This window comes from Pseudophryne corroboree, unplaced genomic scaffold (assembly GCF_028390025.1).
Source record: "Pseudophryne corroboree isolate aPseCor3 unplaced genomic scaffold, aPseCor3.hap2 scaffold_336, whole genome shotgun sequence".
In the NCBI taxonomy this organism is placed as follows: Eukaryota; Metazoa; Chordata; class Amphibia; order Anura; family Myobatrachidae; genus Pseudophryne; species Pseudophryne corroboree.
Genome location: NW_026970003.1, coordinates 214349 through 286437, shown reverse-complemented (window position 1 = coordinate 286437; position 72089 = coordinate 214349).

Sequence of the window (72089 nt, the reverse complement as noted above, 5' to 3'; positions counted from 1 at the left end):
AAGCGTTTCCCGACTTGTTCGGACAATTACGAGCAAAATGTCCCTTACCCCCACAGTACAGACAAAGACCAGAATTTTGCCTTCTGGCTCTTTCTTCAGGAGACAGCCGGGAGAGACCCATCTGCATGGTCTCCTCTACATCTTCAAGGTGCTCCTTTTTCAGCCCTCCGCTCTCTGAGACGACGATCAATCTTAATAGAAAGCTCCATGAGTTTATCGAGAGTCTCAGGAGCGGGGTACTGAAGGAGACTGTCTTTTATAGACTCTGATAAGCCGAGGCGAAACTGACTGCGCAGGGCTGGGTCATTCCAGCCACAGTCGTTCGACCAACGGCGAAACTCTGTACAATAAACCTCTGCAGGATTTCTACCCTGTCTGAGAGCGCGCAACTGACTTTCAGCGGACGCCTCTCTATCAGGGTCATCATACAAGAGCCCTAAAGACTCAAAAAAAGCGTCAACTGACAACAATGCCGGATCCTCTGCTCTTAAACCAAATGCCCAGGTCTGAGGATCCCCCTGGAGCAAAGAAATAATAAACCCGACCCGCTGAGATTCAGTACCCGAGGAAGTCGGTCTTAAACGAAAATAAAGTTTACAGGATTCTTTAAAATTAAAAAACTCTTTTCTATCACCAGAAAAACGGTCAGGCAAATGCATCTTTGGTTCAGGGACTACCCTTGGGGAAGCTCGCAAAAGATCTTTCTGCGACTTCACCCGAAGAGAAAGATCCTGAACCATCTGAGTAAGTTCTTGAATCTGGCTGACTAAGAGCTGACCAGGATTTGGCCCTAAACCTGTTGGATTCATGAGGCCGATAAACTCTCACAAAACTGAATGAGAAAAAATTAAACCCCGTTTAATTTTAAGTTTTGGTATGGCCGGTAATAATGTTATGATTCCAGCACTCTGGTCAGAGAAGATCTTATGGCAAGGACTGGAGCACTGGAACGGAATGCTGGGGAAGGGAGCAGGACAGGAAAATAGCCCCTGGCGCCCTAACTCTGTTGTCTCACCCGTGTTGTCAGAAATCCCCTGCGAGACTATGGTTTCTTGAGTCCTTGGCAGCCGCGTTTGAAGGGCGGATTATGTCTGCCCAACTTCGATGCCCCCCGGTCTTAATGAGAGACAAAGGGAAACCTGAGACATTTATGTGGAGATGAAAACATCCAAGGAAGACTTGACCATCTTCCTTGGATGTTTTCCCCCTGTGTGACTGCTCTCCAGCCTCAGAGGGTTGCATCCGTGGTCCCTAGGATCCAGTCCTGGATCCCGAACCATCGCCCCTCTAGGTGGTGAGAACTGTGCAGCCACCAATGGAGTGAGATTCTGGTCTTGGAAGACAGGATTATCCTCCGGTGCATGTGTAGGTGGGATCCGGACCACTTGTCCAACAGGTCCCACTGGAACACTCTGGCATGGAACCTGCCAAACTGAATGGCCTCGTAGGCCGCAACCATCTTCCCCAGCAACTGAATGCATTGATGGATTAACACTCTTGCTGGTTTCAGAATTTGTTTGACCAGACTCTGGATCTCCAGAGCCTTTCCACTAGAAGAAAACCTCTTCTGTGTCCAGTATCACTCCCAAAAACAACAACCGCGTCATTGGGACCAACTGCGATTTTGGCAAGTTTAGGAGCCAACCATGTTGTTGAAGAACTGTCAGGGAGAGTAGATGTTTTGCACCAACTGGTCCCTGGATCTCGCCTTTATCAGGAGATCATCCAAGTACGGGATAATTGTGACTCCTTGCTTGCGAAGGAGAACCATCATTTCCGCCATCACCCTGGTGAAAATCCTCGGAGCCGTGGACAGACCAAACGGCAACGTCTGAAATTGGTAATGACAATCCTGAATTGCAAACCTCAGGTAGCTTGATGCAGTGGCTAAATGGGAACATATAAGTAGGCATCCTTTATGTCTACCAAAACCATGAAATCTCCTTTATCCCCCGGACTGGAGATCACTACCCTGAGAGATTCCATCTTGAAATTGAATTTCTTTAGGTAGAAATTAAGGGATTTCAGATTTAAGATTGGTCTGACTGAGCCGTCCGGCTTCGGGACCACGAAGAGGCTTGAATAAAAACCTTCTCCCTGCTGACTAAGGCTGATTTGAACAATCGGTGAGGGGGAACGTCTTGAAACCCCAGTTTGTACCTTTGGGACACTATTTGTAAAGCCCACGAGTCCAGGTCCGAATGAATCCAGAACTGACTGAAGAGTTTTAGACGTGCCCCCCACTGGTGCGGGCTCCTGCAAGAGAGCCCCAGCGTCATGCAGTGGATTTGGCAAAAGCAGAGGACGATCTCTGCTCCTGCGATCTTGAAGAGGCTATAGACCTCTTCCCTCTTTTCCTTCCTCTACCTGCAAAGAAAGGGGAATCTTAACTTCTTGCATATCTATTGGGCCGAAATGACTGCGTCAGATAATGATGCGTCTTCATCCGTTGAGAGGGAACATAGGGCAAGAAGGATGACTTACCTGCGGGAGCTGCCGAGATCAAATTAACTAGGCCGTCGCCAAACAAGGCTTCACCTTCATAGGGAAGAGACTCCCTTTCTTCTTGGAGTCAGCATCAGCATTCCCTTGGTGAATCCACAATGCCCTCCTATCCGAGACTGCCATGAAATTGGCCCGTGAGCACTTGTGCCCGGTGTAGGATTTTTAAATATGTGTAGTTTACTGTATGCAAAGGTTTAAAACCTTTTAGGAACTGAGATCTAAGGTGTATTACATGTAGTTTAAAAAAAACAAAAAAGGTTTATTTTATGGCAGTAGTTTCCAAACTGGGGTTCTTGCACTGGTAGCATAGTTTGGTGGTCCAGGACCAATTAAAATTATTTATACTTTATTAAATTGGCAAAACCATTCCCTCACAACATAACTGAACCTGAGGATGACATGCTATAAACACAATTTACTTAATTTTATATTTTTTTCTGAATTTCTCAATAAAAAAAACTTTGGCCTAGGGGTGCCGTGAAACAAATTGTGATACTCTAGGGCAGGGGTGTCAAACCCATGGGCCGCATGCCGCCCCCAATGCATCCTTTTGTGGCCCACAGGCCGGGGTCCGACAGGGGTCCTTTTGTGGCCCGATCACCTTGCTTAGAGCGAGGGCAGGAGAGTGCAGCCAGAGTCTTTGCTTTCTATGTGCGGCACCATCTTCCCGAAGAGATCACCGGGAAGATAGTGCCCCTTCCACTGGCTACAGCACAGGTATACTGGGGTGGGGTAGCAAACTGGGGGCCCCAATGGGCCCCTCCAGCAGTCCCTCTACCAAAACACGTCTTTTGGTGGTTTTGCGGTGTTGTTATAACTACATGGTGACGATACTGTAGCACAGAGATTTTCAACCATTTACAACTCACGTCACACAGAACAAGATTTAAATATTGACAAGGCACACTGAAATATAATGGTGATGCATGGTGCAGTATCGTGTCCTAGGATGTCATGTCGCAGCTTCTCCATAGGTAACGCCTGAACAGGCCCGGTGACAGGGGGGACAAAGGGGACACTTGTTCAGGGCTCCAAGTATTAAGAACAGAAATAATGGGGCCACAGTGCCAATATTGCTTTTTAAAGTGTATCCACCAACTGCTCAATTTAAGCAGGAAAACAATTAACAGGCCAACTAAACCCTCCCCCCTCCTTTTACCCCATCACTTTGTCCAGTCCCTGTGGTCCATACTGTATTGCCATTATTATGCATGTTGCTGTGCTGGCCCTTTTCTGAATGTCCCTGCCACCGCCACCGAAGAGCGGGATAGCCCAGTATGAAAACCACCTGCCGGCCTCACTGACGGTCCGAGTCAAAGGCTCCATTTTTTTTTAAAGATCCCTCTGCCAAGTTAAGGGGGGGTTGAGGGGGCCCCAGAGATATCAGTGTACTGGGCCCCGAGATTTCTGTTGCTGGCCCTGACCCTCAGGGGCGTATCTACCCCTTGGCCAGGATGGCACTTGCCAGGGGCACCATCCAGCTGTGCCAACCGTGGCTAAGGGATAGAGTTCTGCAGTCTCAAAAGGGCGCTATGGCAATCAGCGTGGGACTGACCAATTAGACGGTGAGGGAAGGATACTGAAATTGTCCCAACCCTGTTACAGTTTGAAACGCCCCTCAACTGCTGTCCACTGCTTCACTCCTAGCTCTGCCCCTTTGAAATTATTAATCCCTACCCCCCGGTAGGCGGAGTTCTCCAGGCCCATACTCAGGAGTCACCACTGCTGTACATTATGTGCCGGTTGTAGAGGCAGAGCGGGGAACATCAGAGAACGCCACAAATTACACAGTGGGCAAGGAGATGGCTGGAGACAGCTGCACAGCCATGCCTTGCAAGTTCGAGAGAGCTGTTGAATTTCAGCACTTCAAGTCAGAGCCTGCCCCCTGCTGCCCAAGCAGTCCGTGACAGTTAGTGTCGAGGAGGGGGGGATTTGTGCATGTGTGCTATCAGTGTGTGTGTGGGGGGGTGGAGGATGTGTGTGACTGTGAGGGAGCTGTCAGTGTCAGTGGGGAGAGGAGCAGGAGGGAGTTGTCAGTGTGTGGAAGTGATGAGAGTTGTCAGTACTGGGGAAATGTGTGTGTGTGTGTACTAGATTTAGGAGTGTGTGTTTGTGAGAGGTTTCAGTTGGGGAATTAGAGTTCATACAGTAATTAAATGTTTTCATATTGAGAACTACATCTCCCAGCATATACAGTGTGCTGGGGATGCTAACAAGCTTTATTTAAAAGTTTAAAAAACATTGCTTTTATGACTGCAATGGTTAAAAAGGGAGAGCTATAAATCAATTTATCAGTGAATGATCGCAGTTTGAGCTGTTACATTTTACTGAACCACCTATCCCTCCACACTCACTACCTGTCCTCAGGATACATTTACCATCCCGGCAGACGGTATACCGGCGGTCATTTGACCGATGTTGGAATCCTGACACCACTTGGGAGACTGGTGCCGGCACACAGACAGCCAACATCCCGAAGGCGAGTATTGGAGGGAGGGTTAGGACCGGGGGAGGGGGTGTTAGGGAAGGCACTAGGAGGTGGGGGGGGGGGTAGTCCTAGCTGCCACCCCCTGAGGGTTAGCCCTATCCGCCACCCCCCCCAGAGGGTTAGGATTAGGATTAGGTATCATGTGACTGCTGGAATCCCAAGCGCCGGATGCCATACCCAACCCCCTTTACTTTTTCAGGCATTTCTATCTCTCCTCTCTCTGTGGTGTTCCGATTGCCCACTTTCCCTTGTGCTTTTCTCTCTCTCTCTCTCTCTCTCCTTTGTTTAGAGCATCAGTTTCTGTAGTCCACTTTATCCTTATTTTCTCTAACGTCCTAAGTGGATGCTGGGGACTCCGTAAGGACCATGGGGAATAGCGGCTCCGCAGGAGACTGGGCACATCTAAAGAAAGCTTTAGGACTAGCTGGTGTGCACTGGCTCCTCCCCCTATGACTCTCCTCCAAGCCTCAGTTAGATTTCTGTGCCCGACGAGAAGGGTGCACACTAGGGGCTCTCCTGAGCTTCTTAGTGAAAGTTTTAGTTTAGGTTTGTTATTTTCAGTGAGACCTGCTGGCAACAGGCTCACTGCATCGAGGGACTAAGGGGAGAAGAAGCGAACTCTCCTGCGTGCAGAGTGGATTGGGCTTCTTGGCTACTGGACATTAGCTCCAGAGGGACGATCACAGGTCCAGCCTGGATGGGTCCCGGAGCCGCGCCGCCGGCCCCCTTACAGAGCCAGAAGAGCGAAGAGGTCCGGAAAAATCGTCGGCAGAAGACGTTCCTGTCTTCAATAAGGTAGCGCACAGCACTGCAGCTGTGCGCCATTGCTCTCAGCACACTTCATACTCCGGTCACTGAGGGTGCAGGGCGCTGGGGGGGGCGCCCTGAGACGCAATAAAACACGACAGAAATACCTTACATGGCAAAAAATACATCACATATAGCTCCTGGGCTATATGGATGCATCTTAATCGATGTTGGGTCTATTTAAGATCGATCTTAATCGATGTTGGGCTTCCAGGTTGAAAAAAACACACACATTTGTTTTCACATTAAACAGACAATCACAATAAGCAATCCAACTGCAAAAATTGCTAAGAGCATACGCATGCGCCTGCATTTTCTGTGACTGTCAATCGGTGCGGGGGGGTCAGCAACACTCCATTTCAAAGTCGGAGATGGAGCGGTGCGGGGGCAGGGCTTCAACGGAGAAACAGGAGGCGTGGTCAGAGCGGCTGCATGACATCACATGCAGCCGTTGCGATCACAAAAATGGTGGCGGCTTCCTGCGCACACGTACAGTCTGCACCAACAGGAGGCTAATCCATTTTTTATGATCACGCTGAACTGCACTGAGACTGCAATTTCAGCGTGGTCAAGAAGGGAGGCGGCATGCTGGGTGGCCATGCCCTGTGATGGGTGGCCCCAGCATGCGAACCAAAGGATTGCAAATTCTGTTACTTAGCAGAATTTGCAATCCTTACTGAATTAGGCCATTGATTACAAAATTGTAAACAATATTTGAAGTTTTTCTTCAGGGACTAACACAAAAGATGCTTGGGGCTACTAACACATGGGTAAGCCACGTAAAGCTTCCCATGGGTCAGTGGCATCACAACGGGGTTGCGGCACACACCCGAGTGTCACCCGCCAAGTGGGGTGACACCAAAGTGCCGGCTCTTCTTCAGTGACAGAATATGGGTGTTTCACTGTGACATTACGTGCAACACCCAGTTTCTGTCACTGTGCAGGAGCCAGCACCACTCACACACTAGTCCCCGGGTACAGCCCCCAACCCCCGGGATACCCGCAGCAACAAAATGGTGATTCAGGCCACGCCCCTACCTATGAGACCATGCCTCCTTTTTACCATTACGCTGCTTATCTGCGCGCACTGCATTACAATCTCCCTCGCCGCCTCTCTGGGTGTCACCAGTGATAGTGACACCTCTGCCATGCTTGTAGCAGCTGGTCCTAAGATCTACGCCTCCAGCCCTGAGTGTTTTCCCTTGTGACTTGTTGATCATCATAGCGAAGCAGATGCTTACAGAAAACTGCAGGGGCTTAGATTGAAAAGAAAAACATTGACGAACCCATCATTTCAGCGACAGGGTCTGCCACACGACTGACTGAAATGACTGGTTGGTTTGGGCCCCCACCAAAAAAGAATCAATCAATCTCTCCTTGCACAAACTGGCTCTACAGAGGCAAGATGTCCACCTCATCATCCTCCGATTCCTCACCCCTTTCACTGTGTACATCCCCCTCCTCACAGATTATTAATTCGTCCCCACTGGAATCCACCATCTCAGATCCCTGTGTACTTTCTGGAGGCAATTGCTGGTGAATGTCTCCACGGAGGAATTGATTATAATTAATTTTGATGATCATCATCTTCTCCACATTTTCTGGAAGTAACCTTGTACGCCGATTGCTGACAAGGTGAGCGGCCGCACTAAACACTCTTTCGGAGTACACACTGGAGGGAGGGCAACTTAGGTAGAATAAAGCCAGTTTGTGCCTCCAAATTGCCTCTTTTTCTCCACCATTCTTTCAAAGGTGACAGAATCATATGCAGTGACAGTAGACGACATGTCAGTAATCGTTGCCAGGTCCTTCAGTCCGGACCAGATGTCAGCACTCACTCCAGACTGCCCTGCATCACCGCCAGCGGGTGGGCTCTGAATTCTTAGCCTTTTCCTCGCACCCCCAGTTGCGGGAGAATGTGAAGGAGGAGCTGTTGACGGGTCACGTTCCGCTTGACTGGACAATTTTCTCACCAGCAGGTCTTTGAACCTCTGCAGACTTGTGTCTGCCGGAAAGAGAGATACAATGTAGGTTTTAAATCTAGGATCGAGCACGGCGGCCAAAATGTAGTGCTCTGATTTCAACAGATTGAATCCTGGTTAAGCAAATTAAGGGCTCCATCCACAAGTCCCACATGCCTAGTTGAATCGCTCTGTTTTAGCTCCTCCTTCAATGTCTCCAGCTTCTTCTGCAAAAGCCTGATGAGGGGAATGACCTGACTCAGGCTGGCAGTGTCTGAACTGACTTCACGTGTGGAAATTTCAAAGGGTTGCAGAACCTTGCACAACGTTGAAATCATTCTCCACTGCGCTTGAGTCAGGTGCATTCCCCCTCCTTTGCCTATATCGTGGGCAGATGTATAGGCTTGAATGGCCTTTTGCTGCTCCTTCATCCTCTGAAGCATATAGAGGGTTGAATTCCACCTCGTTACCACCTCTTGCTTCAGATGATGGCAGGGCAGGTTCAGGAATGTTTTTTGGTGCTCCAGTCTTCGGCATGCGGTGGCTGAAGGCAGAAAGTGGCCCGCAATTCTTCGGGCCACCGACAGCATCTCTTGCACGCCCCTGTCGTTTTTTAAATAATTCTGCACCACCAAGTTCAATGTATGTGCAAAACATGGGACGTGCTGGAATTTGCCCAGATGTAATGCACGCACAATATTGGTGGCGTTGTCCGATGTCACAAATCCCCAGTAGAGTTCAATTGGGGTAAGCCATTCTGCGATGATGTTCCTCAGTTTCCGTAAGAGGTTGTCAGCTGTGTGCCTCTTATGGAAAGCGGTGATACAAAGCGTAGCCTGCCTAGGAACGAGTTGGCAATTGCGAGATCCTGCTACTGGTGCCGCCGCTGCTGTTCTTGCTGCGGGAGGCAATACATCTACCCAGTGGGCTGTCACAGTCATATAGTCCTGAGTCTGCCCTGCTCCACTTAACCACAGACAAGTGGACATTGGGTACAACTGCATTTTTTAGGACACTGGTGACTCTTTTTCTGAGGTCTGTGTACATTTTCGGTATCGCCTGCCTAGAGAAATGGAACCTAGAGGGTATTTGGTACCGGGGACACAGTACCTCAATCAAGTCTCTAGTTGCCTCTAAATTAACGATGGATACCGGAACCACGTTTCTCACCACCCAGACCTGAGTTATCCGCTTTGCAGCAGGATGACTGCTGTGATATTTCATCTTCCTCGCAAAGGACTGTTGGACAGTCAATTGCTTACTGGAAGAAGTACAAGTGGTCTTCCGACTTCCCCTCTGGGATGACGATCGACTCCCAGCAGCAACAACAGCAGCGCCAGCAGCAGTAGGCGTTACACTCAAGGATGCATCGGAGGAATCCCAGGCAGGAGAGGACTCGTCAGACTTGCCAGTGACATGGCCTGAAGGACTATTGGCTCTCCTGTCTAAGGAGGAAATTGACACTGAGGGAGTTGGTGGTGTGGTTTGCAGGAGCTTGGTTACAAGAGGAAGGGATTTAGTGGTTAGTGGACTGCTTCCGCTGTCATCCAAAGTTTTTGAACTTGTCACTGACTTATGATGAATGCGCTGCAGGTGACATATAAGGGAGGATGTTCCGAGGTGGTTAACGTCCTTATCCCTACTTATTACAGCTTGACAAAGGCAACACACGGCTTGACACCTGTTGTCCGCATTTGTGTACAGGATGCATACCTTCATGTCCCCATTTATCCACCTCATCAGGCGTAACTCAGATTTGCGGTACAGGACTGTCATTGCCAATTTCAGACGTTGCTGTTTGGTCTCTCCATGGCCCTGAGAATTTTCACCAAGGTAATGGCGGAAATGATGGTGCTCCTGTGCAAGCAAGGTGTCACAATTATCCCATACTTGGGCGATCTCATAAAAGCGAGATCAAGAGAGCAGTTGCTGAACAGCGTATCACTTTCACTGAAAGTGTTACAGCAACACGGCTGGATTCTCAATATCCCGAAGTCGCAGTTGATTCCTACTACTCGTCTGTCTTTCTTGGGCATGATTCTGGACACAGACCAGAAGAGGGTTTATCTCCTGATAGAAAAGGCCCAGGAACTCATGACTCTAGTCAGGAACCTATTGAAACCAAAACAGGTGTCAGTGCATCACTGCACTCGAGTCCTGGGAAAGATGGTGGCATCATACGAGGCCATTCCATTCGGCAGGTTCCATGCGAGGACTTTCCAATGGGACCTACTGGACAAGTGGTCCGGGTCACATTTACAGATGCATTGGTTGATCACCCTGTCCCCCAGGGTCAGGGTATCACTCTTGTGGTGGCTGCAGAGTGCTCACCTTCTCGAGGGACGCAGATTCAGCATTCAGGGCTGGATCCTGGTGACCACAGACGCAAGCCTCCAAGGTTGGGGAGCAGTCGCACAGGGAAGAAATTTCCAAGGTCTTTGGTCAAGTCAAGAGACTTGTCTTCACATCAACATCCTGGAACTAAGGGCCATATACAATGCCCTACGTCAAGCGGAGACCTTACTTTGCGACCAACCGGTTCTGATCCAGTCAGACAACGTCACCGCAGTGGCTCATGTAAACCGCCAAGGCGGCACAAGAAGCAGAGTGGCGATGGCACAAGCCACCAGAATTCTTCGCTGGGTGGAGAATCACGCAAGCGCACTGTCAGCAGTGTTCATTCCGGGAGTGGACAACTGGGAAGCAGACATCCTCAGCAGACACGACCTACATCCGGGAGAGTGGGGACTTCATCAGGAAGTCTTTGCACAGATTACAAGTCGGTGGGAACTGCCACAGATAGACATGATGCCGTCCCGGCTCAACAAAAAGCTACAGAGGTATTGCGCAAGGTCAAGAGACCCTCAGGCAGTAGCTGTAGACGCCCTAGTGACAACCGTGGGTGTTCCGGTCGGTCTATGTATTTCCTCCTCTTCCTCTCATACCCAAGGTGTTGAGGATAATAAGACAAAGAGGAGTGAGAACAATCCTCATTGTTCCAGATTGGCCACGGAGGACCTGGTATCCGGATCTGCAGGAAATGCTCACAGAAGATCTGTGGCCTCTCCCTCTAAGACAGGACCTGTTGCATCAGGGGCCCTGTCTGTTCCAAGACTTACCGCGGCTGCGTTTGACGGCATGGCGGTTGAATGCAGGATCCTAGCATTCCGGTTGAGGTCATCCCTACGCTGATAAAGGCTAGGAAGGATGTAACGTTAAAACATTACACCGTATATGGCGAAATTATGTTTCTTGGTGTGAGGCCAGGAATGCTCCTACGGAAGAATTCCATCCGGGCCGTTTCCTTCACTTCCTACAAACTGGAGTGAATTTGGGCCTAAAATTAGGCTCTATTAAGGTCCAGATTTCGGCCTTATCCATTTTCTTTCAAAAAGAATTGGCTTCTCTTCCAGAAGTTCAGACTTTTGTAAAAGGAGTGCTGCATATTCAGCCTCCTTTTGTGCCTCCGGTGGCACCTTGGGACCTTAACGTGGTGTTAAGTTTTCTAAAATTACACTGGTTTGAACCACTTAAAACAGTGAAGTTAAAATATCTCACATGGAAGGTGGTCATGTTATTAGCCTTGGCTTCGGCTAGGCGAGTGTCGGAATTAGCGGCTTTGTCACATAAAAGCCCATATTTGGTATTCCATGTGGATAGAGCGGAATTCCAGACCCGTCCTCAATTCCTACCAAAAGTGGTCTCATCTTTTCATATGAACCAACCTATTGTGGTGCCTGTGGCTACGCGTGACTTGGAGGATTCCGAGTTACTTGATGTGGTTAGGGCTTTGAAAATTTACGTGGCCAGGACGGCTAGAGTCAGGAAAACTGAAGCGCTGTTTGTCCTGTATGCAACCAACAAGATTGGTGCCCCTGCTTCAAAGCAGGCTATTGCTCGCCGGATTTGTAACACGATTCAGCAAGCGCATTCTATGGCTGGATTGCAGTTACTGAAATCGGTCAAGGCCCATTCCACGAGGAAAGTGGGCTCTTCTTGGGCGGCTGCCCGAGGGGTCTCGGCACTACAGCTGTGTCAAGCTGCTACTTGGTCGGGTTCACACACCTTTGCAAAATACTATAAGTTTGATACCCTGGCTGAGGAGGAACTCATGTTTGCTCAATCGGTGCTGCAGAGTCATCCGCACTCTCCCGCCCGTTTTGGAGCATTGGTATAATCCCCATGGTCCTTACGGAGTCCCCAGCATCCTCTAGGACGTTAGAGAAAATAAGATTTTAAACCTACTGGTAAATCTTTTTCTCGTAGTCCGTAGAGGATGCTGGGCGCCCGTCCCAAGTGCGGACTACTTCTGCAATACTTGTATATAGTTATTGCTTCAATAAGGGTTATGTTATAGTTGCATCGGTCCTGCACTGATGCTATGTTGTTTTTTCATACTGATAACTGGGTAGTTTATCACAAGTTATACGGTGTGATTGGTGTGGCTGGTATGAATCTTGCCCTGGATTAACAAAATCCTTTCCTCATACTGTCCGTCTCCTCTGGGCACAGTTTCTCTAACTGTGGCATAGAGGGAGGAGCCAGTGCACACCCAGAACTAAAGTCTTTCTTAAAGTGCCCATGTCTCCTGTGGAGCCCGTCTATCCCCATGGTCCTTACGGAGTCCCCAGCATCCTCTACGGACTACGAGAAAAAGATTTACCGGTAGGTTTAAAATCTTATTTTCTACTTTATTCTTATCTATCCTAGTTTATTACGACCAACTCTCATCCAAGGAGTTTGATATTCTACTACCTGCATGCAATTTAAATTGCTTAAATTGTTTATATGGTTGATTTGTCCTTCACAATCTATAATCTGCAACTTGGATGTACTTGTGTCATTGAAAATCTTATAATAAAAATGTATATACAGATACTCAACCTGTATATTGAAAAAAAAAAAGTTATAAGACATATGCATTCAATATTTGAAGAAACAAAATAAAATAAAGCTATCTATTGGGTTTCACTAACAAGCACATTGGAAGACTTGACTACTGTTAAAAGACATGCATTACATGGTATAGAGCCACAAACCACAATGTAGTAAAATAAAAACAAACTTACATGTGTATCAAACCTATGTGAGGCTTACATTGATAGTGCAAGATCAACACTCTATCAACTGTGCAAACTAGACTGCACATAAATGCCATAAAATTTATCTGAGATTTTAGTAAATAAGGCCCGTTGCTGTCCGGGTCACGCAGCCGTCACGGCCCGCCCCCATACGGTCCGGTCATGTCTGCGTTGTCCTGACTGTGCCCCCAAAATGGCGGCACAACGCCGCTGGCCCGACTCCTCCTGCCCAGTGACCGCCTCTGCCTGTCAATCAGGCAGAGGCGCTCACTGGGCAGAGATGCTGATCGCATCTCTGGCATGTGCCGGTGCACTGCGGCACCAGCACACACGCACTTCAGACCTGATCTCCTGTTGTGTGAATATGCACAGCAGGGATCAGGTCTGAATTAGGCCCTATATACAGCTGTCAGTAAGGCAGGGATGTGCTGCTGCCAGTGAGGCAGGGATGTGCTGCTGGTAGTGAAGCAGTGATGTGCTGCTGTCAGCGAAGCAGTGCTGTGCTGCTGTCAGCGAGACAGGGATGTGCTGCTGTCAGCGAGGCAGGGATGTGCTGCTGTCAGCGAAGCAGGGATGTGCTGCTGTCAGCGAAGCAGGGATGTGCTGCTGTCAGCGAGGCAGGGATGTGCTGCTGTCAGCGAGGCAGGGATGTGCTGCTATAAGTGAGGTAGGGATGTGCTGCTGTCATTGAAGCAGGAATGTGCTGCTGCAGTGAGGCAGAGATATGCAGCCCACTATCTCCCTATCACCCCTGCCTGAGTCACACACTTTCCCTGTCACCCCTGCCTCAGTTACCCACTATCTCCCAGTCACCGCTGCCTCAGTCAACCACTATATCTGCGATCCCTGCCTCAGTCACCCACTATACCAGTCACCCCTGCTTTAGTCACCCACTGTCACCCTATCACCCCTGCTTCAGTCACCCACTATCCCTGTCAACCCTGCCTCAGTCACCCACTATCTCCCAGTCACCCCTGCCTCAGTCAGCCACTATCCCTGTCACCCCTGCCTCAGTCTCTTACTGTCCCTGTCACCCCTGCCACAGTCATCCACTATCTCCCTATCACCCCTGCCTTAGTCATTTATTATACCTGTCACCCACTTTCTTCCCATACTTACCCAACCCCTTCCTATCACCCCTCCCTCAGTAACCCACTATCTCCCTGTCACCCACTATCTCCCAGTCACCCCGGCCTCAGTCACCCACTATCTCCCACTCATACATGCTTCAGTCACCCACTATCTCCCAGTCATTCCTGCCTCAGTCACCTACTGACACCAGTGCAGACATTTCTGCTGCGGCCTCTCCACTCTCCAGCGTGAACGTCCTGACAACTGAGGAAATCCGCTTCCTAGTTGAGGACTCCGGGAATGAACACTGCCGATATTGCTGTCAGATGACTTTCTACCCAACGGAGGATTTTTGATACTTCCAGCTTTGCCATGCAGTTTCGAGTGCCGCCTTGATGATTTGTGTACACTACCGTGGTGGCGTTGTCAGATTGTACTTGAACAGGCCTGTTCTGTACTAGAGGCAGGGCCAGTGTCAATTAATTGAACACTGCCTGCAATTCCAGAATGTATATCAGGAGGAGAGATTCCTCCCTGGTCCACCGACCCTGGAGAAAGTGTTGCTCCAACACCATGGCCCAGCCCAAAAGACTGGCATCCATTGTCAGGAGGACACAGTTGGAGATCCAGAAGGGATGGCCCCTGCTCAACTGTTGGTCCTGTAGCCACCAGCTCAGTGTCAGACGAACCTCCGGAGTCAAGGAGATCATTTGAGACATCATCCGATGAGGCAGGCCGTCCCACTTGGAGAGGATTAACCTCTGCAGAGGGCGGTAATGAAATTGAGCGTACTCTACCATATCGAAAGCCGACACCATGAGGTCTAGTACTTGCATCGCCGTGTGTATCAACACTCTTGGGCGAGAGAGGACGATACTGTCCTGAATTTTCAGGACTTTCTCTGGAGACAGAAACAATTGTTGGCTGTGTGTGTCCAGCAGTGCCCCTAGGTGCACAATGTTCCGAGCAGGGACCAGCGAGGACTTTTTTCAGTTGATGAGCCACCCGTGGACTTTTAGGAATTGGACCGCCAGTTCCAGATAACTGTGGAGAACCTCTTGGGAGTTCACCAGGATCAGCAAGTCGTCCAGATTTGGCAGGATCCTGATTCTCTGATGGTGAAGGGTCGTCATCACGGCCATGACCTTGGTGAATATCCGAGGTGCCGTGGCCAAACCAGAAGGCAGGACTTGAAATCCAAAAACAAACCAGGCACAACACTGCTTAGCTTCCATCATCAGATGAGATTGGACCAGTGGCGTAACTACTGCCCCCGCAGTCCTCGCGGTGGCTTGGGGGCGAGGGGCTGCGGGGGCGCCACTGATTTACAGCAGACTGACATGCGGATGAGCGTCCGCATGTCAGTCTGCAGTCTCCTTCCCTCCGCCGCTTTTTGGAGGGACACGGAGGGCACACAGCGCGCCTCCCTGTGTCCCTCCTGCTGCATCATCTCCGGCGGCCGCGGGTCTAATAGGGGGAAGTGCCGTCCGTGAGCTCTAATTGGCTCATGAACCGGCACTTCCCCCTATTAGACCCGCGGCCGCCGGAGATAATGCAGCAGGAGGGACACAGGAGAGACGAGCTGTGCCCTCCGTGTCCCTCCAAAAAGCGACGGGGGGGGGGTAAATATCTGGCACTGGGGGCATATATGGCACGGGGGGGGGAGGGAGGAATATCTGGCACTGGGGCATTTCTGGCACTGGGGGGAATATCTGGCACTGGGGGCATATCTGGCACTGGGGGGGATATCTGGCACTGGGGCATATATGGCACTGGGGGGGAATATCTGGCACTGGGGGCATATATGGCACTGGGGGGAGGGTATCTGGCACTGGGGGCATATATGGCACGGGGGGCATATATGGCACTGGGGGGAATATCTGGCACTGGGGGCATATATGGCACTGGGGGGGAATATCTGGCACTGGGGGCATATGTGTACCTGGCACATGGGGGGGACGACTATATTTGGCACTGGGGCATGTAAGTACCTGGCACCGTGGGGGAATATCTGGCACTGGGGACATATGTGGCACTTGGAGCACAGCCCTAGCAACAAGGACTACCTCCTAGCAACGAGCATGACACCCAGTGCATGAAACATCTGGCAACGAGCATGACACCCAGTGCATGAAACACCTGGCAACGAGCATGACACCCAGTGCATGAAACCCCTGGCAACGAGCATGACACCCTGAGCATGAAAACCCCTGGCACCGTGCATGGAACCAAGAGCATGAAACCCCTGGCAACGAGCATGACACCCAGTGCATGAAACCCCTGACAACGAGCAGGTAATTGAAAAGTAATTAGAAGCCTTACTGTAGGACTTAATGTGTAATGGGCATTACGGTGTGTGGCATAATGTATCACGGACATTGCGGTGTGTGTCATAATGTGTCGCAGGCATTACGGTGTATGGTATACTATATCGCGGGCATTGTGATATGTGGTATAATGTCTCAGGGTCATTGCAGTGTGTGGCATAATGTATCACGGACATTGCGGTGTGTGTCATAATGTGTCAGGCATTACGGTGTGTGGTATACTATATCACGGGCATTGTGGTATGTGGTATAATGTCTCAGGGTCATTGCAGTGTGGCATAATACATAACGGGCATTGCGATGTGTGGCATAGGGTATAACGGGCAGGGCATTGCGGTATGTGTCACAGGCATTACGGTGTATGGTATACTATATCACGGGCATTGTGGTATAATGTCTCAAGGTCATTGCAGTGTGTGGCATAATGTGTCACAGGCATTGTATGTGCTATAATGTATCGGGCATTGCAGTGTGTGGCATAATGTATCACGGACATTGCGGTGTGTGTCATAATGTGTCACAGACATTGTATGTGATATAATGTATCAGGGGCATTGCAGTGTGTAGCATAATGTATAACGGGCATTGCGATTCCTGTCATAATGTGTCACAGGCATTACGGTGTGTGGCATAATGTGTCACAGACATTACGGTGTGTGGCATAATGTGTCGGGGGCATTACAGTGTGTGCATATTGTGTCGTGCATTATTGTGTGCGGCATAATGTCTAAGGGCCATTGCAGTATGTGGCATAATGTATACTGGGCATTACTATAAGGAGGAAAAATGACAAATAATGTAAGGGGCATGAATCAGGATTATTTTTCTTTCCTGTGGTGGCCAACGTATGGGCGTGCAGGTTGCAAAACTGGGGTATAAGGTAGTCTTTTCCTGCAATGCCACGCCCCTTTATGCGAAACCACGCCCACTCCAACAAAACCACGCCCCTTTTTTGACGCGCGCGCCTTAGGCGCGCGCATATTTATCCCTTTCTTGCTCCCAATTATGGAGCATGAAGGGGGGGGGGGGGGGGGGGGCGCCGAAGAATTTTTTTGGCTTGGGGGAGAAAAATTTCTAGTTACGCCACTGGATTGGACATATCCAGTGTGATGCGGCTGTAGATGATTTTTGCTGTTTCTAACTTCTACATCAATGAATAAGTTTCAAAATAGAATGCATCAAGAGAACGGTGTTGGTAGTATAAAACTACCTACAGCACCTGGTATTCCCAGGTGGTCTCACATCCAAGAACAAACCAGGCCTAAGATCAGGTGATATTGGGCATATACAGTGTGGTGTGGCTGTAGATATGTATGTATCACACCTTCCTCTATACATATACATACATACATACATACATACATACATACATACATACATACACACACACACACACACACACACCTATATCTGTACGTACACTGACATACACACACCAACATCTATACATTAACACGCTGACCCCTAAACGTACACCAACGTACCCACACCTGCATCTATACCTACACATGCTGACACGTGGACGTACACCGGCTTACCCACATGTGAATCTATACATACATGTGCTGACACCTGGACATACACTGATGTACCCACACCTAACATCTATACATACACATGCTAACACCTGGACGTATACAGACGTACCCACATTTGCATCCATGCATATATAGATGTAGGTGTGTGTACGTCAGTGTACGTCCAGGTGTCAACGCGTGTATGTATAGATGCAGGTGTGGGTACGTCTGTGTATGTCCAGGTGTCAGAATGTGTATGTATAGATGCAGGTGTGGGAAGGTCAGTGTAGGTTCAGGTGTCAGCGCGTGTATGTATAGATGCAGGTGCTTGTATGTCCAGATGTCAGTGCATGTATGTATAGATGCAAGTGTGGGTACGTCGGTGTATGTCCATTTGTCAGCGCGTGTATATATAGATGCAGGTGCTTGTATGTTGGTGTATGTCCAGGTGTCAGCATGTGTATGTATAGATGCAGGTGTGGGAATGTTGGTGTATGTCCAGGTGTCAGGGCGTGTATGTATGGATATTAGGTGTGGGTACATCAGTGTATGTCCAGGTGTTAGCGCATGTATGTATAGATGTATATATACACACACATACGATAGATAGATAGATAGATAGATAGATAGATAGATAGATAGATAGATAGATAGATAGATACATATTATAAGGGCACGGTCGTGCCCTTATATTAAGGCTGAATCGAACAAACGGAATTCTCCCATAGGGAACTTCTGAGATGGGGGCATGGTGTTTGAGGGGCTACACCTCAAAACTGATTGGACGTACTGAGCTGAAATTTGGCATGGGCGTGTAGAATCGTCACCCGGTGCTGCATGCCAAATTTCAGGGCAAAATAATAAAAAATGAGGAATTGGGAGTAACCTAAAGTTCCAACTGTCAGTTTTTTTCTGTGACTTCCTTTGTGGCTTTTTGACACCGTTTTCCTATAGAGTGAATTAGATATTTTTTGGGAAGGCATAACTCCGGATAGAGGACGAATTAAGACTTGGGGTTTGTTTTACTAGATAGAGTATGCCCCAGTGTAGTGCCTTTTGGGGTTGTGGTTTTTCAGAAAGTTATAGGGTTTTTTTAATTAAGAGAAATATGCCCCATTATAGAGATAGGGCTTTTCAATTTGTTGCGGCTGCGCAGTGGCCGCCAGGAGAGCGAGAGTGAGTGAGGGAAGGGGTCTCGTGCAGGCTGAGGTTATAAAAGTAGCTGCTGGCGGCGGGAGGAGAGCCAGCGGTTCCTGGGTGTGTGCACCTGCGGTCCCTTACAGACTGCAGCGACCCATTAGGACTGTGGAGGAGAGGGGTAGCGGCATAGCAGCCGCAGGCTTACCGAAAGTGCTCACTACTGAGCAATATGGTCCCCTTACCCGAAGTGGGAGCCGCAGCGGGAGGAATAGCTGGAGTTGCGCCGCAGGAGAAAGTCAGAGGACATCCAGAAGAGACATCCGGTGCAGCGCTGACTCCTGACTGACAGCGCTTGCCTACTGAGCGGTGTGGTACCCCCACACCTGAAGCGGGTGCGGGAGCGGCAGCCGGAGAAGACAGCTGTGCTGCACGGAAGAAGTCAGGCAGCAGCAGCAGCACCAGCGGGCTGAGGTGGGGAGGATCAGTATGGTCCCTTACGTGCGGCTCACATTCAGATCCATCCGGCTCCCTTCCCCTCCCTTCCCCTCCTCCCCTGCACCCTTAGCAGCCTGCCCCCACATCTCATTCACCCACCGCCGCAGACTCCTCCCCCACACGGTTATTATAATAAGGCCACCCCCCTACCCCCTTCCCTCCCTGCTGTGTGTCCAGCCCCCTCACCTGCTGTGTGTCCGGCCTACCCCCCCCCTCACCTGCTGTGTGTCCAGCCCCCCCCCTCACCTGCTGTGTGTCCAGCCCCCCCCCCTCACCTGCTGTGTGTCCGGCCTACCCCCCCCCCCTCCCTGCTGTGTGTCCAGCCACCACCCCCCTCACCTGCTGTGCGTCTGGCCTACCCCCCCCTGCTGTGTGTCCAGCCCCCCCCCCCCTCCCTGCTGTGTGTCCGGCCTACCCCCCCCTCCCTGCTGTTTGTCCGGCCTACCCCCCCCCTCCCTGCTGTGTGTCCAGACCCCCCCCCTCACCTGCTGTGTGTCCAGCCACCCCCCCCCTCACCTGCTGTGTGTCCGGCCTACCCCTCCTCCCTGCTGTTTGTCCGGCCACCCTCCCCTCCCCTGCTGTGTGTCCGGCGGCCTACCCCCCCTCCCTGCTGTGTGTCCGGCCTACCCCCCCTCACCTGCTGTGTGTCCAGCCCCCCCCCCTCACCTGCTGTGTGTCCAGCCCCCCCCCTCCTCCCCTGCTGTGTGTCCAGCCCCCCCTCCCTGCTGTTTGTCCGGCCACCCTCCCCTCCCCTGCTGTTTGTCCGGCCACCCTCCCCTCCCCTGCTGTGTGTCCGGCCACCCTCCCCTCCCCTGCTGTGTGTCCGGCCACCCTCCCCTCCCCTGCTGTGTGTCCGGCCTACCCCCCCCCTCACCTGCTGCGTGTCCAGCCCCCCCCCCTCACCTGCTGCGTGTCCAGCCCCCCCCTCACCTGCTGTGTGTCCAGCCCCCCCCCCCCTCACCTGCTGTGTGTCCAGCCCCCCCCTCACCTGCTGTGTGTCCAGCCCCCCCCCTCACCTGCTGTGTGTCCAGCCCCCCCTCACCTGCTGTGTGTCCAGCCCCCCCCCCTCACCTGCTGTGTGTCCAGCCCCCCCCCTCACCTGCTGTGTGTCCAGCCCCCCCCCCTCACCTGCTGTGTGTCCAGCCACCCCCCCTCCCCTGCTGTGTGTCCTGCCTACCCCCCCACTCCCTGCTGTGTGTCCGGCTACCCTCCCCTCCCCTGCTGTGTGTCCTGCCTACCCCCCCTCCCTGCTGTGTGTCCAGCCACCCCCCACCCCCCTCACCTGCTGTGTGTCCGGCCTACCCTCCCCCCCTCCCCTCCCCTGCTGTTTGTCTGGCCACCATCCCCTCCCCTCCCCTGCTGTGTGTTCGGCAACTCCCCCCTCTTCCTGCTGTGTTCGGCCACCCCCTACCCCCTCCCCTCCCTGCCGTGTGTCCGGACACCCTCCCCTCTCTGCTGTGTGTCCAGCCACCCCCCCCCCCTCTCTGCTGTGTGTCCGGCCACCCCCCCCAGACACGCAGCGCCTGACACACACAGACATGCAACGCCTGACACGCATACGCATATGCAGCGCCTGACACACACGCACACACACAGCACCTGACACACACACACACACACACACACACAGCACCTGACACACACGCACACACACAGCACCTGACACACACACACACAGCACCTGACACTAACACGGACCTGACACACGCGCATACACTCACACGCAGCACCTGACACACACGCAGCACCTGACACACGCACACACAGACGCAGCACCTGACACTCACACGGACCTGACACACACGCACACACTCACACGCGGCGTCTGACGCACATAGACACGCGGCGCCTGACGCACACGCGGCGCCTGACAGGCACGCGGCGCCTGACACACACGCACAGGCAGCGCCTGGCACACACGCACAGGCAGCGCCTGGCACACACGCACAGGCAGCGCCTGGCACACACGCAGCGCCTGACACACACAGACACGCAGCGCCTGACGCACAGGCAGCGCCTGACACACACGCACACGCAGCGCCTGACACACGCAGCGCCTGACACACGCAGCGCCTGACACACACACGCACCTGACACTCACATGCTCCTGACACACGCAGCACCTGACATACTCACACGCAGCACCTGACACACACGCAGACACGCAGCACCTGACACACACACACGCAGCACCTGACACACACACGCAGCACCTGACACACAAACACGCAGACACGCAGCGCCTGACACACACGCAGACACGCAGCGCCTGACACACACGCAGACACGCAGCGCCTGACACACACGCAGACACGCAGCGCCTGACACACACGCAGACACGCAGCGCCTGACACACACGCAGCGCCTGACACACACGCAGACACGCAGCGCCTGACACACACGCAGACATGCAGCGCCTGACACACACGCAGCGCCTGACACACACGCAGACACGCAGCGCCTGACACACATGCAGCGCCTGACACACACGCAGTGCCTGACACGCACGCAGACACGCAGCGCCTGACACACACGCAGACACGCAGCGCCTGACACACACGCAGACACGCAGCGCCTGACACACGCAGACACGCAGCGCCTGACACACGCGCAGACACGCAGCGCCTGACAGACACGCACACACACACACACACACACACACACAGCACCTGACACAGATATGCAGCGCCTGACACACACACGCAGACATACAGCGCCTGACACATACACACGCAGACATGCAGCACCTGACACACACATGCAGCACCTGACAGACACACACACCCACACACACACACAGACATGCAGCACCTGACACACCCACACACACACACATGCATCACCTGACACACCCACACACACAGACATGCATCACCTGACACACCCACACACATATACAGACATGCAGTATCTGACACACACACACACACACACAGACATGCAGCGCCTGACACACACACACATACAGACATGCAGCACCTGACACACACACACACACATACAAACATGCAGCACCTGACACACACACACACACACACACATATATACATGTGGCATTTAACGCACACACGCACAGCACCTGACACACAATCATATACACTCAGAGCACCTAACACACACATACACTCGCAGCACCTCACACACACTCGTATACACACGCAGCACCTGCCACTCACACATACATGAACAGCACCTGACACACACATACACGCGCAGCACCTGACAGTCACACACATACAGATGCGACAGCTGACACAAACACATACACGCTCAACACCTGACACCCACGTGGCAGCTGACGCATACAAATGCAGCACCTGAAATACACACATATACATGTGCAGCACCTGAGACACACACATACACGTACAGCACCTGAGACACACACACACATGTATGTACACGCGCGGCTCCAGGCACACACATACGTACGTACACACACGGCACTTGACACACACACGTACACGCGCGGCACCTGACACACACACACGTACGTACGTACGTACGTACGTACGTACGTACGTACGTACGTACATGTGTGGCACCTGACACACACACGTATGCACACGTGTGGCTCCTGACACACACGCGCGTTGCTCCTGACACACACACATGTACGTACGCGCTCGGCTCCTGACACACACACGTATGTATACGCGCGGCACCTGAAACCTACACGTATGTACGTATACGCGCGGCTCCTGATACCCTCACGCATGTACACGCGTGGCTCCTGGCACACTGGCACACACACACACACGTACACGCGCGGCACCTGACACATACACGCGTGTACGTACACACATGCAAAGCACCTGACATACACACATGTAGGTACGCGCCACCTGACACACACACACACACACACACACACACGTACACGCACGACACCTGACACACACGTACGTACGCGCACGGCACCTGACACACACGTACATACTAGTGATGAGTGGGTTCGGTTCGTCGGAATCCGGACCCCCCGAACTTCACCCATTTTACATGGGTCCGAGGCAGGTTCGAACCTTCCCGCCTTGCTCGGCTAACCCGAGCGCGCCCGAACGTCATCATCCCGCTGTCGGATTCCCGCGAGATTCGGATGTCTGCATTCGTGGAAAGGGGTCCCATGTGTAAACATGGGACCCCTTTCAGTCCGTCTGGTCCGGGTGTTCGGTTTGTTGTTTTGCCAAGTACGTGGAGTTAATCTGGAACCTGGATCAGGTGAGTATAATTATCTTTTATTTTCAGGTACCCGTGGATTCTACTTGGAGAAGAGGACCGACTGCTTCGTGTCAACATAGGTAAGTATGTGTGTGTCGGCAGGTGTGAAATAAAGTTATACTTTCACGGTGTCTGTGTCCTGTTTTTATTTGGGTATTTTTTCCCCAGTAGAACTACAGGTACCAGTGGGCCCGTTTTTCTCCCGCATGCTGGTACTTGTGGTTCTCAAAGTACCAGATTGCGGGGGAGGCTTGCTGGGACTTGTAGTACTACTGGAAAAAACAATATTCTTTCAATTTTCTCAAGGCTATCAGCCTCCCATCCGCAGCCCTTGGATGGGGGGGACAGCCTCGGGCTTCACCCCTGGCCCTTGGGTGGCTGGGGGGGGGACCCCTTGATTGAAGGGGTCCCCACTCCCCCAGGGTACCCCGGCCAGGGGTGACTAGTTGGATATTTAATGCCACGGCCGCAGGGCACTGTATAAAAGTAACCCCCGGCTGTGGCATTATCTGTCCAGCTAGTGGAGCCCGATGCTGGTGTAAAAATAATGGGGGACCCTACTCTTTTTGTCCCCCGTATTTATTGCACCAGCACCAGGCGCAGAGCCCGGAGCTGGTTTTAAAAATACGGGGGATCCCCTGTCCGTTTTTCCCCCGGATTTTTAGAACCAGGACCGGCTCGAAGAGCCCGAGGCTGGTTATGCTTTGGAGGGGTGACCCCACGCAATTTTTCTTTTCCGGGTTTTTCACATTCCATTTAAAAAATAAAAATAATAATAATAATCTTTTAAAAAATATATAAATAATACTTGTGCCTCCAAAAAAGACAAACCAAGTACCTAATCCCTTCTAATATAAATAGATATGCTATTACCCCAAAAAAATATTATTTTTTATTAGATTCCGCCTGCAAAGTGTGGCGGATTGAAAATGACGAATTTACTGTTTAAAAGCACTGTTGTCGAATTTACAAACTTCAATTGAATATACTTTTGTTGAATTGCCGCATTTGTACCATTGCAGAAAAGTCGAATTTGTCAAATGTCGAATTTTAAAAAGTCGAATTTTGAAAGGATGCAAGAATAGGCCCCGCCCCCTTCTTCACATCAGCCGTCCCCTTCTACCCCTGTACCTTGCTCTCTCCTGTCTGTGCTCTCTCCTGTCTGTAGGACTAGGCCCCGCCCCCTTCTTACCCTCCAGTGACTGCTCTCTCCTGACAAGTGGACCAGGCTTGCCCCCTACACGCTGCTGGTGTCTTCATTGTTACTTGGTCTGGAGCTCCGTTGGGGAGAGAACTCACGTGAGCTCATTAAGAATGAGGAACTGGGATGTTTTCATTTTATTGTGAGTAGTGTAGTGTGGTGATGTAGTATGTTGTATGGGGGGTATAGTGTAACTATGAAGTGCAGCATATGGGAGGGCTATAGCATAGTGATGTAGTGTGGCATATGGGGGGTGGTAGCGCATAGGCGTGCGTACAGGGGGTGCCTGGTGCGCACAGGCACTCCCTAATGTCCAGCACCGCTGCACGCCACGCTTGCTATGGCACAGTGATCGCTGAGTGTGTGATCGGTGGAGCCTAGCCTGTAGCTCATTTCCGTACCTCCCACCACCGCTGCGCCCGCCCCCCCTCTGCCTGCTGCTAATACTATGCTGAGTGCATTCGTCGGCGGCCTCACTGGGGGGACTGGTGTCACCTTGCAATGTGACGTGGTGATGTCCGCCTATGCTCTCCTCCCGCCCACCCGTGCTTTCCTCCCGCTGCGGTCTCTCAGTCCTAGTGTGCCGCGGCTGCCACACCACTGGCAGTGTTCCTCTAGGGGGGACTGGGAGCCGCCGGCAGACACATTCTGCTGAGACTTACTTGTCAGTGCGGGTTCCGGATGGCAGGCGGCGGGTGGGAGGGCAGACGGGGAGCAGGTGTCACAAGGAGTGTGTGGGTAACTAATTCACAATACTTCCGCTCAACGTGGCACTGCTGGTCCTTCATCTCCCATGTCTCTTCACCAGGTGGCGGGCGGCCCGGAAATTAAGTGATGTGTTGTGCAGCAGTCAGTGTGAAGTGACTGTGAGTAACACTGATGGTGCTGATGATGCTGCTGCAGAATCGGGAAGCAATTAATTCATAAATATAATGTACTCAGTGTATTATACATACATAAACATGTACATACGTGTATTTGTGTATACATGTATATACATGAGTGTGTGTGCATATATATATATATATATATACAGCCAGTTCCCAGGAACAAAAGTCCTCCCCCGCTTCCGCTAAGTCCACAGCATGACGCTGGGGCTCCACTGGTGGAGCCAGGTGCGGTGGGGGCCCGTCTCAAGTGCTTCAGCAATCAGTGGGCTTGCTCACAGGTGGATCCCTGGATTCTACAAGTAGTGTCTCAGGGATTCAAGCTGGAATTCGAGACGTCTCCCCCTCGCCGTTTCCTAAAATCTGCCTTGCCAACATCTCCCTTGGACAGGGAGGCTGTGATGGAGGCAAATTCACAAGCTGTATTTGCAGCAGGTGATAGTCAAGGTACCCCTCCTTCAACAAGGAAGGGGTTACTATTCCACAATGTTTGTGGTACCGAAACCGGACGGTTCGGTGAGACCCATTTTAAATTTTAAATCTTTGAACACGTATATAAAACGGTTCAAGTTCAAGATGGAATCGCTCAGGGCGGTTATCTCAAGCCTGGAGGAAGGGGATTACATGGTATCACTGGACATCAAGGATGCTTACCTGCATGTCCCCATTTACTCTCCTCACCAGGAGTACCTCAGATTTGTGGTACAGGACTGTCATTCTGCGGCGGGACTGCCGCATTCTAGATCAGTAAAAGCCCATTCCACGAGGAAGGTGGGCTCTTCTTGGGCGGCTGCCCGAGGGGTCTCTGCTTTACAACTTTGCCGAGCTGCTACTTGGTCGGGGTCAAACACATTTGCAAGATTTTACAAGTTTGACACCCTGGCTGAGGAGGACCTAGAGTTCGCTCATTCGGTGCTGCAGAGTCATCCGCACTCTCCCTCCCGTTTGGGAGCTTTGATATAATCCCCATGGTCCTTACGGAGTCCCAGCATCCACTTAGGACGTCAGAGAAAATAAGATTTTACTCACCGGTAAATCTATTTCTCGTAGTCCGTAGTGGATGCTGGGCGCCCATCCCAAGTACTTGTACATAGTTATTGTTAACAAAAGGGTTATTGTTGAGAGCCATCTGTGCAGAGGCTCCGTTGTTGTCATACTGTTAACTGGGTATAATATCACGAGTTGTACGGTGTGATTGGTGTGGCTGGTATGAGTCTTACCCGGGATTCAAAATCCTTCCTTAGTGTCAGCTCTTCCGGGCACAGTATCCTAACTGAGGTCTGGAGGAGGGTCATAGGGGGAGGAGCCAGTGCACACCAGGTAGTCCTAAAGCTCTCTTTAGTTGTGCCAAGTCTCCTGCGGAGCCGCTATTCCCCATGGTCCTTACGGAGTCCCAGCATCCACTACGGACTACGAGAAATAGATTTACCGGTGAGTAAAATCTTATTATATATATATATATATATATATATATGACTTGGGGTTTGTTTTATTAGATAGAGCATGTCCCTGTGAAGTGCCTTTTGGGGTTGTGGTTTTTCAGAAAGTTACAGGTTTTTTTTAATTAAGAGAAATATGCCCCATTATAGAGATCGGGCATTTCAATTTGTTGCGCCTGCGCAGTGGCCGCCAGCAGGGGGTGTACTAGAGTGCCTTCTCTTGAGAGCCGCAATATGGCCGCCTTCTCCCCGGTTATTCTGTAAATAGGAAAATAACCTCACAGGTTCACATAAGGCAGAGTTGCCACTACTAGTGCAGGGCTGTAACTTACAGTACTAAGGAAAAGCCATATACTAAAGCGGCGCGGTGACCTCACCCCTCTCAGAGACACCAGGGCGCAGCACACTGGTACACACACCTGTTAGCTCAGGGCAGCACTATAGGACCCTCCTGTAATGCTGTGCTGGCGGCGTGTAGTGATCAGGGCACTGGGAGACTGGCTGGCTGGTCTCCGTCTCTGCTGCCTATAGAACTTCCACCTCTGTTATATATCAGGGCTGCTCTCCTGTTATGATTCCAATACTCTGGTCTGGGGATATCTTATAGCAAGGACCTGAGTACTGGAACGTAATGCTTGGAAAGGGAGTGGGAACGGGAATAGCCCCTGGCGCCCTATCTCCGTTGTCTCGCCCGTGCTGTCAGAAATCTCTTGCGAGACTATGGTTGCTTGGGCCCATGGCAGCCGCATTTGAAGGGCGGATAACGTCTGCCCAACTCCGATGCCCCCTCAGGTCTTAATGGGAGACAAAGAGAAATCCGAGACAGGGTGATAACAAGGGGCCCTCTACTAAACAACAAAGCCAGGGGCTCAAAACTAACTTTAAACTAGAGTATGTGCGGAAAACCGCCAGGGAAAAGGACAACCAAAATACCCACTTGTCCACTCTTCTACCCGGCACCGGCGAGTTCCGGAGAGGAGTGTGGGAGCGTAAACCTCCGCAAATGCACCAACACAGAATACAAAATAAAGCGGCCTAGGCCGCAGCACGCGGCAGAGCCGCCACTCACGAAAACCACACGAGATCCTCTAGCGACTGTTGCGGGTAAATGAGGACTGGAAGACTCCTTGGGAAGAGATGACAACACTAAGATTCAGGAACTCTGAGGACAGGAATGACCGGACACAGCAGAACTGGAACAGACGTCAGCAAACCAAAGCAGCATGCAGGAAGCTATTACCGGCGTCTGTGTGAAGCACTGGGAAGGTATTTAGCAGGGAGTCCTTAAATCAGAAGTTCAGAGCCTGATTAGCACAATGCCGTGCAGCTGCCTTGCTGCACGACCAGAAGACAAGTGTGTGTGTGTAGTTCACTTGATTGACCCTGCAAGGGGAGCGCAGTCCATCCGTGGCGTCCCCGTTGCTAGGGTCCAGGCGGCTCAGCGCGCCCGGCGTCCTAGCGTTGCTAGGGAGCCGGCGGCTAGCACGCTCGGCGTCCCTAGTTGCTAGGCGCCGGGCCGCGAGGACATCGCGGACCACGGCGCCTAACACCTGTGTGTTCTCTTCCTCTCCTACCTCACACTGGAACTGGCCGCCCAGAGAACGAGAGGGCAGCGGCTGACATCAGAGAGGGTGCAGCAATCTGTGTGGGCAGAGCCCCTCACAGCAAGGTGTCCTTATGCTGTGCCCCGTGTAATCACTGTGATCCATACAGACTCACCCTGGTATGCTCTCTATTATTTTTTTTTTACACTGCGGCATGCTCGAGGGAAGGGAGCAGGCACCACCCCACCGCCACTACTCCTCCGCCAGCATCACTACCGAGCCGGTCAGTGTTCCGGCGGCAATGAGCAGTAGGCAGCCACCAGCAACAACAGTCAGGAAGCTGTTACTCCCGGCAGCAGTAGCGTCAAGCTGCAATTCAGCCAGCGGCACGATGATCCGGGAGACAGTGGCAGCACAGGGAAGCAGTACCCCCTCCAATCGCAGCACCAACTAGGAGACTGAGGCAGCAACCTGCCCCCAGCAGCAGCACCACCCTGATGATAGGTAAGATGCATTTTGGTGTCACAAGAAGGTGGCCGGAGTAGTGGCTGGCTGTGGTCACACCCCGGGGAAAAGTGATAGTGATTTCAGTGTTCCCTTGCGTGGGGATTGGATGTGTAGATGTATGGAGGCTATGTATGTATAGATGTGAGCGGCAGTGTGCGGATGTATGAGAGCGGCAGTGTGCGGATGTATGAGAGCGGCAATGTACGGCTGTATAACTGCGTCGGTGTGCGGCTGTAAGAGTGCGATGGTGTGCGGCTGTATGCGTGCGGCGGTGTGCTGCTGTAAGAGTGCGGCAGTGTGCGGCTGTAAGAGTACGGCTGTAAGAGTACGGCTGTAAGAGTACGGCTGTAAGAGTGCGGCTGTAAGAGTGCGGGGTTGTACGGATGTATGAGAGCGGGGTTGTACGGATGTATGAGAGCGGGGTTGTACGGATGTATGAGAGCGGCAGTGTATGGATGTATGAGAGCAACAGTGTACAGTTGTGTGAGAGCGGCAGTGTGCGGATGTATGAGAGTGGCGGTGTACGGATGTATGAGAGTGGCAGTGTATAGGGAGGGATGTCGGAATGCTGTTATAGGGTTCCTAATATAAAATGCCACGTTGGGCTTGATGGGCAGGTAGTGCGGCAAGCACACCCAAATTGGCATCTGACGTCGCCTGCAGTCCACACTGTTGTGAGGAGTCAGAGTTAATTTTGACTGTGTAGTGTACTCACAGAGGACCTACCGCCCGTCCCCTCCTCGCATCTGAGCAGCAGGTCAGGCTCTTATTTTCTTTTTAATCAGGAGAGGCCGAGTGAACTGTGAGCAGGGGGGCAGAGCTACATGGGACCCAGAGGGGCTGCTGTGCTGTCAGAGAGGGAGAGGAAGAGAGAGATGAAGCTACTGCAGATCCCCAGCTGATTGTGAGGTGCCGGGTTGAAGGGTGATGTGATCACCCTTCTCCCTCGCTGCCGCTGGGGACCGCATCTAGGCTTCCTCCATCGAGGGCATGCGGCGCAGCAGTGGGCAGCGTGTAATGAGTTTGTCTGACTCATTATACTGCTGCCTGTTGTGGACACCTCCGTCCGTACGGACTGGTGTACATGCCCAGCACAGAGGTGACAGTGTTGGTGGAAGTGCTGCCCAGTTCTGACCCTGCAGGCCTCCCTGATCTGACTGTGGCCGCTGCTACTGCTGCGGCCCGAAACCCCTGCCGGTCCCCTCCATAGACTTCTGCCTGTCCAGCGCTGAGGTACTAGGGGTATCCCAGCTGCGGGAAGGGTATGTCTCTGGCTTTCTCTCCGGCAGGGGAAGGTGACAGCGGCGGAGGAAGTGTTGCCCACCTCAGACACTGCAGGCCTCCCCGATCCAGCTGCGGCCACAGCTGATGCTGCCAGAACCCCCTGCTGGTCTCCTTTGTTGACTGCCGCATGGCCAGTGCTGAAGTACTGGGGGTAGGCCAGCTACGGGAAGAGTGTCTCTGCCTCGGGCTCTCTCTCTCTGTCAGGGGAAGGAAGGGCTGATTCTCTGGCACAACAGGGAGGGCTAGGCTGCAGGAACACAGCACTGGAAGAAACAGGAGGCCGAACTCATGACCAAAAAGTGAGCAGTGCAGTGATCAGCCCCCTAGTCTTTCCCTCTCTCTGGGTGCAGAGCTGTATTCTACAGAGAGAGCTGGGATGGGAAGAAGGGGAATGGCACCTGACACACACATACACGCGCAACACCTGACACACACACATACACGTGCGGCACCTGACACACACACACGTAGCATCAGACACAATAAAATAAACATGCAGCACCTGACCCACACATACACGCGCAACACCTGACACACACACATACACGTGCGGCACCTGCCACACACACACGTAGCATCAGACACAATAAAATAAACATGCAGCACCTGACACATGCATATACACGCAGCACCTGACACATGCATATACACGCAGCACCTGACACATGCATATACACGCAGCACCTGACACATGCATATACACACAGCACCTGACACATGCATATACACGCAGCACCTGACACATACATATACACGCACACCATCAGACACACACATACACACGCAGTGCCTTACTCACACACACATAGACACATGCAGCACCTGAGGCACACACATGTACACGCGCAGCACCTGACGCACACACATGTACATGCGCAGCACCTGACGCACACTCATGTACACACGCAGCACCTGACGCACACTCATGTACACGCGCAGCACCTAATGCACACTCACGTACACGCGCAGCACCTGACGCACACTCATGTACACGCGCATCACCTGACACAGACATACGTATTCATGCACAGCACCAGACATACACTTGTACACACGTGGAGCACCTGATACTCACACACATATACACCCGCAACACCTGACACACACACACACACACGTGCGGCAGCTGACGCATACACACGCACCATCAGACACACTCATATATACACGCAGCACCTGACACACACATACACACAGGAGCTGACACACATATACACGCGCAGCACCTGACACACACACACATATACACGCGCAGCACCTGACACCACGCACTCACACGTACAAGCAATGCATTTCACGCCTACCTCCAGCCTCAGTTACAGGCTGCTGCCGCCTACCCCCCTCCCTGCATCAGCTGCAAAGGCAGCAAAATATTTTGACCAAAGTCTAAAGGCCCGTACACATTAAACGATGTCGCTCTGTGAGCTACATCGTCTAATGTTTCCCCTCCCGGGCCGGCCGGCGGCCGACTGTACACACTGAGCGATATGACCGCTCATATCGCTCAGTGACGTCACGCCCCCGCCAGCCCTGCATGAAGGTCGTGGACGACAGTCCACATCCTTCCTGCATACCCTACCGACAGCGAAGATTGTTGCCGACCCGCGGGGCCGCGCATCGTTTGTCGCTGGCTGCATACACACTTAACGATAAAATGAGCGACGTCGCTCATTAAATCGTTAAGTGTGTACGGACCTTAAACAATTTGGTTTGGTTAATAAAATAATTTTGCACAGAACAGTGATGTTATACGAACATTTTCATTAAACATTTAAAAAATCAAATGTTTATTCTTACAGTGAAATTTTACATTTCTGAATAAAAAAAATAAATTTAAAAAAAGTGATGAAATTCCATAGACAAAAAACCTTACGGTTTCACATGTCCCATTAAGGCTTCTTAGACATGATCGAAATTTCAGAAGCCTGTTGTAACTCTTCCACTCAAACTCCAAAAAGCAATGAAATTCCGATCATTAAGGCTGACGCCTTAATGGACGTGTTCCTTGCGCAATACAGATATGGTATGCCATCACAGCCTGTGGGTAAGTGCAGATTCAGCACTCTCACAGAGTGAGATTGCTGTCACTCACACAATGGTGGAGCTGCTAATTCACAGATTTGTGTGCTCATTGGAATACACACATGCAGTCTATGCAACTGAAGGTCTGAGCGGAAGACAAAGCTGCTCAGATGAGGTAAGAGTGTTGTTGATTGGAGGGAGGAGAGCGGTGTGGATGGGGGAACAGAAGTGTGTGGATAGAGGGAACACTAAGCAGCACTAATGGGGGGGACAGAGAAACACAGGGGGTAATTCAGACCGCAGCAGCAGCAGCGATTGCAGTCTGAATTAGTTTGTGAGGTGCGCACGTGCAATGGCCGCACTGCGCGTGCGTACCCCAGGAGCCCAGTGAGATGCTATCACCCTGCCTGATTGATAGGCAGAGGTGGTTGCGGGGAAGGAGGGGGGCGTGCAAACAGCGTTAGAATGCCATTGGCAGGGCATGGTCTGCACAACGGAGGCGTTTCCGGACCACTGGGGGGTGGGCTGTGGCGGTTATCCCCCTGCCAAGAGCGCAGGATCCACTAAATTTACCTTCAGGATGTCAGCTACATGAATAGGGTAAGAGTGGTGTGGATAGGGGGTAGATTAAGCAGCAAGTATGGGAAGAGAGACAGAGCGGTGCAGATGGGGGAAATGGTGCAGATGGGTTTAAAACACTGGCATGGATGGGTAGAAAACTGGTGCAGATGGGAGAGAAGACAGTGTGCCATGTACTGGAGGAGGCAGAGTGACGTTGAAGAAGGAAACACTGAGCAGCACAGAGAGAAGGAAACGGTGGTACAGACAATGCACAGGTGGGGAAAGACAGATGGTACAGATAAGTTAGTACAGACTAGCACAGATGGGAGAACACAGCAGTAGGGATTGGGGAAGACCGGGCAGCATGGGGGTGTATAGGGGAAGTAAGTGTAGATGCATAGACTGTAGATGGGGTTTTATAGTTTAGCAATTAACCAAGATGTTTGAGGGAGCTAAATGTGTATACTAAGTGAGATGGATGTATGGAGTTAGAAGGATGTTGTAACAAGGTGGCTTTGTTGTGTTGACTGAATGGGATGGTTGTGGGCACTGTGTGGGATGGGAGCACCACAAAACTGCTCAGACCTTCAGTTGCATAGACTGCATGTGTGTATTCCAATGAGCACACAAATCTGTGAATTAGCAGCTCCACCATTGTGTGAGTGACAGCAATCTCACTCTGTGAGAGTGCTGAATCTGCACTTACCCACAGGCTGTGATGGCATACCATATCTGTATTGCGCAAGGAACACGTCCATTAAGGCGTCAGCCTTAATGATCGGAATTTCATTGCTTTTTGGAGTTTGAGTGGAAGAGTTACAACAGGTTTCTGAAATTTCGATCATGTCTAAGAAGCCTTAATGGGACATGTGAAACCGTAAGGTTTTTTGTCTATGGAATATATATATATATCACAAACATATATGATTCATACATATATCACACACACATACATGATACATACATGAGAAAGACCTGGGATGGTGATGAGGCCAGGGCCCCCTGCTGATGTTGCGTTGAGGAAGGCAGTGTTCCAGGGCGGATGCCAGTCGGGGAGAGCACCGCGCAGCCCGGGAAAAATACTGCTGAGGAGCTACATCTGGAAGAGCCCCTGGGAGAAAGAGTGCCACATGCCCCATCCTGCGCGGCAGACTCTGCAGGCCTGCACATGGGAAGGGAGGTCTCTGGCCACACATACTCACCCTTCTGCTGAAGCCCCGCTGCTGTCCCCATCAGCGATCTCCAGCGGGGAGCGGGGCCAGGATGAACCTCAACCTGTGAGAACTATCTTCATGATCAAGAGATCTCATATGCAAGATAAGTATGTGTTGGGATAGGGCTGGGGAGGGCGGCTGCTCGGGCACACCCCCGTCAAGTTAAGGAGATTTAACTGAGGAAGCACAAGGGAACTCTCGTCTGGGGACAACAACTGCAGGGAGACCACATCTTTTCAGATGAACATGGGAGGGCAGAAGGCTGCCTAATACTGAAGCACCCTCAGACATTAAACCATATGCAACAACTATTGCAAGCATTCCTGGGGGAAGGTCTGCAGCAGACGGATTTGCATACGGTGATGTCATCCAAGCAGTGGGCCAAAGTTGGCTGGAACCCTCATCTGTATATGAAAAGAGAAAAGGGGCATGCAGGGCATGGCGGCCTTTTGCGGCGCTTGGATAACCCCAAGTTTGCATTAAACACCCCCACCCTCCTTCGGTGTGGGGCTCATATTGGCCATGCCCAAGCCCCTGAAGCATTCAAGCTGATTTCTTGCAGCAGCTGGGCACTGTAACAGCTTCAGAGCTGCTCTACAAGACAAGTAAAAGGGTGTGGGCCCTGCAGCACCACCTGTAGTTTGCATACACACATATATAGGACAGCATCTCTTATATGCCCCAGGGTCAATAAAATAGTGTCCTTGTCTAGGCTATCCATCCCCTCAGATAAGGTATTTGTCCATGCCGCTACAGCACTACACACCCAGGCCGACGCAATTGCCGGTCTGAGTAAGGTACCTGAATGTGTATAAATGGACTTCAGGGTAATCTCCTGTTTGCGGTCAGCACACTCTTTGAGGGTAGCCGTATCCTGGGACGGGAGGGCTACCTTCTTGGATAAGCGTGTTAATGCTTTGTCCACCCTAGGGGAGGATTCCCATCGTAACCTATCCGTTGATGGGAAAGGATACGCCATAAGAATCCTTTTGGAAATCTGCAGTCTTTTATCTGGAGATTCCCAAGCTTTTTCACATAACTCGTTCAGCTCGTGTGAGGGGGGAAAGGTTACCTCAGGCTTCTTTCCCTTGTACATATGTACCCTCTTGTCAGCGACAGGGGGTTCCTCTGTGATGTGCAAAACATCTTTTTCTCTGACGTCCTAGTGGATGCTGGGACTCCGTCAGGACCATGGGGATTAGCGGCTCCGCAGGAGACAGGGCACAAAAATAAAGCTTTAGGATCAGGTGATGTGCACTGGCTCCTCCCCCTATGACCCTCCTCCAAGCCTCAGTTAGGTTTTTGTGCCCGTCCGAGCAGGGTGCAATCTAGGTGGCTCTCCTAAAGAGCTGCTTAGAAAAAGTTTTTAGGTTTTTTATTTTACAGTGAGTCCTGCTGGCAACAGGCTCACTGCAACGAGGGACTTAGGGGAGAAGAAGTGAACTCACCTGCGTGCAGGATGGATTGGCTTCTTAGGCTACTGGACACCATTAGCTCCAGAGGGATCGAACACAGGCCCAGCCATGGAGTCCGGTCCCGGAGCCGCGCCGCCGACCCCCTTGCAGATGCCGAAAAGTGAAGAGGTCCAGAAACCGGCGGCAGAAGACTTTTCAGTCTTCATGAGGTAGCGCACAGCACTGCAGCTGTGCGCCATTGTTGTCACACACTTCACACCAGCGGTCACGGAGGGTGCAGGGCGCTGCGGGGGGCGCCCTGGGCAGCAATGAGAATACCTTGTTCTGGCTAAAAAATACATCACATATAGCCCCTGGGGCTATATGGATGTATTTAACCCCTGCCAGGTCTCACAAACACCGGAGAAGAGCCTGCCGAAATAGGGGGCGGGGCCTATCTCCTCAGCACACAGCGCCATTTTCCTGCTCAGCTCCGCTGCGAGGAAGGCTCCCAGGACTCTCCCCTGCACTGCACTACAGAAACAGGGTAAAACAGAGAGGGGGGGGGCACTTTTTTTGGCGTTTTTTATATATATTAAGCTGCTATAAGGGAGACAACACTTCTATAGGGTTGTTCCTATATATTTATAGCGCTTGGGTGTGTGCTGGCAAACTCTCCCTCTGTCTCCCCAAAGGGCTAGTGGGGTCCTGTCTTCGATAAGAGCATTCCCTGTGTGTCTGCTGTGTCTCGGTACGTGTGTGTCGACATGTATGAGGACGATGTTGGTGTGGAGGCGGAGCAATTGCCGGTAATGGTGATGTCACCCCCTAGGGAGTCGACACCAGAATGGATGGCTTTGTTTGTGGAATTACGTGATAATGTCAGCACATTACAAAAATCAGTTGATGACATGAGACGGCCGGCAAACCAGTTAGTACCTGTACAGGCGTCTCAGACACCGTCAGGGGCTGTAAAACGCCCTTTACCTCAGTCGGTCGACACAGAAACGGACACCGAATCTAGTGTCGACGGTGAAGAAACAAACGTATTTTCCAGTAGGGCCACACGTTATATGATCACGGCAATGAAGGAGGCTTTGCATATCTCTGATACTGCATGTACCACAAAGAGGGGTATTATGTGGGGTCTGAAAAAACTACCTGTAGTTTTTCCTGAATCAGACGAATTGAATGAAGTGTGTGATGAAGCGTGGGTTAACCCCGATAGAAAACTGCTAATTTCAAAGAAGTTATTGGCATTATATCCTTTCCCGCCAGAGGTTAGGGCGCGCTGGGAAACACCCCCTAGGGTGGATAAGGCGCTCACACGCTTATCAAAACAAGTGGCGTTACCGTCTCCTGAAACGGCCGCCCTCAAGGATCCAGCAGATAGGAGGCTGGAAACTACCCTGAAAAGTATATACACTCATACTGGTGTTATACTGCGACCAGCCATCGCCTCTGCATGGATGTGCAGTGCTGGGGTGTTTTGGTCGGATTCCCTGACTGAAAATATTGATACCCTAGATAGGGACAGTATTTTATTGACTTTAGAGCAATTAAAGGATGCTTTTCTTTATATGCGAGATGCTCAGAGGGATATTTGCACTCTGGCATCGAGAGTAAGTGCGATGTCCATATCTGCCAGAAGAAGTTTATGGACGCGACAATGGTCAGGTGATGCGGATTCCAAACGGCATATGCAAGTATTGCCGTATAAGGGGGAGGAATTATTTGGGGTCGGTCTATCGGATTTGGTGGCCACGGCAACAGCCGGGAAATCCACCTTTTTACCTCAGGTCCCCTCCCAACAGAAAAAGACACCGTCTTTTCAGCCGCAGTCCTTTCGTTCCTATAGGAACAAGCGGGCGAAAGGACAGTCATATTTGCCCCGAGGCAAAGGAAAGGGTAAGAGAGTGCACCAAGCAGCTTCTTCCCAGGAGCAGAAGCCCTCCCCGGCTTCTGCAAAGCCTTCAGCATGACGTTGGGGCTTTACAAGCGGACTCAGGGGCGGTGGGGGGTCGACTCAAGAATTTCAGCGCACAGTGGGCTCACTCACAGGTGGACCCCTGGATCCTGCAGATAGTATCTCAGGGTTACAGGTTGGAATTCGAGAAGTCTCCCCCTCGCCGGTTCCTAAAGTCTGCTCTGCCAACGTCTCCCTCAGACAGGGCGACGGTATTGGAAGCCATTCACAAGCTGTATTCTCAGCAGGTGATAGTCAAGGTACCCCTCCTACAACAGGGAAAGGGGTATTATTCCACACTATTTGTGGTACCGAAGCCGGACGGCTCGGTAAGACCTATTCTAAATCTGAAATCTTTGAACCTGTACATACAAAAATTCAAGTTCAAGATGGAGTCACTCAGAGCAGTGATAGCTAATCTGGAAGAAGGGGACTTTATGGTGTCCCTGGACATCAAGGATGCTTACCTGCATGTCCCAATTTGCCCTTCACATCAAGGGTACCTCAGGTTCGTGGTGCAAAACTGTCATTATCAGTTTCAGACGCTGCCGTTTGGATTGTCCACGGCACCTCGGGTCTTTACCAAGGTAATGGCCGAAATGATGTTTCTTCTGCGAAGAAAAGGCGTATTAATTATCCCTTACTTGGACGATCTCCTGATAAGGGCAAGGTCCAGGAAACAGCTGGGGGACGTAGTAGCACTAACCCAAGTAGTGCTGCAACAGCACGGGTGGATTCTGAATTTTCCAAAATCTCAATTGACCCCGACAACACGTCTGCTGTTCCTGGGAATGATTCTGGACACGGTTCAGAAAAAGGTGTTTCTTCCGGAGGAGAAAGCCAGGGAGTTATCCGAACTTGTCAGGAACCTCCTAAAACCAGGGAAAGTGTCTGTGCATCAATGCACAAGAGTCCTGGGAAAGATGGTGGCTTCTTACGAAGCGATTCCATTCGGCAGATTCCACGCACGAACTTTTCAGTGGGATCTGCTGGACAAATGGTCCGGATCGCATCTGCAGATGCATCAGCGGATAACCTTATCGCCACGGACAAGGGTGTCTCTTCTGTGGTGGTTACAGAGTGCTCATCTGTTAGAGGGCCGCAGATTCGGCATACAGGACTGGGTCCTGGTGACCACGGATGCCAGTCTGAGAGGCTGGGGAGCGGTCACACAGGGAAGAAACTTCCAGGGAGTATGGTCAAGCCTGGAGATGTCTCTTCACATAAATATACTGGAGCTAAGAGCGATTTACAATGCTCTAAGCCTGGCAAAACCCCTGCTTCAGGGTCAGCCGGTGTTGATCCAGTCGGACAACATCACGGCAGTCGCCCACGTAAACAGACAGGGCGGCACAAGAAGCAGGAGAGCAATGGCAGAAGCTGCAAGGATTCTTCGCTGGGCGGAAGATCATGTGAGAGCACTGTCAGCAGTGTTCATTCCGGGAGTGGACAACTGGGAAGCAGACTTCCTCAGCAGACACGATCTACACCCGGGAGAGTGGGGACTTCATCCAGAAGTCTTCCACATGATTGTGAACCGTTGGGAAAAACCAAAGGTGGATATGATGGCGTCTCGCCTCAACAAAAAACTGGACAGGTATTGCGCCAGGTCAAGAGACCCTCAGGCAATAGCTGTGGACGCTCTGGTAACACCGTGGGTGTTCCAGTCAGTGTATGTGTTCCCTCCTCTGCCTCTCATACCAAAAGTACTGAGAATTATACGGCAAAGGGGAGTAAGAACGATACTCGTGGCCCCGGATTGGCCAAGAAGAACTTGGTACCCGGAACTTCAGGAGATGCTCACGGAAGATCCGTGGCCTCTACCTCTAAGACGGGACCTGCTTCAGCAGGGACCGTGTCTATTCCAAGACTTACCGCGGCTGCGTTTGACGGCATGGCGGTTGAACGCCGAATTCTAAGGGAAAAAGGCATTCCGGAAGAGGTCATTCCTACACTGGTAAAAGCCAGGAAGGAGGTGACTGCACAACATTATCACCGCATTTGGAGAAAATATGTTGCGTGGTGTGAGGCCAGGAAGGCCCCCACGGAGGAATTTCAATTGGGTCGATTCCTACATTTCCTGCAAACAGGATTGTCTATGGGCCTCAAATTGGGGTCCATTAAGGTTCAAATTTCGGCCCTGTCGATTTTCTTCCAGAAAGAATTGGCTTCAGTTCCTGAAGTCCAGACTTTTGTAAAAGGAGTACTACATATACAGCCCCCGGTTGTGCCCCCAGTGGCTCCGTGGGACCTTAATGTAGTTTTGGATTTTCTCAAATCCCATTGGTTTGAGCCACTCAAATCGGTGGATTTGAAATATCTTACATGGAAAGTAGCCATGCTACTGGCCCTGGCTTCAGCCAGGAGAGTGTCAGAATTGGCGGCTTTATCGTATAAAAGCCCATATCTGATTTTCCATTCGGACAGGGCAGAACTGCGGACGCGTCCTCAGTTTCTGCCTAAGGTGGTGTCAGCGTTTCACCTGAACCAGCCTATTGTGGTGCCTGCGGCTACTAGCGATTTGGAGGATTCCAAGTTGCTGGACGTTGTCAGGGCATTGAAAATATATATTTCAAGGACGGCTGGAGTCAGAAAATCTGACTCGCTGTTTATACTGTATGCACCCAACAAGCTGGGTGCTCCTGCTTCTAAGCAGACGATTGCTCGTTGGATTTGTAGCACAATTCAACTTGCACATTCTGTGGCAGGCCTGCCACAGCCTAAATCTGTCAAGGCCCATTCCACAAGGAAGGTGGGCTCATCCTGGGCGGCTGCCCGAGGGGTCTCGGCATTACAGCTCTGCCGAGCAGCTACGTGGTCGGGGGAGAACACGTTTGTAAAATTCTACAAATTTGATACCCTGGCTAAAGAGGACCTGGAGTTCTCTCATTCGGTGCTGCAGAGTCATCCGCACTCTCCCGCCCGTTTGGGAGCTTTGGTATAATCCCCATGGTCCTGACGGAGTCCCAGCATCCACTAGGACGTCAGAGAAAATAAGATTTTACTTACCGATAAATCTATTTCTCGTAGTCCGTAGTGGATGCTGGGCGCCCATCCCAAGTGCGGATTGTCTGCAATACTTGTACATAGTTATTGTTACAAAAAAATCGGGTTGTTATTGTTGTGAGCCGTCTGTTCAGAGGCTCCTACGTTTGTCATACTGTTAACTGGGTTCAGATCACAAGTTGTACGGTGTGATTGGTGTGGCTGGTATGAGTCTTACCCGGGATTCAAAATCCTTCCTTATTGTGTACGCTCGTTTGGGCACAGTATCCTAACTGAGGCTTGGAGGAGGGTCATAGGGGGAGGAGCCAGTGCACACCACCTGATCCTAAAGCTTTATTTTTGTGCCCTGTCTCCTGCGGAGCCGCTAATCCCCATGGTCCTGACGGAGTCCCAGCATCCACTACGGACTACGAGAAATAGATTTATCGGTAAGTAAAATCTTATTTATTGCCATAATCATAAATCGAATGGATTTTGCCAATTTTGGCTGTAACTTTGCATCATCGTAATCGACACTGGAGTCAGAATCCGTGTCGGTATCTGTGTCAACAATCTGGGATAGTGGGCGCTTATGAGACCCTGACAGTCCCTGCAACATAGGATCAGGCATGGGTTTAAATCCTGACTGTCCCAAAGCTTCTGCCTTGTCTAATCTTTTGTGCAATGAGTTTACACTAGCATTTAAAACATTCCACATATCCATCCAATCAGCTGTCGGCGGAGACACCACATTCATTTGCTCCCGCTCCTCTCTAATATAGCCTTCTTCCTCAGACATGTTGACACACGTGTACCGACACACTACACACACAGGGAATGCTTTTTCTGAAGACAGTTTCCCCACAAGGCCCTTTGGAGAGACAGAGAGAGAGTATGCCAGCACACCCCCCAGCGCTATATAACCCAGGAATAAAACAGTAACTTAATGTTTGCCCAGTAGTGCTGCTGTATGTAATTTGCGAATTATGTGCCCCCCCCCTCTTTTCAACCCTCTTGTCTAACGTGGTATAAGCAGGGTAGAGTCCGGGGAGCTTCCTCTCAGCGGTGCTGTGGAGAAAAAATGGCGCTGGTGAGTGCTGAGGGAGAAGCCCCGCCCCCTCGGAGGCGGGCTTCTGTCCCGCTTAAACTGTAAAATTGGTGGGGGCTTATACATATATAAAGTGCCCAGCTGTATATATGTTATATTTTTGCGAAAGAGGTTTATATTGCTGCCCAGGGCGCCCCCCCTGCGCCCTGCACCCTTACAGTGACCGGAGTATGTGAGGTGTATGGGAGCAAAGGCGCACAGCTGCAGTGCTGTGCGTTACCTCAGTGAAGATCATGAAGTCTTCTGCCGCCTCTGAAGTCTTCTTTTCTTCTCATACTCACCCGGCTTCTATCTTCCGGCTCTGCGAGGGGGACGGCGGCGCGGCTCTGGGACGGCCGGCGAGGGTGAGATCCTGCGTACCAATCCCACTGGAGCTAATGGTGTCCAGTAGCCTAAGAAGCAGGACCTTGCAGCTCAGATAGTAGGGCTGCTTCTCTCCCCTCAGTCCCTCGATGAGGGAGTCTGTTGCCAGCAGTGCTCCCTGAAAATTAAAAACCTAACAAAATACTTTCTGTCAGAAAGCTCAGGAGAGCTCCTGAAAAGCACCCAGTCTCCACTGGGTACAGTATCAAACTGAGGTCTGGAGGAGGGGCATAGAGGGAGGAGCCAGTGCACACCCAGAACTAAAGTCTTTCTTAAAGTGCCCATGTCTCCTGCGGAGCCCGTCTATCCCCATGGTCCTTACGGAGTCCCCAGCATCCTCTAGGACGTTAGAGAAAATAGGATTTTAATACCTACCGGTAAATCCTTTTCTCTTAGTCCGTAGAGGATGCTGGGCACCCGTCCCAGTGCGTACTGTGTCTGCAGTTATTAAATGGCCCTTAACTCCAGAACATTTATGTGGAGATGAAAACATCCAAGGAAGACTTGACCATCTTCCTTGGATGTTTTCCCCCTGTGTGACTGCTCTTCAGCCTCGGAGGGTTGCATCCGTGGTCCCTAGGATCCCGTCCTGGATCCCGAACCATCGCCCCTCTAGGTGGTGAGAACTGTGCAGCCACCAATGGAGTGAGATTCTGGTCTTGGAAGACAGGATTATCCTCCGGTGCATGTGTAGGTGGGATCCGGACCACTTGTCCAACAGGTCCCACTGGAACACTCTGGCATGGAACCTGCCAAACTGAATGGCCTCGTAGGCCGCAACCATCTTCCCCAGCAACTGAATGCATTGATGGATTAACACTCTTGCTGGTTTCAGAATTTGTTTGACCAGACTCTGGATCTCCAGAGCCTTTCCACTAGAAGAAAACCTCTTCTGTGTCCAGTATCACTCCCAAAAACAACAACCGCGTCATTGGGACCTACTGCGATTTTGGCAAGTTTAGGAGCCAACCATGTTGTTGATGAACTGTCAGGGAGAGTAGATGTTTTGCACCAACTGGTCCCTGGATCTCGCCTTTATCAGGAGATCATCCAAGTACGGGATAATTGTGACTCCTTGCTTGCGAAGGAGGACCATCATTTCCGCCATCACCCTGGTGAAAATCCTCGGAGCCGTGGACAGACCAAACGGCAACGTCTGAAATTGGTAATGACAATCCTGAATTGCAAACCTCAGGTAGCTTGATGCAGTGGCTAAATGGGAACATATAAGTAGGCATCCTTTATGTCTACCAAAACCATGAAATCTCCTTTATCCCCCGGACTGGAGATCACTACCCTGAGAGATTCCATCTTGAAATTGAATTTCTTTAGGTAGAAATTAAGGGATTTCAGATTTAAGATTGGTCTGACTGAGCCGTCCGGCTTCTGGACCACGAAGAGGCTTGACTAAAAACCTTCTCCCTGCTGACTAAGGCTGATTTGAACAATCGGTGAGGGGGAACGTCTTGAAACCCCCAGTTTGTACCCTTGGGACACACTATTTGTAAAACCCACGAGTCCAGGTCCGAATGAATCTAGAACTGACTGAAGAGTTTTAGACGTGCCCCCCACTGGTGCGGGCTCCTGCAAGAGAGCCCCAGCGTCATGCAGTGGATTTGGCAGAAGCAGAGGACAATCTCTGCTCCTGCGATCTTGAAGAGGCTACAGACCTCTTCCCTCTTTTCCTTCCTCTACCTGCAAAGAAAGGGGAATCTTAACTTCTTGCATATCTATTGGGCCGAAATGACTGCGTCAGATAATGATGCGTCTTCATCCGTTGAGAGGGAACATAGGGCAAGAAGGATGACTTACCTGCGGGAGCTGCCGAGATCAAATTAACTAGGCCGTCGCCAAACAAGGCTTCACCTTCATAGGGAAGAGACTCCCTTTCTTCTTGGAGTCAGCATCAGCATTCCCTTGGTGAATCCACAATGCCCTCCTATCCGAGACTGCCATGAAATTGGCCCGTGAGCACTTGTGCCCGGTGTAGGATTTTTAAATATGTGTAGTTTACTGTATGCAAGGGTTTAAAACCTTTTAGGAACTGAGATCTAAGGTGTATTACATGTAGTTTAAAAAAAACAAAAAAGGTTTATTTTATGGCAGTAGTTTCCAAACTGGGGTTCTTGCACTGGTAGCATAGTTTGGTGGTCCAGGACCAATTAAAATTATTTATACTTTATTAAATTGGCAAAACCATTCCCTCACAACATAACTGAACCTGAGGATGACATGCTATAAACACAATTTACTTAATTTTATATTTTTTTCTGAATTTCTCAATAAAAAAAACTTTGGCCTAGGGGTGCCGTGAAACAAATTTTGATACTCTAGGGCAGGGGTGTCAAACCCATGGGCCGCATGCCGCCCCCAATGCATCCTTTTGTGGCCCACAGGCCGGGGTCCGGCAGGGGTCCGACAGGGGTCCTTTTGTGGCCCGATCACCTTGCTTAGAGCGAGGGCAGGAGAGTGCAGCCAGAGTCTTTGCTTTCTATGTGCGGCACCATCTTCCCGAAGAGATCACCGGGAAGATAGTGCCCCTTCCACTGGCTACAGCACAGGTATACTGGGGTGGGGTAGCAAACGGGGGCCCCAATGGGCCCCTCCAGCAGTCCCTCTACCAAAACACGTCTTTTGGTGGTTTTGCGGTGTTGTTATAACTACATGGTGACGATACTGTAGCACAGAGATTTTCAACCATTTACAACTCACGTCACACAGAACAAGATTTAAATATTGACAAGGCACACTGAAATATAATGGTGATGCATGGTGCAGTATCGTGTCCTAGGATGTCATGTCGCAGCTTCTCCATAGGTAACGCCTGAACAGGCCCGGTGACAGGGGGGACAAAGGGGACACTTGTTCAGGGCTCCAAGTATTAAGAACAGAAATAATGGGGCCACAGTGCCAATATTGCTTTTTAAAGTGTATCCACCAACTGCTCAATTTAAGCAGGAAAACAATTAACAGGCCAACTAAACCCTCCCCCCTCCTTTTACCCCATCACTTTGTCCAGTCCCTGTGGTCAATACTGTATTGCCATTATTATGCATGTTGCTGTGCTGGCCCTTTTCTGAATGTCCCTGCCACCGCCACCGAAGAGCTGGTTTGCCCAGTATGAAAATCACCTGCCGGCCTCACTGACGGTCCGAGTCAAAGGCTCCATTTTTTTTAAAGATCCCTCTGCCAAGTTAAGGGGGGGTTGAGGGGGCCCCAGAGATATCAGTGCACTGGGCCCCGAGATTTCTGTTGCTGGCCCTTACCCTCAGGGGCGTATCTACCCCTTGGCCAGGATGGCACTTGCCAGGGGCACCATCCAGCTGTGCCAACCGTGGCTAAGGGATAGAGTTCTGCAGTCTCGAAAGGGCGCTATGGCAATCAGCGTGGGACTGACCAATTAGAAGGTGAGGGAAGGATACTGAAATTGTCCCAACCCTGTTACAGTTTGAAACGCCCCTCAACTGCTGTCCACTGCTTCACTCCTAGCTCTGCCCCTTTGAAATTATTAATCCCTACCCCCCGGTAGGCGGAGTTCTCCAGGCCCATACTCAGGAGTCACCACTGCTGTACATTATGTGCCGGTTGTAGAGGCAGAGCGGGGAACATCAGAGAACGCCACAAATTACACAGTGGGCAAGGAGATGGCTGGAGACAGCTGCACAGCCATGCCTTGCAAGTTCGAGAGAGCTGTTGAATTTCAGCACTTCAAGTCAGAGCCTGCCCCCTGCTGCCCAAGCAGTCCGTGACAGTTAGTGTCGAGGAGGGGGGGATTTGTGCATGTGTGCTATCAGTGTGTGTGTGGGGGGGGTGGAGGATGTGTGTGACTGTGAGGGAGCTGTCAGTGTCAGTGGGGAGAGGAGCAGGAGGGAGTTGTCAGTGTGTGGAAGTGATGAGAGTTGTCAGTACTGGGGAAATGTGTGTGTGTGTGTGTGTGTGTGTGTGTACTAGATTTAGGAGTGTGTGTTTGTGAGAGGTTTCAGTTGGGGAATTAGAGTTCATACAGTAATTAAATGCTTTCATATTGAGAACTACATCTCCCAGCATATACAGTGTGCTGGGAAAGCTAACAAGCTTTATTTAAAAGTTTAAAAAACATTGCTTTTATGACTGCAATGGTTAAAAAGGGAGAGCTATAAATCAATTTATTAGTGAATGATCGCAGTTTGAGCTGTTACATTTTACTGAACCACCTATCCCTCCACACTCACTACCTGTCCTCAGGATACATTTACCATCCCGGCAGACGGTATACCGGCGGTCATTTGACCGATGTTGGAATCCTGACACCACTTGGGAGACTGGTGCCGGCACACAGACAGCCAACATCCCGAAGGCGAGTATTGGAGGGAGGGTTAGGACCGGGGGAGCGGGTGTTAGGGAAGGCACTAGGAGGGGGGGGGGGGTTAGTCCTAGCTGCCACCCCCTGAGGGTTAGCCCTATCCGCCACCCCCCCAGAGGGTTAGGATTAGGTATCATGTGACTGCTGGAATCCCGAGCGCCGGATGCCATACCCAACCCCCTTTACTTTTTCAGGCATTTCTATCTCTCCTCTCTCTATGGTGTTCCGATTGCCCACTTTCCCTTGTGCTTTTCTCTCTCTCTCTCTCTCTCCTTTGTTTAGAGCATCAGTTTCTGTAGTCCACTTTATCCTTATTTTTTCCAGTGTTTCACTATCTCTCTGATGTAATGAGGATGTATGGTCTAGAGGGATCAGTAATGCATTGTACTGTATAGAGGCGTCAGGGATGTAGCGTAGGGTATAGAGGCGTCAGGGATGTAGCGTAGGTTATAGAGGCATCAGGAATGTAGCGTAGGGAATAGAGGCATCAGGGATGTAGCGTAGGGTATAGAGGCGTCAGGGATGTAGCATAGGGAATAGAGGCGTCAGGGATGTAGCGTAGGGAATAGAGGCGTCAGGGATTTAGCTTAGGGAATATAGGCATCAGGGATGTACTAGCAGGTATATAGAGGTCAGTGTACTGTATAGAGGGGTCAGTAATGCAGTGATGGTTATAGAAAGGTCAGTGATGTAGTGTAGGGTATAGAGGGGTCAGTTATGTAGTGTGGGGTAAAGAGGGGTCAGTAAAGATACTAAGCTGAAGTACTTAGAACACTTCTTGAATTAAGACACAACCTGCAAGAAAAAGTATGCAATATGGGTGAAAAGGCAAATGTCAGAGGTCTGATACAAGTAACCAGCTCCACACCTTGCACCACATAGCGTTATGTTAAACTGGGATATGTTCTTTTTTGGTGTGTGTGTGTGTGTGTGTGTGTGTGTGTGTGTGTGTGTGTGTGGGGGGGGGGGGGGTGCCAAAGGAAATTTTTGCCATTGGCTCCTTTGGTCTAGAACCAGCCCTGATCACAAAATATTTTTGTCTAAGCAGACTGGACACTGATCAGCGTTGGCTCATTCTCAGCCCCCCGCCCAGCCTCTGCTGCCAACAGACTGCTATTAGCTAGTTAACCTTCTGCCTTCCCTATCTATGACACAGACTGCTGCTAATGCTACCAGACTGTTCCCAGTGGCTTCACACCAACAGTGAATCCCAGCCGATGATGTAGGGCAGCGTGTGGGGGAGGGGGTCAGTTGCTGTGGCTCCAACATGGTAACCGCCAATGGACTGCAATGCTTTATCGAAAGGGGGGGCGCCAGTCCCTTACTTTGCCAGGGGCGCTTGGACCCCTAGCTACACCTCTGTTGACCCTAACCGATACCCCTAAACTAACCATAATTCCTGCAGTAAAAATCCATGTTTCTATGTATATAGGGGGTCATTCCGAGTTGATCGCATGCTGCCGTTGTTCGCTGCGTAGCAATCAGTTGAAAAAAAATGGCTAATCTGTGCATGCGCATGCTCCGTAATGTGCATGCGCATCGTACGGGTACAAAGTCCATTGTGGTTTTGCACTAGTTCTAGCGATTATTCCAATCACAGAACAGGCCACAAGGAGATTGACAGAAAGAGGGCGTTTCTGGGTGTCAACTGACCGTTTTCAGGGAGTGCTTGGAAAAATGCAGGCGTGGCAGAAGAAATGCAGACGTGGCTGGGCATTCGCTGGATGGGTGCGTGACATCAAAAGCCGTCCCTCGGTTGTTAGAATCAACGCACACGAAGTGTAACTACAGTGCTGGTCTTATTTTGAAACGATTTTGCAGGCGCTCTGCTGCTCAAGTGTTCGCACTTCTCCAAAGTGAATATACACTCTCCAGTGGGCAGCGACAATGCGTTTGCATGGCTGCTAAAAACTGCTAGCGAGCAATCAACTCAGAATGACCCCCATAGTGTATTGCAAGAAAATATCTGTAAATCCAATGGTACCGTAAGTGCGGTATATACTCGCACTTCTTTGCGGGGTGAGAACATCTCCCCTAAGTGAAGTCAGCCCTATGAATAGAGTTTGTGTGATCCCTGTGCAGCAGTCACAGAAAGGGTTCATCTCTGCAGTTTGTCACTCAAATTACATTGCTGCATTTTTTCTAGAAGTGGATCTGAGAGCTGTTACCCGCAGACCAGCTACAATAATTATCCTGAGTACTCACTAGACCAGTGGTTCTCAAACTGCACCCTGGGGTGCCTCAGGACACTTGCAGGGGTGCCTTGGATTGGTGGTCCAGGACCAATTCAAAATATTTATAGTTAGTGTTATAGGCAAAACCAGTGCTGTTGGCTGGCAATCATAACATATGTGCACAAGCAGAAGCAAATCCTGTCCCCTACCAAAGGGCCAGTGCTAGGGTGTTTGGCGCCTCCCTGCAAACTATTAATTTGGGCCCTCTCTCCAATACTTAATAAAGGGACAGTGCGCTCCTTAAAAAAAGAAGGTGTGGTATCACAAGGAAGGGGCATGGCCACACAATAGCACCCCAAATCAAAATACGCCACACAGTAGCACTATCTTATTGTCATTACACCGCATGTAATAATAATAATAATAATAATACCCACAGTCGCAGTGCCCTTTATACACATAACCACCATATCAGTGCAGCTTACACACATAATGCCAACAGTAGCAGTGCCCCTTCTACACATGCCCACGGTGGCAATCCTTTACATGGCAAATATCAACCTGGTTTTGCCATGTAAAGGATTGCCACTTTAAAAACAAACAATCAAAAAAAAAAAAAAAAAAAAAACAACAGGAAAAAACACAAAATCTCTCACTTTCTGATTCTCACACCCTATTACATTCCTCCCTATATATTTAAATGTTTCTATTACTGTATGTTCCCTCTTCCCTTCTCCAAACTATACACATCAACATTTTTTAGTATTTCCAGGTAAGTTTTGTGATGTAGGCCATGCACAATTTTAGTTGCCCTAATGTATTTACAGCCTTCTGGAGATATGGCTTCTGGAACTGAACACAGGATTCTAAATGTGGCTGTACCAAGGACCTATACAGTGGCATTACAGGTTGAGTATCCCTTATCCAAAATGCTTGGGACCAGAGGAATTTTGGATATCGGATTTTTCTGTATTTTGGAATAATTGCATACCATAACGAGATATTATGGTGATGGGACCTAAATCTAAGCACAGAAGGCATTTATGTTTCATATACACCTTATACACACAGCCTGAAGGTCATTTTAGCCAATATTTTTTATAACTTTGTGCATTAAACAAAGTGTGTGTACATTCACAGAATTCATTTATGTTTCATATACACCTTATACACACAGTCTGAAGTTCATTTAATACAATATTTTTAATAACTTTGAGTATTAAACAAAGTTTGTGTACACTGAGCCATCAAAACACAAAGGTTTCACTATCTCAGTCTCACTCAAAAAAGTCCGTATTTCGGAATATTCCGTATTTCGGAATATTTGGATATGGGATACTCAACCTGTATTACTTTTTTCTGCTACTGGTTCTTTAACCTATGCAAACAAGCATCTGACTTGCCTTTCCTATTGCTTTGTTACATTGCTTACCTGAAATAGTAATACTTAGATAGCTTTCCTCTTGCCATTATAATGCCCTTAATATTATAGTTAGCCTTTGCATTTTTGAGACGTGTATGATTTTGCATTTTTTGGCATTAAATGTTGCCATGTTCTTGACCATTCCTCTAGTCCAGGGGCGGAACTGCCAGAGACAACGGAGTCAGTTGCCGCCGGGCTCCAGCCCTAAAGGGGCTTCCTCCATTGCCCCCCGGCTGTTACGTGCCCTTCCTACTAAATAGACAAAGGCGCTACCAGCAGGGTCTCGCAGTTTGTACATTCCATGCCGTAACACCCTTCTTTCCACCTTCACAATGAAGCTATTGGTACTTTGCAAAATAAAAAATTATTAGCATTGCAACTCAGCAGATCAATGCAGTGTGCAGCCACACACTCCATATATCTGCTCAGCCACAAAGCTGATTATTTCTTCACAAAGTACAAGGTGAGCTCCAAATAGAATTCTCTAGCTTAGATTATACCTTTCTATGCAAGGGTAAATAGCTCAATTGTTTGACTGCAATGCCACAGGAAATGGTTTGGATCCAAGACAGTGTGACTGAATAATAAAGAAACCTTAAGATGAGTTCATGAATGTTGTATAAGTATTAGTGAGAGAAGGGGTCAGGAGCATGCTAGGCTGCAAAAAATAAGGTAGGCTGCAAGTGAAAGTAATGATCTCCTATATATTTTCCCAGATCTGTCACTCTGTGTGGCTAACTCTGGGGGAAGTCACAGCAATGGGCGGAGACGGCAACTGCAGGACGATACACCAGTGCCAGCAGCAGACCGTAACAAAGTGACAGATCAGGGAGAATATATAGGAGGTAGGGAGGTGGCCATGGTACATGGCTGGCCAAGGGACACTAGCTCATGTACCCCTTTATCACTGAGGCTGGCCACCAAGGATGGACCTGTCACCAGTGCACATGCAATAACCTCTTCTGCTGCCCTCTTTGCAACTCAGATTGCCCAGTGCTCCCCTTCGCTAACAGTCCACAAAGTTTCCCCATCTCACGATCTGCCTCCTCACCCCCACTTTCATCTCTACAGCACACGCGCATATCATACAAGATCCCATCATGCGTACGTAGGTCTGAAATGCAGGAGGGAGGTTGGGGGGAGATTGGCATGCGCCAGCAACACCACACAGCTCACTGTGACCACAGTGGAGAGGCGCTGCAACAGGACAATACACCAACCTCAGAGCAAGGAACTGCGTCGGTCAGGAGGAGAACTATTTCAATAGCATAAAAAGGATAATGCGTCCCACCCTATGGACACCAGACTCATCAAGTCACTGTTGCCAGAGTCTCATACAATGACTCTGAACCTCTAAGCACACTATTTGACTGTCCACACCCTGCTGTGCCTATTACCCATCTCCTCCACCACCCTCAACACTGACCCACACATCATTCACCCACAAAGATACAATAAAGGTAGTTTGGATAAATTAGCTAAATGAAATGGATTTAACCAATTTATCTAAATGACCATTTTTGGATGTTTTCCAGTGTTTGTGAGCAAATGGTCAATTGTAATTTGCTGCCACATATTAGCATAATTTTGTTTCAACTAGAAAAAAAAATTGGACAGATAATCTAAGTGTGGATCCAGTTTAAAGGTCCGTATTCACGGCCCGATTTTGGGGAGAGATGTGTACTGAGCGAACTGCTCAGCACACATCTCTCCCCCCGCTCAGCACAGCGTGATGTGTGCTGAGCGTACGGGGGGTGGGGGGGGCGCTCATTTCACCCCCTGTGTAGGGCATTCTGTGTGTATCCAGCTTAACAGGAGTGAGCATCATACAACTACTGACTTGCGAGTAACTATACAGCAGCTCCATACCTTGTGACTTGAAGAAACACCAGTTAACCCCGGGAATGCTGCAGTCAAAGCAACAATTCCTCTTCTTACATTCCGCTGCACTTATTGTGGGGTAGCCGCAATCCCTTCTGCTGTACGGTTCCACATTACATTGTTTCTTGTCACTTCCTGTTGATGCAGTAAGGAAACATCCAAGAATTACAGCAGCTTAGTTTTTTTTTTTTTTTAACTGGGGCAATTTAGCTAGATCACAGGGCAATTTAGCTCCTTTGGTCCTTTTTTAGGACCAGTTAATCAGACAGTTGAGCAAACTGAAAAACAGCTAACAGGAAATTTCCACTTAAATGGTATTTTCTAATCTTATCTGACCATGACTAAGAATAAAGGATACACAAGATAAACTCTTAGAGCCATGGACCTTATCCATGTTTAAGCTCCATCAAATATGTAATCAATAGCACTACATGCTCCCACTTTACCACTGTACTATATACTCTACCTGTGTTTTTAAGGTAAAAACACCATTTAACCCCAGTGACACTTGAATTAAAGCAGCAGCCTCTGGAATAGCATTCCTTAGCATTAATCCCAGGAAATCTGCAATCTTCACGCTCTTTGATAGCCATGCTACATTGCTGTTTACTTGGATGGAGCAGAGAGCACAACATCAGGACATAGGAAACATTACAATGCATGATAAGAAAGGTGTGAGCTCTACAGCAAGGCCTCTAACCCTTTGCCAGTGCCAAATACATAGGGCTTAACTCAGATCTGATCACAGCAGCAAATTTATTAGCTAAAACCATGTACACTGCAGGGGGGGGGGTATATAATATGTGCAGAGAGAGTTAGATTTTGGTGCGGTGTGTTCAAACTGAAATCTAAATTGCAGTGTAAAAACAAAACAGCCAGTATTTACCCTGCACACAAACAATATAACCCACCTAAATCTCTCTGCAAATGTTATATCTGCCCCCCCCCCCCCCCCCATCCCTGCAGTGCACATGGTTTTGCCCACTAGCTAACAAATTTGCTGCATCTGGGAATTACAGCAGCTTAATATTTCTTTTTACAGAAGGTTGAGCAAATTAAATTATTTAGTGAAATACTGTAATCATAACAGTTACAGGGATATTGTAGGTAGATTTATTGTCAGTGGATAAATGTAAAAATTAAACCCTTAGGCATAGTTCCAAAATGCTGTCATTGCAATCCAGATTTTAAGGATATCATGCTTGAGCACAGGTGACTTAATTAGAACTTCGGTCAATGTGAATTAACCATTGGACTCAACCATGGTTATCCTTAAAACCCAGGGGTCTATTTAAGATCGATCTTAATCGATGTTGGGCTTCCAGGTTGAAAAAAACACACACATTTACTAACATTTTAAAATTTATATAAAAAAATCATCTGTTCGTAAATGCAGTGCACATGGTTTTGCCCAACTGCTAACAAAAATCCTGCTGCGATCAACTCAGAATTACCCCCCATGGCCCTCATTCCGAGTTGTTCGCTCGCAAGCTGCTTTTAGCAGCATTGCACACGCTAAGCTGCCGCCTACTGGGAGTGAATCTTAGCATCTTAAAATTGCGAACGAAAGATTTGCAATATTGCGATAAGACATCTCTGTGCAGTTTCTGAGTAGCTCGAGACTTACTCTGCCAGTGCGATCAGTTCAGTGCTTGTCGTTCCTGGTTTGACGTCATAAACACACCCAGCGTTCGCCAGACACTCCTCCGTTTCTCCAGCCACTCCCGCGTTTTTCCCAGAAACGGTAGCATTTTTTCCCACACGCCCCTAAAGCGGCCTGTTTCCGCCCAGAAACACCCACTTCCTGTCAATCACATTACGATCACCAGAACGATGAAAAAACCGTGAGTAATATTCCTAACTGCATAGCAAATTTACTTGGCGCAGTCGCAGTGTGAACATTGCGCATGCGCATTAAGCGGAAAATCGCTGCGATGCGAAGAAAATTACCGAGCGAACAACTCGGAATGACCACCTATGTGCACTGCAGGGAAGGCAGATTTAACATGTGCAGAGAGAGTTAGATTTGGGTGTGGTGTGTTCAATCTGCAATCTAATTTGCAGTGTAAAAATAAAGCAGTCAGTATTTACCCTGCACAGAAACAAAATAACTCACCCAAATCTAACTCTTTCTGCACATGTTATATCTGCCTCCCCTGCAGTACACATGGTTTTGCCCAACTGCTAACAAAATTCCTGCTGCGATCATCTTGGAATTACCCCCATCGATTGATGTTTTCACACTGCTCGTGTATATAAGACATATAGGGCCTAATTCAGTTTGGATCGTAATACGCGTTCCAACCGCAAAAACTATGAAGAGGATGGGGGCATATACGCAGGGTCCATCCTGTGCGTGTGCCTACATTTTCTCCGGGTGCCCCGCAGAAAATGCGAATGCCTCTGCCTGTCAATCAGTAGAGGGCGTACCTTCGCAGGTATATCGCGATCATGAGCCATGTCTCCCATTTTTGTCATTATAGGTGCTCTGTGAGCTGCTGGCCATGCCCCAGCCCCTCTGTCTCCCGTGAATAGACATTGAGGCTTATTCAGACCAGATCGCTTCAATTTATTTTCACCCAGCGGGCAATCTGGTCTGCACTGCACATGCGTATGCGCCACAATGCGTAAGTGCGACGGTCCGGAGATCACAAGAAGATTGACAAGAAGAGGGTGTTTGTGTGGGTGGCAACTGAATGTTTCTAGGGAGTGTCCGGAAAAACACTGGAGGGACCCGGCGTTTTGTGGGAGGATTTGTGACGTCACCTCAATGGCTGAGTAAGTGCTGAGCTGTGCAGCTCTTGTGCACATGTGATCACACACCTGCACAGCAAATTTTCCCTTCCGCTGTAGGCGGCAACTACCAGATTACAGGGATGCAAAAAACACACCCTAGCGATCAGGTCTGAATTACCCACAATGTGCATATTTGCAGAGCAACAAGCTACAGGGAGCCTTCCACCCCCCCCCCCACCTTCCCCATGGGAAGGGGGGGGGTTGTTTGGGTTAGCTGGACATTCCCCCAAAAAGTGACTGTCCTGCAAAAATTGGGATAGTTGGGAGGTATGTTCAAATACATTTATTGTTTTGCATGCAGGGTAAATACTGGCTTCTTTGACATTTAGCCACAAATGCTGCACAGCTGAATTACAGTATTACACTGCAATTAACAGTTATGCTAGGACATTCCCCCTCCCAAATCTACCTCTCTCTGCATGTTACATCTGTCCCACAGTGGCGTGCGGTGAGGTCAGTGGCTAGTGAGGCACTACAGCCATAATGTCCGCCGAATCCTGCCGATGACCCTTAGCCAATGCCCGCTACTGCCTCTGAGCCGATACCCGCTGCCACCGCCAATGGCTTACAAACTCGCCCACAATCAACTGACCCAGCCCTCCACCACTAATTTCTATCTCAGTCCGATGCCGCCAATGCCCGCTGTCTACCTGCTCATTGTTCTCGTTATATATTATAAATTTTTAAAGAAAAAAAAAATGAGTGTTTGGGACTGGGAAGGGTGAGGGAGGAGGACATGAATGCAATTTTGTTGTCCAGGGCTTCCATTAACTTAAAGGAGAAGGGTCTGAATGGGTAAAAAAAAAATGTGTGAGGTCCCCCCTCCTTAGTATAACCAGCCTCGGGCTCTTTGAGCCGGTCCTGGTTATTTAAATACTGGGGGAAAAATTGGACAGGGGTTCCCCTTATTTAGACAACTAGCACCGGGCTCTTAGACCGGTCCAGGTTCCAAAAATACGTGGGACAATAGATGTAGGGGTCCCCCATATTTTTAAAACCAGCACCGGGCTCCACTAGCCAGAGAGATAATGCCACAGCCGGGGGACACTTTTATGTAGGTCCCTGCGGCCCTGGCATTACCCCTCCAACTAGTCACCCCTGGCCGGGGTTCCCTGGAGGAGTGGGGACCCCTTAAATCAAGAGGTTCCTCCCCTCGAGGCACCCAAGGGCCAGGGGTGAAGCCCGAGGCTGTCCCCAGCACCCCTGGGTGGTGGGTGCCGGGCTGATAGCCATGTGTGTAAAAAAAGAATATTGTTTTTTCGTTGTGGAACTACAAGGCCCAGCAAGCCTCCCCCGCTTGCTGGTACTTGGAGAACCTCAAGTACCAGCAGGCGGGGAAATAACGGGCTTGCTGGTACCTGTAGTTCTACAACAACAAAAAATACCCAAATAAAAACACAAACACACACAGCGTGACAGTAAAATTATTGAGACAGGCTGTAGCATGTGGGTGCATGTAACCCTATAAAAGTGATGGATTGGGTGACTATTACAATACCCACTGTTGCTGTCTGAAAAATGATGGATTTATAGATTGCTCTGCCGAGACATGTTTTTTTCTAAAATGCACCACAGGTATGGATGGATAGTATACTTGACGACACAGAGGTAGGTAGAGCAGTGGCCTACTGTACCGTAATGCTATATATTATATTATTTATTATTATTATTATTATCCTTTATTTATATGGCGCCACAAGGGTTCCGCAGTGCCCAATTACAGAGTACATAAACAAATAATCAAACAGGAAAACAGCAACTTACAGTTGACGACAATATAGGACAAGTACAGGGTAAATAAACATAGCTACATCAGCAGATGACACTGGAATAAGTATCAGGTGGCAGAAGACTGCTGGATTTGGTGCAGCTGAAGATTATTAAAGTAAGAAAAGAGTAAGCACATGAGGGAAGAGGGCCCTGCTCGTGAGAGCTTACATTCTAAAAGAGAGGGGTAGACAGACAGGGGTGAGACAGATGGGGTACATAGAGAGCATGGAACAGAGGTTTAGGATGAGATTTGGCTGGGTTTGGTGAAGAAGTGGGTCTTGAGAGCCCGTTTGAAGTTTTGTAGAGAGGTGGAGAGTCTGAGGGGGAGAGGTAGGGAATTCCAGAGAAGTGGTGCAGCACGTGAAAAATCTTGGAGGTAGGAGTGGGAGGAAGTAATCCGTAGGCAGGAGAGTCGGTGTGCATTAGCAGAGCGAAGAGGACGGGTGGGAGTGTAAAGCGAGATAAGATCAGAGATGTAGATGGGAGAGGAGTGGGTGAGGGCTTTGTAAGCAAGTGTGAGAAGCTTGAAATGGATTCTGAAAGGGAAGGGGAGCCAGTGAAGGACTAGTAAGAGAGGAGAGGTGGACGTAGTGCGTTTGGTGAGGAAAATGAGCCGGGCAGCAGCATTGAGGATAGATTGGAGTGGAGAGAGGTATTTGTCAGGAATGCCAGTCAGGAAGAGATTACAGCAGTCCAGTCTGGAGATGACCAGTGAGTGGATAAGAGTCTTAGTAGCATCCTGGGTCAGAAAAAGTCTGATCCTGGAAATATTTTTTAGATGAAAACGGCAGGTTTGTGAGAGGTGCTGAATGTGTCGTTTGAAGGAGAGGGAGGAGTCAAGGATTACTCCAAGACAGCGCGCTTGGGGGGTAGAGGAGATAGTAGTGCCATCAATAGATAATGAGATTGTAGGAGGTGAGATTATGCGGGAGGGAGGGAAGATGATCAGCTCGGTCTTAGACATGTTAAGTTTAAGAAAGCGCTGGGACATCCAGGAAGAGATAGCAGAGAGACAGTTGGAGATACGAGTGAGGAGAGTAGGGGAGAGGTCTGGAGAGGAAAGATAGATTTGAGTGTCATCAGCATAGAGATGATATTGGAAACCAAAAGAACTAATGAGCTTACCTAGTGAGGACGTATAGAGAGAGAAGAGAAGAGGACCAAGGACAGAACCTTGGGGTACCCCTACAGTTAGTGGAAGTGAGGGGGAGGTGGAGTCATGAGAGGAGACAGAGAATGAACGGTCAGAAAGGTAGGACGACAACCAAGAGAGGGCAGTGTTACGCAGACCAATGGAGTGAAGGATTTGCAGTAGGAGAGGATGGTCCACAGTGTCAAAAGCAGCAGAGAGATCAAGTAGAATAAGTAGAGAGTAGTGTCCCTTAGATTTAGCAGCATGGAGGTCATTGCATACTTTTGTAAGGGCAGTTTCAGTGGAGTGGAGAGGACGGAAGCCAGACTGGAATGGGTCAAGCAGTGAGTGTGAGGAAAGAAAGGAAGTAAGGCGGTTGTAGACAATACGCTCAAGGAGTTTGGAGGCAAAAGGGAGGAGAGAGATGGGTCGGTAGTTGGATAGAGTGTTTGGATCAAGGGTAGGTTTTTTAAGAATAGGAGAGATGAGAGCGTGCTTGAAGGCAGAGGGGACAGTGCCTGATGAGAGGGAGAGATTGAGAAGGTGGGAAAGATGGGAACAAGCAGAAGAAGAGAGGTGGCAAAGGAGGCGGGAGGGGATAGGGTCAAGTGGGGAGGTGGTGAGGGGACAGGAACGAATGAGGGCCATGACTTCCTCTCCAGATGCATGGGAGAAAGATGACAGAGTTGGTGCGAGGGATGGGGAGGGTTGGTAAGGGATGGGAGAAGGCTGGTTACTGATAGTCTGGTGTGATGTGATGTCCTGATGTATGGAGTCAATTTTGGATGTGAAGTAAGTGGCAAAGTCAAGAGCAGAGAGTGAGGAAGGGAGACGAGGTGGAGGTGGGCAGAGGAGTGAGTTGAGAGTGGCAAAGAGGCGCCGGGGGTTGGAAGACTGGGAGGAGATGAGGTTCTTGAAGTATGACTGTTTAGCAAGAGAAAGGGCAGCACTGAAGGATGAGAGCATAAGTTTGAAATGGAGGAAGTCTGCCTTAGAGCGTGATTTCCTCCAGTGTCGCTCAGCAGTACATGAGCATTTTTGCAGATATCTGGTGCATTTGGTGTGCCAGGGTTGAGGTGTTAATTTGCAAGGGTGAATAGTGGTTGGTGGAGCAACAGAGTCAAGAGCAGAAGTAAGGGAAGCATTGTATGTGGAAGTGGCTTGTTCAGGGCATGAGAGAGAGAGAATAGGAGAGAGAAGTGAGTCAAACAGGGAGGAAAGGAATGTGGTGTCAATAGCTTCAATGTTACGCTTAGTGATGGTAGCCTTAGGAGGTAGAGATGGGGAAGTCGAGAGAGATAGGTTGAAGGAGAGCAGGTGGTGGTCAGAGAGGGGAAATGGGGAGTTGGAAAAATCAGAAATATCACAGCGGTGAGTGAAGACCAGATCCAGTGAGCTCCCATTCACATGGGAGGGTGAGGAGGTCCACTGGGAGAGACCAAGTGAAGAGGTGAGGTTAAGGAGTTTAGAGGCAGGGGATTGTGTGGGGATGTCAATAGGGATGTTGAAATCGCCTAGGATAATGGTGGGAATGTCAGAAGAGAGGAAGTGAGGAAGCCAGGAAGCAAAGTTATGGAGTCAAATCCCCATAGGAGGGGGAAAAGAAAAAGAAACCAGATACATTTAAGGTGCACTCATCCAACTACTGAATCATTAATACAATTATTATTATGACACACATATATCCCCAATAATAGTATCAAGTAGGGGCTTGAATGCTCAGTGATCTTAATTACTATAGAGGTTTATTTAATTGTGTATTTATACGGGACTCAATTGTCCTTTATTGAAAATAGAGCGAAATATTAAAATTCATAAAATAAAGAATAAATAGAGGGTGACAGAAAGTAAACTAATGTGAATAAAGATTTAAAAACAAAGCTAATGTGTGTCTCCCTTCATATATTTTATTGTGTTTATTACAGTTGTGCACTTGCACACATATATTTGCGCAGCACTGTAACAGTGCTATACTTATATGAGACCTGCAGTTTTTGTATTCATTTGAGCCTGCTATGCTGTGATAGAGGGAGATCTGCTGTCTCGCTAGAAAGTTGCAAACTGTTACATAAATTGTAACCAGATTATATTTAAGTAAGAATATGCAACACAAGATCTCCACTCCTGCCCCTTAGGCTGTGAATATGGTTACTTGTTTCTGATATTATGAATTAAGGAGTGAAACAAGGTTGCTGAATATGTAACCTTTGCCTGAAACTCTGAGATGTCATATGGTGCAGGAAATGCTGATATATTATTGTGTTAGAGGGGACTAATAGGGATAATTCCACTGACCTTTATTCACAGCTAACTATTGCAATTAAAGTGCTCTCTGACCTCAGTTACTATTGTTACTGATGCTCAGATACATGTACAAGGTAAATGGATTAAACTATATCCCATGTGATGTTAATACCATAGTGTTCCACACTGTTCATGTGAGATGGTATAACGTATGTATTTAAGCAGCAGTCATTACTGATGCTCTGCAAGAATTAAATTATGTCCATGCTGGGCATGTTAATAACATTTAAGTATTAGAGGTCATAATCAGATATGTTATAGATTATACATGTCCCAGAGGGTCATGCCCCAATTTGTCAGCAGACTGCAGTGTACATACAATGACGTTAAATATCCACTAAATACAGGGACAATCCAGTGCCTGGCATTGACACCTGTGGTCACACTTATTTATTATTAATATCAGCTCTCCCACAGCACACAAATTAACAGTGTATGAATATATTTTCAAACTGATCTCTAACCCCTAAGATCTCTATTATCTATTAATAGTGTCAGCTATCCCACAGTATATAAAAGGAGCTTCAGGTATATAAATGTATTAGCAGACTCCTCTCTACTATATGCAGGTTTGGCTTCTATTGCCACACTATAGGTCTCATAGGTATACTATATATCATTAGCACAACATTAAACATGAATACTGAAACGGGAGCACATAGCTAAAGCCTATGCGCATTTCACTCCTAACGAGCTTCCTCAGGGCACTATAGTAAACGGCGCCCGCCGGACTAGAAAGTTTTATAGGAGAAGGGGAACAGTGATAGGGCGTGAGAAGCGTAGCCAGCCAATGCCCGCTCATCTCAGTCATTTCAAACCAGACCAAGACAAGAGAGCCGTTAGCGGTTCATCCGTTCCTGAGCCGCTAAGTCGAACACTCGTAAATGCCGTCAGCTGAATTCCACAGCCGCGGCATTGATTACATGCTGAGAGTAACATTCCCCATAATTGGGAGTTAATGGGTATATGGTTAGCACATGTGTCTATGTGTTAATGTTAGATACTCTACCATGATGAAGCAAGATATATATGATTAATCTTATCTATTAGTCTGCAGTTAAACCATCCATCCATTATTGCCCACATTATGACACACTGTCTCAAACGGTTTAAATATACATATGTATGTAATGATAAAAGGTAACAATGTATTACTTCTGTACTGACAATAAAAAATGCGGGGAAAGATTTCCATTATCGATATATAAGTGTATATACCATATTATCAAAAATATATGTGTCTTCAAATAGATAAATAAATAATAATAAATGAGTGCAAAACATAGCCCCAATAGGATGGAATGTATTGCACTACAAATACAAGACTTAACCTAAGTGAGAAAAATAAAATAAAATGTGTGAATATGTATAATTAATGTGGATAATGATAACGTGCACGTGGATACATGTGCAAAAAATTTTTTGGTGACACACTCCATACTAAATTAAAACATCAAAGTGAAAAAAGCAAAAAAACTATGCAGGATACTATTTGTTGCCGTCTTTTTACGGAAGATATCAGTATCAATTTCTCCATTCATCGTTTTAGAGATCTTCAAGTCCAAGAAGTTGACCTCATTCAAATTTATGTCTGATGTAAGTATAAGGCCCAGAGTATTATCATTAAGTGATTGAATGAATTCCTCGAGTAATTCACGTTCACCTTCCCATAGGACCAGAATATCGTCTATGTACCTATGCCACCCGATGATATGCTCTGTATACTTCTCATTAGGTACATTAAACACGAGTTCTTTCTCCCACCACCCCAGGTACAGGTTCGCATACGTGGGCGCACAAGTGCTGCCCATCGCAGTCCCCCGTACCTTGAGGAAGTATTTGTCATCAAAGGTGAAGAAATTTTTTGTTAGAACGAATTCTAAGAGCTGTATAAGGAAGTTGTTAAAGTCTTGGTGTACACCCATATCTAGAAAATATTGCACTGCTTTGATCCCATTGTCATGGCTAATACTAGTGTACAAGGATTCAACATCGCAGACACATAACCAAGTATTTGATGAGAGAGTTATTCCTTCCAACTTATTAAGGATATCCATAGTATCCATTATTATTTATCACAACTAAAATTAAATACTTACCTGTGTAAGAGTACTCCATTTATTACATCTAAAAAAGAATACTTACCTGTGTTCGGATAGATCATATGGTTCCTTTCTTGGATAAGAGATGTTTCTCATATGGGAAGTATAGAATGGTAAGGCACATTATATGGGGCATGATAGAAAAATTATTATTGTTATTTCAAATAAATAATAATTCATAATTTTTTATCACTATGGAGCTAATCCACATCTTATTTTGTCTACATTATATCAAACAGTATGTTCATAATCTTTTATTCAATCTCAATAAGGGGTATAGAATACGCAATATCGGGGGAATATTTTGGAAGCTTTTTCGTTTAATTAATATATGTATGGATCCTATATCAATGTTATGTACGGATTATAAATGAATACAGGATATCTTTGTGGCACAAGATAACCTGCCACTAAAAGTATATATCACCAGTCACTTTCACTATGTCACTATTAGAAGTATATATTACTGATCACCTTCACTATGTCCACATGACAGATTAATAAAGAGCGTATCTAACATACTCTGCAGCCTGGGGATATATATTTCTCCTCACACTTTATATTAAGTAACATTACACTAATACCACACATTAAAATCACATGCACTTATTACATGATGTAATTTTTAATGGATAGTTTTTTTGCTTTTTTCACTTTGATGTTTTAATTTAGTATGGAGTGTGTCACCAAAAAATTTTTTGCACATGTATCCACGTGCACGTTATCATTATCCACATTAATTATACATATTCACACATTTTATTTTATTTTTCTCACTTAGGTTAAGTCTTGTATTTGTCGTGCAATACATTCCATCCTATTGGGGCTATGTTTTGCACTCATTTATTATTATTTATTTATCTATTTGAAGACACATATATTTTTGATAATATAGTATATACACTTATATATCGATAATGGAAATCTTTCCCCGCATTTTTTATTGTCAGTACAGAAGTAATACATTGTTACCTTTTATCATTACATACATATGTATATTTAAACCGTTTGAGACAGTGTGTCATAATGTGGGCAATAATGGATGGATGGTTTAACTGCAGACTAATAGATAAGATTAATCATATATATCTTGCTTCATCATGGTAGAGTATCTAACATTAACACATAGACACATGTGCTAACCATATACCCATTAACTCCCAATTATGGGGAATGTTACTCTCAGCATGTAATCAATGCCGCGGCTGTGGAATTCAGCTGACGGCATTTACGAGTGTTCGACTTAGCGGCTCAGGAACGGATGAACCGCTAACGGCTCTCTTGTCTTGGTCTGGTTTGAAATGACTGAGATGAGCGGGCATTGGCTGGCTACGCTTCTCACGCCCTATCACTGTTCCCCTTCTCCTATAAAACTTTCTAGTCCGGCGGGCGCCGTTTACTATAGTGCCCTGAGGAAGCTCGTTAGGAGTGAAATGCGCATAGGCTTTAGCTATGTGCTCCCGTTTCAGTATTCATGTTTAATGTTGTGCTAATGATATATAGTATACCTATGAGACCTATAGTGTGGCAATAGAAGCCAAACCTGCATATAGTAGAGAGGAGTCTGCTAATACATTTATATACCTGAAGCTCCTTTTATATACTGTGGGATAGCTGACACTATTAATAGATAATAGAGATCTTAGGGGTTAGAGATCAGTTTGAAAATATATTCATACACTGTTAATTTGTGTGCTGTGGGAGAGCTGATATTAATAATAAATAAGTGTGACCACAGGTGTCAATGCCAGGCACTGGATTGTCCCTGTATTTAGTGGATATTTAACGTCATTGTATGTACACTGCAGTCTGCTGACAAATTGGGGCATGACCCTCTGGGACATGTATAATCTATAACATATCTGATTATGACCTCTAATACTTAAATGTTATTAACATGCCCAGCATGGACATAATTTAATTCTTGCAGAGCATCAGTAATGACTGCTGCTTAAATACATACGTTATACCATCTCACATGAACAGTGTGGAACACTATGGTATTAACATCACATGGGATATAGTTTAATCCATTTACCTTGTACATGTATCTGAGCATCAGTAACAATAGTAACTGAGGTCAGAGAGCACTTTAATTGCAATAGTTAGCTGTGAATAAAGGTCAGTGGAATTATCCCTATTAGTCCCCTCTAACACAATAATATATCAGCATTTCCTGCACCATATGACATCTCAGAGTTTCAGGCAAAGGTTACATATTCAGCAACCTTGTTTCACTCCTTAATTCATACTATCAGAAACAAGTAACCATATTCACAGCCTAAGGGGCAGGAGTGGAGATCTTGTGTTGCATATTCTTACTTAAATATAATCTGGTTACAATTTATGTAACAGTTTGCAACTTTCTAGCGAGACAGCATATCTCCCTCTATCACAGCATAGCAGGCTCAAATGAATACAAAAACTGCAGGTCTCATATAAGTATAGCACTGTTACAGTGCTGCGCAAATATATGTGTGCAAGTGCACAACTGTAATAAACACAATAAAATATATGAAGGGAGACACACATTAGCTTTGTTTTTAAATCTTTATTCACATTAGTTTACTTTCTGTCACCCTCTATTTATTCTTTATTTTATGAATTTTAATATTTCGCTCTATTTTCAATAAAGGACAATTGAGTCCCGTATAAATACACAATTAAATAAACCTCTATAGTAATTAAGATCACTGAGCATTCAAGCCCCTACTTGATACTATTATTGGGGATATATGTGTGTCATAATAATAATTGTATTAATGATTCAGTAGTTGGATGAGTGCACCTTAAATGTATCTGGTTTCTTTTTCTTTCCCCCCTCCTATGGGGATTTGACTCCATATTCTTGTTCAAACCAGTTGGTAGCACCTTTATGAGCCTTTGAACCTTGCATGCATGCATATGAATCCCTACAGTAGGGTTTAATGAGAATTAATTATAGGCACTCCAACAGATTCACAACATAATACATAAATCTCGGTGCGGGTTACTCTCCAGACCTGGTTAAAGGCTTTGCCTGACCAGTACTGGAACTTTTTGATTCAGGAAGCAAGTTGTCGATGAATTTGGAAGCAGTGCCAGGGGGGCGGTAAATGACAGCTACTCTAAGATGGACTGGTTGGAAGAGGCATATGGTGTGGACCTCAAATGTAGAGAATATAAGGGATGGTTCTGGTGGTATGAGTTGGTAGGAGTAACTAGAAGGTAAAAGGACCCCAACACCACCCCCATGGCGACCCCCAGGTCGGGGTGTGTGTGTGTGAATGTAAGGCCCCCAGCAGAGAGAGCAGCAGCAGAAGTAGTGTCAGAGGGCGTAATCCAAGTTTCAGTAATGGCTAGTAGGTGTAGGGAGTTGGAAATGAAAAGGTCATGAGTGGGGACCAGTTTGTTACAAACAGATCTGGCATTCCAGAGGGCACAGGATAGGGGGTATGAGTTTGTGGGAGATATGTGAATTAGATTTTCAGGGTTGCTGTAGCGATGAGGTGGGATTAACTTTGAGGGCAGGGATGATGAGAGAGTAGTGATGGTACGGGTGCCTGAGCTAGGAGGGGAAACTGCAGGAGGTGGGCAGGGAGGGAGGTCAGTGTGATGTGGATGTGGGTGTGGGGAGGTGACAGGGAAGGGAGAGAGGGAGCAGGGCTGAGTTGTGGGGTAGCAGGACCATGGGGCAGAGGTGAATGAAAGTGGGGTAACAGGAAAGGTGGGGGAAGGAAACAGAGGGATGGAGGGGAGACAGAGGAGGGGAGAGAGGAGGAGGTGGAGGAGACTAGTGGGGGAAGGATAAAGATACATTATTAGGTAGACACTGAGTGATGTGGGGAGTATAAGAAAACCTTGACATAGTGTTAAGTAGGTAAATAGGTTGAAGTAGTGGAAGTACTGTAGGAGAGGAGACTGTACGGCAATCCGAGCAGAAGAATTGCAGAAATGCAGGTGAGAAAAGCAGTGTAGGCTCAAGGGGTGTAGATTTAGTATGAAATGAGTCAAAAGCGTAGATAAAGTGGGTGCAGAAATGTATTTGGAGTGTAAGAAATGAAAGGATTGTGAGAGGTTTAAGAAGCAATGGTAATTATGTTAGATGTTTTAAGTGTTTGCAGGTAAAATTGCATTGGTGCAGCTGTGCTTAAAAAACAAAATTACAATAATACAGATACAGGCATTTGTAGGTGAAATGGATGGTTTATGAAATGTCCAAGTAAGGTAGTTCTGTGCTATGTAATCAGATGCAACAATCAGGAGGTGAGTGATCTGAGGAGTAAGTGACTCACATTTGTTATTAGTTCTTCAGTTTTCTTTGTTTTGTTAGATTGGTGTGCTTCTGTTTTCCTTCTTTTTCACTTCGATTGAACGCTGATTGAACACTGCTGTTATGTGTCAATTTTATCACGCTTTGATAAAAATGCACGCTTAGATCAATAAATGCACAGCCTACACCATTGGACTTAAGTAGAAGACTATTACAAGTGAAACCAATAATTGAAATCTGTAACCACACCCCACCCCCTCAAATGCCAGGCAATAAATTACCTTAAAAACAACAACCAGGCATTCCACAAAGATTAAACTGGGTCTATATCATTCAAAACTTTAAAAAAGTACTTCAAAATCACATACTATGCAATAATGTTTCAATTTGCATTACCCAGCAGAATTAGCTTTGCATATATAGATATAGTGCAGCAGAATATATTGGTGGTTGTAGTCAATTGTAATTACCTGTAGGTGACAAGAAGAGAAGAAACGTCAATTCACAATCGATATCAGCTGAAGATAAATTAACGCTGATTGAACACTGCTGTTATGTGTCAATTTTATCACGCTTTGATAAAAATGCATGCTTAGATCAATAAATGCACAGCCAAACGGCTTTGCACAGCCTACACCATTGGACTTAAGTAGAAGACTATTACAAGTGAAACCAATAATTGAAATCTGTAACCACACCCCACCCCCTCAAATGCCAGGCAATAAATTACCTTAAAAACAACAACCAGGCATTCCACAAAGATTAAACTGGGTCTATATCATTCAAAACTTTAAAAAAGTACTTCAAAATCACATACTATGCAATAATGTTTCAATTTGCATTACCCAGCAGAATTAGCTTTGCATATATAGATATAGTGCAGCAGAATATATTGGTGGTTGTAGTCAATTGTAATTAACTGTAGGTGACAAGAAGAGAAGAAACGTCAATTCACAATCGATATCAGCTGAAGATAAATTAACGCTGATTGAACGCTGCTGTTATGTGTCAATTTTATCACGCTTTGATAAAAATGCACGCTTGGATCAATAAATGCGCAGCCAAACGGCTTTGCACAGCCTACACCATTGGACTTAAGTAGAAGACTATTACAAGTAAAACCAATAATTGAAATCTGTAACCAAACCCCCCCCACCTCAAATGCCAGGCAATAAATTACCTTAAAAACAACAACCAGGCATTCCACAAAGATTAAACTGGGTCTATATCATTCAAAACTTTAAAAAAGTACTTAAAAATCACATACTATGCATTAATGTTTCAATTTGCATTACCCAGCAGAATTAGCTTTGCATATATAGATATAGTGCAGCAGAATATATTGGTGGTTGTAGTCAATTGTAATTACTCAGCAGAATTAGCTTTGCATATATAGATATAGTGCAGCAGAATATATTGGTGGTTGTAGTCAATTGTAATTACCCAGCAGAATTAGCTTTGCAAATATAGATATAGTGCAGCAGAATATATTGGTGGTTGTAGTCAACTGTAATTACCCAGCAGAATGAGCTTTGCATATATATAGTGCAGCAGAATATATTGGTGGTTGTAGTAAATTGTAATTACCCAGCAGCAGCTCTACTGCACTCAACATCACCAGTGCTCACAATATATATAATGCTATATACTATGCCATAGTGGTGCTTACTATATAACACCTCCTACTGCGTTCCCCCTGGCAATGAGCATGACACCCAGAGAGTGAAACCCCTGGCAATGAGCATGACACCCAGCACGTGAAACTCTTGGCGTTGAGCAGTTTTTGTAAAAGTAATTAGAAGCTTTACTGTAGGGCATAGTGTATCACAGATATTGTGGTGAGTGACATAATATGTTCCAAAGGGCATTAATGTGTGGGGCTTAACATGGTGGAAATTACTGTACTTTTTTCCCTGTGGTGGCCGAGGTCTGTTGGTGCAGGGTCAAGAACTAGGGTGTAAGGTAGTCTTTGCCTGCAAGGCTACGCTCATTTTATGGAGACCATACCCATACATTTAAGTGTGGCATATACCTGCGCTTGCTCGCGGGGTGAGAACATCTCCCTAATTGAATTCAGCGATATGAATAGAGGTTGTGCAGCAGCCACAGAAAGGGTTAATCTCTGCAGCTTGTCACTAAATTACATTGTTGCAATTTTAGCTGGGAGCTGCAATAATTACTCTAATACATAACACAGCCAACACTTCTATATTCACACAATATACTGCATGGTGAATATAGAAGTGGTGCTTGCTAAACAGCACCTCCTACTGCATTCCACATCACCGCTGGTCACACTCATATCAGGCCCATAATGCTGTATACTATGCCATAGTGGTGCTTACTATATAACACCAGGTGCTGTGCAGTGGTCAAAACACACTAACTGGTCCCATGCTGTTGTTGAACTAAAGGCCTATACACACGATGAGATTCGGTCTATGCTAATAGGTTTAAAAAGGTTACATAAAAGCTACTTTATGTATTTATTCATTAAAGTTTTTAAGTTGTATTTTACAACCATACAATGATATGATATATAATGTATCGTATAATCATTACATAATGTTGATGGCATTGAATTGTCTCTGCCTTGACTAGTGGCAGCAGCTTCAGCACTAGGTGGAAGTGGATCTTGATCTTTCCCTATTTTACCCTCCACCTTTTTGTTCTCCATTTTTTAATGTGTGGAATTATATGCCAGTAATATATCTGGAATTAGACGGTGGTAATGTCTGGAATTAGATACCACTAGATAGATACCAGATATCACTGTGACTGGAATGATGACATATGCACAGTGACAGGACACTACCACAGCACCCTACAGCAGCCATATGCGGCACAAGACACTGGAGTATTAGTAATGTACTGTAGTATACTGAGCACCACAAGACAATGAGCAGTGATACGGAGCACTGATGAGATTACTAGAACTGACACTGAGCAGCCAGATGCAGCACTGGACTATTAGTAATGTTCTGTAGTATACTGAGCACCACAATGCAGCACAAGACAATGAGCAGTGATACTGAGCACTGATGAGGATACTAGAACTGACACTGAGCAGCAAGATGCAGCACTGGACTATTAGTAATGTACTCTAGTATACTGAGCACCACATTGCAGCACAAGACAATGAGCAGTGATACTGAGCACTGATGAGGATACTACTGAGAACTGACACTGAGCAGGAGAGACACACTACAATTTCATCTTGCGCCTCTTTTTTTATTTATCTTTGCATCATGTGCTGTTTGGGGCTATTTTTTTAAGTGCCATCCTGTCTGACACTGCAGTGCCACTCCTAGATGGGCCAGGTGTTTGTGCTGCCCACTTGGGTCGCTTAGCTTAGTCATCCAGGGACCTTGGTGCAAATTTTAGGACTAAAAATAATATTGGGAGGTGTGAGGTGTTCAGAATAGACTGGAAAGGAGTAGAAATTATGGTTATTGAGCTTAATACTATAGGATCAAAATTACCCCCAAATTCTATGATTTTAGCTGTTTGAGGTTTTAAAAAAAAATCACCCGAATACAAAACCCGAAAGGGTGGTTTTGCCAAAACGCGTCCGTATCCAAAACACAACTGCGGATCCGAAACCAAAACCAAAACATGAAACACGAAAAATGCCCGCTGCACATCTCTAGTTAGGGGAGAAGCATGTAGCCTTGTAGACTATGCACAGCTATATCTAGAAAAATATACGATCTAATCTTTAACCAACCAATGCAAGAAAGTATTTAATGTGAAAATACGAAACACTAGACTAATTGGAGGTGCGCCCTAAAGCAAATTACAATGTTAGGATTAGGGGGTTCGGAAAGACCTCTAGTGTAAACACTACTATATACATTTTAAGATAGGAAGGTACAAATTACATATTCACATTGCATCTATGGGCTGGATTCAAATGTCCCTTTCCTCCCTCAATCGTGCCCGTCAGCAGCTATTCTAATGTTGCTGCCAACGGGTGCGACATGTTTATTTCAGCTCGCTACCCCCAGGGGAAACAAGCTGAAATGTGTGCAAAGAGACCCATTTGGGCAACCAAACGGTGTCTTTTCATGATCGCGCCCATTACTTTATTCAGGTTTAGGTGCTTTGTGCACCTAAACCAGAGTGTAATGGGCGCAATAATTGAGGGCATTTGAATTTCCCTTATATGTGTGTGTGTGTGATATACACACAGACACACATACTGTATTTCTTTATATAATGGACACCTCAGTTTCTATTCATTCATGTCCTGCCCCCTACTCTGTCAGACCCCTTCCCCTCTACTTTTCTGACCCCAAACGCCACTCATTCTTGTTGAGTGCTGGTGGGCCCATTCAGAATTTTGCTATGGGGCCCACAAAGGTCTAGTTACGCCACTGGGCAGGGTTATAGAGGAGGCGGTGCAAGGCATCCTGGGAACAGTCAAAGCTTTAGCCTGTTGGTGCCTTGGATCAAGATCCAACTCTACACCCCGATGTTAGTGTAGTGCCTTTTGAGGTTAAGGTTTTACAGAAAGTTACAGGTTTTTTTAATTTAGTAAAATATGCCCCATTTTAAAGATAGGGCATTTACATTTGTTGCACCTGTGCAGTACATAGCAGCCTGCAGGGCATGTACAGTGGCTTCATTTGGGTGCACATACATTGCCGGCTCCTGGTCGCAAACTGAAATTATTGTGTGTAAGTGGAATTAGCGGTGTTTATGTCATACAGGGGGGTGGGGGAGGTTTGTGGTTGGTGGGGGGCACGCTGTGTGATTATTATCCTGCATCTATACATACATGCGCTAACACCTGGACATACACTGATGTACCCACACCTAATATCCATACATACACGCCCTGACACCTGGACATACACCAACATTCCCACACCTGCATCTATACATACACATGCTGACACCTGGACATACACCAACATACAAGCACCTGCATCTATATATACACGCGCTGACAAATGGACATACACCGACGTACCCACACTTGCATCTATACATACATGCACTGACATCTGGACATACAAGCACCTGCATCTATACATACACACACGCGCTGACACCTGAACCTACACTGACGTTCCCACACCTGCATCTATACATACACATTCTGACACCTGGACATACACAGACGTACCCACACCTGCATCTATACATACACGCGTTGACACCTGGACGTACACTGACGTACACACACCTACATCTATATATGCATGGATGCAAATGTGGGTACGTCTGTATACGTCCAGGTGTTAGCATGTGTATGTATAGATGTTAGGTGTGGGTACATCAGTGTATGTCCAGGTGTCAGCACATGTATGTATAGATTCACATGTGGGTAAGCCGGTGTACGTCCACGTGTCAGCATGTGTAGGTATAGATGCAGGTGTGGGTACGTTGGTGTACGTTTAGGGGTCAGCGTGTTTATGTATAGATGTTGGTGTGTGTATGTCAGTGTACGTACAGATATAGGTGTGTGTGTATGTATGTATGTATGTATGTATGTATATGTATAGAGGAAGGTGTGATATATACATATAACACATACATGATAGATACATACATATATCACACACACGATAGATAGATAGATAGATAGATAGAACACATACATACAGACAAGATAGATACATACATACATACATGATAGATACATATATATACACACACATACGATAGATAGATAGATAGATAGATAGATAGATAGATAGATAGATAGATAGATACATATATATATATATATATATATATATATCACAAACATATATGATTCATACATATATCACACACACATACATGATACATACATGAGAAAGACCTGGGATGGTGATGAG